Below are 72,089 nucleotides of genomic sequence, written 5' to 3'. Positions count from 1 at the left end.
TATAAAAAGACATCACTTTAGAAATTCTAGGGTGTTTTAGAAATTGTGCATTAGGAAAGAGTCAGAGATCAAATAGAGGTTTTACATCCCCAGTTTTGTTTTCTGTGGTTACAGCTACTGATAGCCAACTCTATTCCAAAAATATTACATAGAAAAACTCCTGAAATAAAGAAGTCCTCAGTTTTAGTGTGCCATTTTCAGAAGCAAAATTAAATCTCTAGGTATCCTCCTCTATCCAGCCCAGGATGTGAATCGTCCTGCAGCACATCCACACAGCATCTGCTACCCACCCATCAGTGATCAACACGGTCTCCTCCTGCACCCAGCCATCAAATTCATTAAGGCTTGAAGACTCAGGATCACTATAAGCCTACAATTTCTTTATTGACCTAGAGTCAGAGGGTAAATAATTGCCTAAAACTAAAATACAATGCCTATGTCATTCACTTCACCTCATCTGCTTACATGGACATTGTTTTGCCTCACATCATCAGAAGAAAACAGATGATAACCATCTGACATATTTAAGAGATCACATTCAAGTAAGTTTTATTGCAGTATAGTATTATTTTCTGTTTCATTTTTGCTTATTGTTGTTAATTTCTTACTGTGCCTAATTTACAAATAAAACTTCATCATAGATATGTATGTAAAGGAAAAAGTAGTGTGTGATTCACTTCTATTTGTGGTTTCAGGCATTCACTGGGGGTTTGGAATGTATCTCCCACGGCTCAGGGGGAGCTACTGCACTTATTTTGTGCAACACAACCAAGGCTCTCTGGCTCTTCAGTTAAAAGTGTTTAGTATAAAACAAGCTCACCCTATCACCAGAAGCCAGCAAAACATAAAAACCAGACCAGAAAGAGGAAACCTTGCAAATAATTTCCAACTGCCAGTGGAGAAGAGCTCAAGAGAGATTAGTTTGTTACTGTTGGTTGTAATACTCACATACCATTTAGGATGCAAATTAAAATTCTACATATTATTTCTGAGCATCTCACTATAATTGAAGATTTCGAAAGGGCATTGAAATGAACAACCAACTCATGATATTGGTGGCTTGTATGCAACCATGCTTTAAAAACTTTAACACCAAAAATTCTCAAAATCACCATTTTAAAAGACTGTTTATCAGTTATGAATGAAAGATTACTTTCCTCATTTTTAATAATAAAAAATGCCACAAACAATCACACACACACACACACACACACACACACACACACACACACACACCCCTGTACTCAGATTCTGCTCATTAGAATAAAGAATGGGCTTCAGATCATCAGTATAATAAGAATAGCAGAATTAATTTTCATTCCCACCAACAGCATAAGTTCCCATCAACAGTTTAAATTAGTTCCGCTGGTCTTATTACACTGGTGATCTGAAGCCAGTCAGACATTCTAATGAGCAGACTCTGTGTGCAATGTGGGAGTGTAAATTAGTTCAACCATTGTGGAAGACAATGTGGTGATTCCGCAAAGATCTAAAAATAGAAATGCCATTTGACCCAGCAATCCCATTACTGGGATACCCAAAGAAAGGTAAATCATTCTATTATAAAGACATATGCACACATATGTTCATTGCGGCACTGTTTACAATAGAAAAGACTCAGAACCAACCGAAATATCCATCCATGATAGACTGGATAAAGAAAATGTGACATATATACATTATAGAATACTATGCAGCCATAAAAAAGGATGAGTTCACATCCTTTTATAAAAGAGTGCATATCAAGGAACTGACTCTCTCAAAAAAAAAATTAGCCTAAGCATCTGTATGCAACGTAATCACATCTTATTCACTCATGTCAGTGAAGCTTCTCTCGCTGAGGCCTGACAGTTATGAAGAGAAATGAGCTGCTGTGGTTTACCCCCATTCTAGCACTCCCTCCTGCCTCCAGTACTCTCCACAGCAGAAACCTCTTTTTGAGACTGGGCATATGCAGAAGCAAGTGGAAGTGAGGTGACTCAAGGTTTCTTGACTTTAACTTCCAAGTACCACAGCAAAGTTCTTTCTTGCCTCCCTCCTTGTCCTTCCTCAATCCCTCTTCCTTTGCAAAAGGAATCTTTAGATCTGTCATCCTGATGCTTTTCCTCCTATCAGCTTTTTATGGATAATTGGGATCACTTTTTTCCTTTGCATTCCACAGTAGTATACAACGATAATTTCTCTTTTTTTAATCTCACTTTTTTCCCTGTGGCTACAATCATAGTCAGAAAAAAATGCAAATTAATGTCTTCCCTTCATTCTGTTATTTTTTGAATTGCTGTTTAATGGTTCTTTTTCCAGGTTTCTCTAGAGGAAGCCTATTCCCGGGCTATTCAGAGCTGTGTCCAAGGACCAGCACCAACATCACCTGAGTTCTCATGAGAAATGCAGAATCCCATACCTGCTAAATCAGAATGTGCATTTTCCAGAAGCTCTTCAACTAAGTCATGACAATTTAGATGCCATGCTCTACACTGATGTGCTTCCATATTTGCTGACTCTAACTGGCCTTCTAGAACATAGCCTCAATTTCTTCTCTATCTTGTCCCTGAATTTAATACTACATTACAAGCCATAATATTGCTAATGAACTTTGAATCAGGCTAAACCTTCTCTAATTAACTTCCTCTCCATAAATCATCAAACACTATTCTTTTCTATTGTGTTAATTTGGTCTTTATAATACTATCTTATGAAGTTACAACATTTTCTATAACACTAAATTATAGCCATACATGGCTGACCGTTTATGGTGATGTTCATCCATGGTAGATAAAACACAGGTCTGTGTGGGGCGGTACCTCAATCCTTAATGCTTCCCCAGTAGTGAGGATGACAACAGGAGTAGGAAAATGTCGCTCTGATTCTCTGACACTTTTGGTGCTGGACACTCACTTTATATTCTTCCCTATTTCTAACACCCTGCTCTTCCTTCTACAGATCAATTTGACTCTACTACCCTACATTCCATACACCCACATATTTTTTCTTTATTTTTTATATATACACTCTGCTCATTCTTTCTCTTTCATTCATTTCCTCTTCCCTCTTTTATTGACCTGCCTTATGTCTTAGAATATCTTAAAACAAAACGAATAACTCAGCTGCTTTAGCGGCACTCTCGATAGAATCAACTGCTGACCCCTGATTAGAGACACAACTTGTCATCATTTTACTTCTCCTTTACTTATTCACTTAACAGGACACTTTCTTTAGCTAATGGAATAATATATATGTTCATGTTTTTAAAGAAACATTCCATCAAATGAGTTTTTAAATAAAATAAAATACAGTTCTCACCTTCTCCTTTTCCTTTTTCATGGGAGGGTCCAGGCAAAGGCTCCGACAGTTTCTCGGGAACACACTGCTGAGGTAATATCAAGAATGAGTTTCCATTTTAAAAATTATAATTACTTTCATCAAGAGTCTCTTATTTTATTTTATTTTTTGTGAAACTGTGTGTCACTCTGTCACCCAGGGCTAGAAGGCAGTGGTATGATTATGGCTGTGGTCTCAACTTCCTGACCTCAAGCAATCTTCCCATCTCAACTTCCTGAGTAGCTGGAACTACAGGTGCATGCCATCATGCTAGGCTAATGTTTTTATTGCCATTTTTGTAGAAACAAGACTTCACTGTATTGTCCAGGTTGGTCTCAAACTCCTGGACTCAAGTAATCTTTCCACTTCTGCCTCTCTAAGTGTTGTGATAACCAGTGTTCACCACCACACTCAGCCCTAATCAATTTATTTAAATAAACCTCCATTTAGGCCAGGCATGGTGGCTCACATCTGTAATCCCAGTCCTTTGCAAGGCCAAGGTGGGTGGATTGCTTGAGCTCAGGAGTTTGAGGCCAGCCTGCGCAACACAATGAGAATGCATCTCTACAGAAAAATACAAAATGAGTTAGACATGATAGTTCTGCCTGTAGTCCCAGCTGCTCAGTGGGCTGATGTGGGAGGATCAGCTGATGTATTGAGCCTGAGAGGTGGAGACTGTAGTGAGCCAAGATCATGCCACTACACTCCAGCCTGGGCAACAGAACAAGACTCTGTCTCCCCAAAGCTTTCCATTTACGATTTTAAAATAAATTTGATTCAAGAATAAGTATTTATTGAACACCAAAGCATTTCAGTAAAGAACTTCATCTACACTTTCTAGATCAGGCTCATCTGTTATCTTCATATGGCCATTGACTTTATTATCCAAGCATGCAGCCCAAAGGAACCATGTTCACAAACAAAATATTAACATGTGCCTATTTGAACCAGGAACTAGCTTTAAAGTACCTAACTCTACTTTGCAGACTCCACCAAAAATAAGAAAGCATTTAAAAAATACATATGTGCCAGGTGTGGTAGATCACACCTGTAATCCTAGCACTTTGGGAGGTCAAGGCAGGTGAAACACCTGAAGTATTATAGCAAGTATTATAGCAAGTATATGTATATATTATATTTGCTACAATACTTATAGTATTAAAATTTTAAAATATTCCTCATATAAACATTTCAGTGTTAAAATAAGATACTTATGAGAGAAAACTTGAAATACGTCATGTTGGGCATCAATAGAACACAGTAGAAGCTGCTTCATTCAGGTAAACAAGGGTTTGGAGAAACCTACATATATTTTGATAAAATTTTTACTGACATAAAAATGGTTGAATAGGATGATCATGCAGTAATGAAACTTTTATGTTATATTTAAATAAAGCAAGTCAATGTGTATAAACTGTGCAACTGTTTCAAATCAAGAAATAACTTCAGGCCGGGGTAGTGGCTCACATCTGTAAATCTTAGGACTTTGGGAGGCCAAGGTGGGTGGATTGCTTGAGCCCAGGAGTTTGAAACCAGCCTGAGCAATATGGGGAAACCAAATCTCTACAAAAGATACATAAATTAGCCAAGCATGGTGGTGTGTGCTCTAATCCCAGCTACTCAGAATACTGAGGTGGGATGATAACCTTAGCCTGGGAGGTTAAGACTGCAGTGAGCTGAAATTGCACTATGCCCTTCAGCACAGGAAACAAAGTGAGAACTCGACTCAGAAAAAGAAAATGACTTCAAAAAAATGTAGCAAGCTAGGCCAGGCGTGGTGATTCACAGCTGTAATCCCAGAACTTTGGGAGGCTGAGGTGGGCAGATAATGAGGTCAGGAGATTGAGATCATCCTGGCTAACACAGTGAAACCATGTCTCTACTAAAAATACAAAAATTAGCCAGGCATGGTGGCACATGCCTATAGTCCCAGCTACTCAAGAGGCTGAGGCAGGAGAATCACTTGTACCCAGGAGGCAGAGGGTGCAGTGAGCAGAGATCATGCCATTGCACTCCAGCCTGGATGGCAGAGCAAGACTTTGTGTCAAAAAAAAAAAAATAAGTGTAGCAAGCTTTCTATAAAAGGAAAAAAAAAGGCATTTATTTAGGAAGCATCTTAAATGGACATATTTTGTGCACACTAATTATAAAAAATGATTATGATGATGGCTTCCTGGTCATTCCAGGATGTTAAAAGCAAAATGATGAAAAGATATGCTTCATTTTTCTCTCCATTCAGAATTTCTTCCTCCTAGACTTTCCCATGGCTGGCTCCTTATTATCCTTTAGTTGCTAGCTTAAATATCATACTCAGAGAGGTCTTCTCTGACCACAGAATTCCCACTCCCATCCCCATCCTCACTACAAATTTCATTGATATCTTCTAACATTTTATGTTTTATTTATAGAAAGCATTTATAGTGAGCTAGAAGAATTTGCTAGTTACTTTTCTGTTCCTACTATTATAGCATAAGCCCTCATTTTGTATATTTGGTGTCTCACTGACTAGCACAGTTCATGTGCTATAAACAAAATAAACTCTAGATCAAAACACTTAAAATTTCATCAGGAAGTCTCATGTGCTGAAGTGCTATGTTCCTGTCGGACATCTCCAGTCACAGTAGCCTGCTGAAACTGAACACACTCCTAAACTTAAAATCCACATGCCAGTTCCTACTTTCCCATTCTTTCCTTGATGCTACAGCCATTTTATTGTCCTTCAGTTTACAAAAGTTTCCTCAAGATTCTTTAAGTCACTGAATACTGAATACTGCTGTGATCGTTTTGTCTCAAATTTGTATACATAGTTTCCAGTCTACAAATGTTTTCATATTTTCCGCTACTTTTGTTCATTACACCTACTTGAGAGGTGTCATTGGTATTAATTTTATGAAAGAGGTCACTGACATTCAAATAGGTTAAAGAATTTTTCCCAAGGTCCCATAACTAGTAAGTGGCAGAACCGGGAGGCTAACATGTCTTTTGACTTCCACTCGGTGCCAGTAGGACTACGCAGCAGCTGCTTCCAGTGAAAAGTCAGGCCCCCCTCGATTTCTCTCCAGAGTCATCACATTAGAATACGTCATCATTCTTTTATGCTTCTGGTGCTACAGTATGGCTGCCACAAAAGTACTCAGTGTATTCTATTTCTGAAAATGACCTCACTTATTACAACAGTAAACCAACTTGCTGCTATTACAGTCCCACAGTTACTACTCGCCATGGTTTTTCTTATCCTAAAATGTTTATTGTACATCTGTATTGGACAATGGACAATCAAAATATATTAATATATTAAAGTCCCAGCATTACCTTTTCAAGTTCCAAAAGAAAAAAAAAAAAAAAAACCCACAACTCAAACTGTTTTTCTCTAACTCTCCTTAAGACTCTTGTATAGACCACAGAATATATATTTGGCCACAGCTTAACCTAAAATAATTCTTTAGTTTTTAGATAAACTTACTTCAGAGCACAAACTGATTTTTTGCAAATTCTAAGCTTTATTTTCTGCACACTATACTATACTTGCTTGTTAAATGAATCATGCAAATTACCAGAATTAAACTATGTAGCAGTAATTTACTTAGCACATAATTACTTTATTAATTATGGGATAAAAAAATAAAATAATTATTTATGGGCACATGCAGGAGGTAATCACTTGTATAAATCACTTCTTGTGGGGGAAACGGGGAGTTTAGTTTATAGTAGTACCTTATTTAAGTGGGTTGGCATTGCAAATAGTATTAATTTATTCTATTCTGTTTGTCAAAAAGCTAAATATAAATGTATAAATTCAGCTCCTTCCAAGGAAGAAGAAAAAAACGAGAGTAAACTTTGTGGGGCAATAATTGTTGCATAAAAGTCACACGTAGCTAACTACAGAAAAGTTGTAACTAAATATGCTGAGGATGAAGTCAGACATGGACTGAAAGACCAGTCACTAGAGCAATAAGATCTGTGAGAAAAAAATTAGGTGGGAATAAATTGTTTTTAAAATGTGAGAAAGAAGAGAGAAACAAACAAAAAAGAAGCCTAATTGGTCAATTAAATGTGAGCTTAAGCCAAGAAAGAAAGGAAACAACAAGTGCAATAAAGTACCTGGAGAAATAGTTATATAACAGAGTCTTTTGGTCCTTTATATGCTTAGTAATACTAATTAATATTTATGCTACAATTACTATATGCTTAGTGACACTAATTACAATTTTTTTTGTAAATACTTCTGTGATACAAAGTTTATTAATATAAGACATTCAATTGGCTAAACATGGTCATCCACTGCTACCTGAAAAAACATTATTATTACAGAGAGAGAAAGTTGGAAATTTCCATCAGCTTTCCACCTAGAGAAAAAAATGGGTCACCAGAATTATAGAGTATTGTATGGCTTGAAAGGATATAGTCAATATACACCTGGCACATATGTAAAGGTATATTTTGAAAAAGCATATTTAATGTACTTGCGGCATAGCTTGGGGCTAATAGGTTTAAGAAATTTTAATCTGAAACTGTAATCTAAGATTCCGGTTGCATGCTACCACAAAATATATTGTAACCCTCTTTGCTATTGATAACCTATTTCTAATTTATTTTCCTTTTATTAATGACAGAATTTCTGCACATAATACATCAAAACTTATGCATCCTTAAACATTAAAAAAATACAAATGTAAGCAATATTTTGAAAATGCAGTATTTAATTATTAGATACATTAGGTGTGTTATATTACTTATAACATTCAATTATATAAAAATTATTTGTCTTTTATTTATTCAGATTAAACAACTATTAAGGCTGAATCTGGTAACTTATGACTGTAATCCCAGCACTTTGAGAGGCTGAGGCAGGTGGTTCACTTGAGCCCAGCAGTTCAAGACTAGTCTGGGCAACAAGGCAAAACCTCATCTATACAAAAAATGCAAAAATTGTTGGAGCATGGTGACACAGGTCTATAGTCCCAGCTACTTGAACGGCTGTGCTGGAGGATCACCTAAGCCCAGGAAGCAGAGATTGCAGTGAGCCAGGATTCCACCACTGCACTCCAGCCTGGGTGACAAAGTGAAACCTCATCTCAAAAAAAAAAAAAAATCAAAATGCTTCTTACATGAAAGACTATATTCAAGGTACTCCAGGACACACGCAAATATGTTTATTGACCTCCAGTGGCTCATGGTACACAGGAGCTTTAAATGATTATTTAAGCAACTAAATATAAAAACTTCTGAAATTAGAAATTTCAGAATGTGATATAGGAATTTTAAGTGGATATTTTAAATAAACTATACTGACAAAATTATGATGTTAAATTCCTACCATATTGGTATTAAGCGTCTTTGCTTTTAAAAGTGATTATTTGTGGAAAATACATGTTATTCAATTAGATGAAGTGTTTTACATAAACCCTTCATGGACAACTTATAAAACACAGAAACACCTTTGTAATACAAATGTTGAGAATGTAAATTTAAATTTCTACATTTTCGTGATTAATATTTTTAAATCAGATACAGTCTTGTTGTGTTACCCAGGCTGTACTCAAACTCCTGGGCTCAAGCAATCCTCCTGCCCCAAACTCCCAAGTAGCAGGGACTACAGCTGTACACCACCACACCCAGCTATTTTTACAATGTAATATTATTTTTTGTCTCACTACAGTACCAAGAATATGAATGGAAAAGCAATCTCTCCTAAAAACTATATAGTACCAAAATAATGTGTCCAAGATAAAAAGCTATATGCTATGTGCTGTACAGATTTCAACTAAAAGACACCAGGGTGATTCCATGATTACTACAAGTCATTTTGATTCACTGAATATTTATACAGACATAAATATAATGAAAGTCATACAACTGTGATTTAAAAGTCAAAGTATTAATAATTATCCAAATGAAGCTGAACTAAATTTATTTTTTCCTCCATTGAGGGAAGCATTTTCAAATGTGATTTTTATCTCACTACATATTTTCCAGTTCATTTTTTTAAATCCCACCCTATTGTAGTACTTATCAATCTTTTGTTAGTTACCAAAGTTAAACAAATTTTTAAATCAACTAGCCATATGTCTTTCTCTGACCAACTTTCCATTACCAACATAAAACAATGATAGGTAACCGCTGCTAAATTTTAAAAATAACTACTATGTAAAACTAGATTCAGAGTGAGAAAATTAATTTTACAAGAGACCACTTTACCTTAGCAGCAACAGTCAAGACTTCACCGTCTGCTTTAGAGCGTGAATCAACACACGGGTCATGTAGAACTCTTTAGGGCAAAAATACACAATGAAAATAAGCAAGTTGATTTATTTACAAAGTTTTTAAAGTGCTAGTTCATATCCACCTTTCCCTTCCAAAATGCAAAAACACAATATGGTTTTTTTGTGTGTTTTGGAAAAGATCAGCTAGCTGTATATTAAATAATGTTTCCTGATATAATTAAAATATGGCCTCTGTTTTAAAAATGTATTTTAGTTACCTATTTCTGCTTCCACCTAAGTCTATAAAATATTCAATGAAAACTGACCTTTAACTCCATAGCAAATAATGACAGCCAATATATTGGTAGAGCCTGATAATAATTTACCCTCACAAATTATCTGTCTGAAAGTTGAACTTAAAATTTAATTAATAAATGATATAACTTTGCTACCTAAACTGGAAGACACGTGATGACCTGAAACAAGGTAGAAAGATCCAATGTCTCTTGTCCATGATCTATCTCTGGTTAAAAGACTAATCTGTGTCACTTCAAAATGGCAGTCTTGATTACTTAGCAGGGAAACCATTGAAGAAGGTCCAATTGCTTTTCTTTCCCCTAAAACAGTACAGGGAGTCCCCTGCAACATTTGAAATGTGTGAAAGCTAAATGTACAAAAGTCAAATAACAAAGGTGTACGTTCTGATTGACAATACTCATCCCAGAAAGATTAAAACGGCACAATTATAAAATTCCATAATTTTCACTCTATAGGTCCTACCTTATTCAGGTCCACATAAACTAGCAAGCTCCTAAAAACATTCATAGACACTCAGACACCCAAGGAGAGAGACTGCCGAAAAAACAGCGTCCTGGTAGTTGTACCTCTATTTCCCTAAGTACTATCTAAATATCTTTCTCCCCATGGGCTCCCACTTCCAGATTTTATTTCTGCAGGGTCCCACAGAAGTCTCCAATCTTTTAATCTTCAATCTATGAAAGCAGGATTTGTGAAAAGATTACCTCAAATGACCAAGAGTAGAAACCCTCTATATCCCTGCTCCTGAAAAACAAGCTAACTGGAGTCTCCAACACCTGCCCCCAGCATAGACACACTACCAACTACTCAACTGAATTCATGACTGATTTGCCAGCCAGTCATGACCCTGCTCCAGCTTACACAGACATGGAAAGGACATCAGTGAACTGGGAAAAGAGGCAGAATTCAGAATACACATGCCCTGAGGCACGAATCTATGTAGTTCAGCAATCTTCAGCCCCTTAGTAATCCAGGGGTGTGAAACCACCCGTCTGTAACTCAGGATGAAAGTAGATAATACCCAAGCAACACCAGATGTACAAGAAAAAAACAAACAAGCCCATTTGAAAGTGGACGAAGGATATGAAAAGACACTTGACAAAAGAAGACATACGTGAGGCCAACAAGCATGTACAAAAATGCTCATCATCACTGGTCATTAGAGAAATGCAAATCAAAACTACATTGAGATACCATCTCATGCCAGTTAGAATGGCGATCATTAAAAAATCTGGAGGCAACAGATGCTGGAGAGGATGTGGAGAAAAAGGAACACTTTTACACTGTTGGTGGGAGTGTAAATTAATTCAACCATTGTGGAAGACAGTGTGGTGATTCCTCAAGGACCTAGAAATAGAAATTCCATTTGACCCAGCAATCCCATTACTAGTTAATGGGATCTTATCCATGTCCAAAGGATTGTAAATCATTCTACTATAAGGACACAAGCACATGAATGTTCATTGCAGCACTGTTCACAATAGCTAAGAGCTGGAGCCAACCCACATGCCCATCGATGATAGACTGGACAGGGAAAATGTGGCATATATATATACCATGGAATATTATGCAGCCATCAAAAACGATGAATTCATGTCCTTTGTAGGGACATGGATGAACCTGGAAACCATCATTCTCAGCAAACTGACACAAGAACAGAAAATCAAACATCGCTTGTTCTCACTCATAGGTGGGTGTTGAACAATGAGAACACATGGACACAGGGAGGGGAGCATCACACACTGGGGTCTGTCAGGGGGAAATAGGGAAGGGAGAGTGGGGTGTGGGGAGTTGGGAAGAGATAGCATGGGGGGAAATGCCAGATGTAGGTGATGGGGAGGAAAGCAGCAAATCACACTGCCATGTGTGTACCTATGCAACAATCATGCATGTTCTTCACATGTACCCTAAAAGCTAAAATGCAATTTAAAAAAGAAAGTAGGTAATACCACATTTCTATCTGCTGTAGACACTTCTCCCAGTGTCTCAGTATGTTTTAGCATTTTTCAATGAAAATCAACTTTGTCAGTTCTTGATAAAAAACAAAAAAAAAAATAAGAAGCAACCTATTTAGAACTCCCTTGAACCTTCTATTTAAATGTATCTTTGTAGATAATTCCCAACATCTCATGTCCTTCATCTTTGTAATTTATCTTTATCAAACTTGTCATAAATCCCAACATTCTGATCTCTTATTGAAGAGTCCATACTCCTATCCAATCCAGTGTTGTTTCTCTTTAAACATGGCCTTCCTCTGCTCATTCCGTTCTTATCCACTTCCATTGGGTTCACAAGCTAATTCCATTCTCATTCTATCCACTGGATGCACCAGATTTCCTCACTCTTTGTACTATTAAAACACACACGAATAGGACAAAAAAGGAAGGAAGAGTTCTGGGATTTAAAATGAATTCACGTTTCATTATTGCCACTTCCTGTGTCTAAAAAAAGCAGCATTCTAACCTCTCTGAGTCTCAGGTTCTCTATCTAGAGAATCTTTGACCAGCGTGTTCAACACAGGTTAAAATACTAGAGGCTATTTTAATTAGTCCTAAGATTCCCAAAATTCTATAATTCTATGTGCTTTTGATTCCTTCTATAGGAAAACCGAGAGTACATAGCCAGCAGAATTTGATAAAATAATAGAGCAAAAGAAACAGCAAGAAAAGCAGAAAAGACAGTTTTAATAAATCAAGACAAGATGATAGGAAAGTCATAGAACAAGAAACAAGACTGAAAAATAGAGTGCTATGGAAGTAGGCAGAAATACTAGCCTTAAGGGAAAATTGAACTGGGAAGCCAAATAACTTCTCTCTAAAACTTACCTAAACTTGACTTTGTCAAACTTACAGTCCTATGGCCAAAGCTAAGTAAGATCGGCACTAAAGCCTTTGATGGTGAAAATAAAATACTGCTTACCACTGAAATTGTCAAATTTATTAGGATAAACTTTTGGACTAACTACATTCTAACAATAACCTTAAATGATAGTTAACATATAACTAGATTTCTTACATCTAAATTAATTTGTTAATTTATTAACTTATTTTTGTTATGTCTAAATTAATCTGATTCAGCCCTATACTTTGATTCAAGTGCTGCACATATCTCTATCAATCTATGCTGAGGAGCAAGAGAAGGGATTTGGAAGCCAGGCAGGCAGACGGTCAAACTATGGGTCAGCTACTTTGTTAACTATGGGATCATGAGCCAATTAATCAACTGCTCTAATCCATAGTTACCTATTTAATAAACAGTGAGTTATAGGAACACAGATGTTGTGATGGCTTTATGACATGATAAATGCATAGCACATAACAGGGTTCTAGCCCAGAATACAATACTCAACAGACATTAGTTTCTTCCATTTATATTTACTTAGTTAACATAATTTTGTAAATCTGTAAAATCCTACCTGACTGCAGATTCATCAGAGGTCCTGGCATCTATTAAAGAAAAGGGTAAAATGCATTTTAAATCAATAGTAAATGTATAGAATATGAAAAGCATATGAATGCACAGTGATGCATGCCTGTAATCCCAACTACTTGGGAGGCTGAGGCAGGAGAATCATTTGTGGAACACAGAATTTTAAGATCAGCTTGGAAAATATAGCAAGACTCTACATTCATTAAAAAAATGGTACACACTTGAGTGCATGCTTTAGAACACTTTTTTGTTTTATTACTATTATTTTTTTAATAATAGGTCTGACACTTTGTTAAAGCATTCCTTTGGGAGTATACCTGAGAATTTATTAGAAATAGCATTAATTATACCTGTTGGTAGGTAATTAATGCAGTAAGAACTCTTACTTCCCCTACTTAGTATTTATTAACTGCAAAGAAGAATAAATTTATCAAAATTTGATATCTACAAGTGAACTACAGTATATAAATCATCCCAGCCAAACCCTATGAAATTGACTAAAAATGATATTGCTAGCAGAACAGGTTTGATGAGTGAACAGTGTCAAAGGGCATGATTTCTGGACTTAAATATGAGGGGCAGTTAAAACAGAGTACACAGCAGAATCTCTTATTCACTATATGTGCAGAAAGACATACTGGACTTGTTTTTCTCTGCTTTCATGCCACAGGAACAGTAACCAACAAAAAAGTCTCCTGTTCCCAAACGTGTGGAGAGGTTTTCCCCACCAACAAGCAAGCAATAATTTCTGCAGATGACAAAAGCTGAATGTCCTCTAATTCAATTCTCACACTCTATCAGCAGATAACATGAGATCCCACAGCTAAAGGGCTCAGTACCACGAGACTGCTTCCCTGCATCAGTTCTAAGTCAGAAACTCCAGAGCTTCTGACCAACTGGCTTCAAATTGGGGTTCCCAAGACTCCCTTTTTGGGTTAAATTGAATTGCTAGAGTGGCTTGAAGTACCCAGAGAAAGACACTTACCCGCTTACTATGAATGAAATTACAAAAGGTACCAAAGAGAGGCATAATGCCAAGTGTGGGAGACGTAGCATGAAGATTCCATGCCCCCAAGGGCACACCACCCTCCAGGAACCTCTATGTATTCAGCCATCTGGAAGCTCTCCACACTCAGTCCCTTTGGGTCTTTATGAAAGCTTCATTGCCTAGGCATCACTGATTAAATAAATCACTGGCCATTGGTGACTAACAACCTTCAGTCCTTCTCTCTTCCCTAGAGTTTGCAGAGCAAGCCAGGAGATTTCTTGTTTTTTCTGGTGACCAGTCCCATTCTGAAGCTGCCTAGGGACTTCCAGCCATCAATCATTAGCAGACAAAGATACATCACTTTGGAAGTTCTAAAAATTTTAATAATTGTACACCAAGAAATGAGTAAAAGACCAAATGGATTTTATGTCTGTAGATTGATTTCTGTGGTTACAGCTACTAATAGTCAAGTGTATTCCAAAAATATTATATTGAAAACTCCTGAAATAAGTCATAAGTTTTAATGTGCCATTCTGAAAAGTGCAATGAAATCTTGAGTTATCCCCCTCTATCCAGCCCAGGATGTGAATCGTCCTGCAGTGCATCCACACTGCATATGCTATCCACCCATTAGTCATCAACTGGGTCTCCTCCTGCACCCGGCCATCAACATCATTGAGGCCTGAAGACCTAGGATCACTCAAAGCTGGTGATCTTTTTCTGTCTTAGAGTCAGGGGGTGAATAGTGGCCTAACACCACATTACAATGACTATGTTACTCACCTCACTTCACCTCATTACATAGGCATTGTATCACTTCACATCATCACAAGAAAAATGGTGAGAACTATACAATATATTTTAAGATACCACATTCAAATAATTTGTATTATGGCATATTATTATAATTTTATATTTTATTATTATTGCTGTTAATTTTTTACTGTACCTAATTCATAAATTAAACTTTATCATAGACATGTATATATAGGAAAAAACAGTGTGTGATTCAGTACTATTTGTGGTTTCAGGCATTCACTGGGGGCCTTGGAATGTATCACCCACAGTTCAGGGGGAGCTACTGCACTTATTTTGTTGAATACAGCACAGCCTCCATAGCTCTTCAGTTAAAACTGTTTAGTTTAGGATAAAACACCCTGTCACCAGAATCCAGCAAAACATAGGAATCAGGCCAGAAACAGGGATCCTTGCAAAGACTTTCCAGCTGCGAGTGGAGAAGGCTCAAAGAAATCAATGTGTTACTCTGGCTAGTACTCTTTGGGGTATTAGCCAAAGAGTATTGGGGAAGGTGCTGGGTGATTTACTTAGTTGTAGCTATGTGCTCTACCCTACATTTAACAAGGCCCAAATTAACCTGCCATTTTACTTTCCACAGAAAGAACCACTGGAAGGGTCACTCCTTTAATAGCTTATTCACTCAGAACTGCACCTCACATTCAGAGAGAAGCTTAAAGAAACACTGGGGAGGTGTGGCAGGCTGCCAGGCAGTACTATCTGATGTGAAAGATATATAGAAAAAAACTATCAATGCCCTCTTGCTACCAGAATGTGTCAATGCTTGCCCCTCTTCCCAGTAGGAGAAAAATAATCTTTTCACCTCACATAAATCAAAACAGTGTGACTCCCTTGCCATCCCTCATGACAAAGAATCTAGTTGTAAGTGAGTCATGTCATACACACTGTTGTCAAACTCATGCCTGAAAGGAAGAGGATCAGTGAGGACCATAAGTATTTACCTATGGCATAAGACTGTCTGGTCTTATTTCCAACTGAAGGTAAGTGTGAAAGACTTTGTGATTCCAGTTTTATAAAGTACAACCTCCTGAGCTTGTCCCCTTCCATTGCTAGAGAGTCTATCTGGAACCACCTCATAGAGCAAGATGCTCTAGTTTGTGCTGGGTGGTACTGCATGGTGGCATTTTCCTCAACCCTTTTCATTATGTGGCAAATATCTATACAAAGCATGTTTCCTAAGTATGTAAAGCATATGTCATCAGATCTTACAATGATAAAAAACAAAAGCAAAAGCAAGGACAAATAATATCTTAAATGGCTACATTCAATTACAATGGAACTTTAATATTTTAACTTCAAAAAGATACCCATTGTATTACTCCAACTATATGACTCTTCTGAAAAAAGTAAAACTATGCAGACAGAGTAAAGATCAGTGGTTGCCAGGAGTTGCTACAGAGAAAGGGAGAGATGAACTGGCATAGTATAGAGAATTTTTAGGGCAGTGAAACTGTTCTGTTGATAATATTACAATAATAGATACATGTCATTATACATTTGTTCAAATTCACAGAATGTACAGCATCAAGAGTGAAGCCTGATGTAAACTATGCACTTTGAGTGATTATAATGTGTCAATGTAGGTCCATCAGTTGTAACGAATGTACCACTCTGGTGGGAAATACTAATAATGGAGGAGGCTACCTATGTGGGAGGCATGTAACATATGAGAAATCTCTGTACCTTCCTCTCAATTTTGCTGTGAACCTAAAACTGCTCTAAGAAATAAAGTTATTGATTTATAAAAGATATTCACGACTGGGCGTGGTGGCTCACACCTATAATCCCAGCACTTTGGGAGGCCAAGGTAGGTGGATCACCTGAGGTCAGGAGTTTGAGACCAGCCTGACCAACATGGTGAGAACTTATCTCTACTAAAAATACAAAAATTGGCTGGGTGTGGTGACAGGCGCCTGTAATTCAGCTACTCGAGAGGCTGAGGCAGGAGAATCATTTGAACTCAGGAGGCAAAGTTTGCAGTGAGCTAAGATTGTGCCACTGCACTCCAGCCTGGGCAACAGAGTGAGGTTCTGTCTCAAAAAAATAAATAAATAAATAAATAAAATAAGAAAAATAGCTATTTACTGTCTATGCATCCCAGCATCTCCAGAACAAAAAATAAAACACAAGATATTCACTGAACCTGTTATTGTGATATAGTTAAGCAATATATGATGACCCTAAAATTAGAGATTATTGAAGATCAAAAGTAACAGCATGTGGGCATTATTTCTCAAATTGAAGTATATAAAACATATAAAACAAATTAATTACATGCTTAGCAAGAAAATATTGATAAAATAATTGAACATTTTATCTTAATGATTCTAAACATGGATTTAGAACAATATGAAAACTAGATTATTCATGTAATCAAATTAAAAGATAATTTATATTCTAATTTTAACTCAGAAATCATTATGCATATTTAATTTAACAATTTTACTGAAAGGTTAATGAGATAAGGACAGATAATAATTACCTAATGCTGCTATGGTAACTTACATACAAATAGCTGTTAGTCACTAAATGTCAAAAAAATAACCAGCATTGCAACTTAACATGAATCATACGACAGAAACTAGTACCAAGTTACCTTATCTTATAATATTATTTGATATTAAAATGAAATTTTAAAACAACACCAAAAATTAAGTTGGGGCTATAACTGTTGTGCAGGAAAAAATTTATATAGCAGGCAAGAGACTGCCAGCCTTGAAAAGGCCTGCATGCAAAGTCGGCCCTTGGCTGGCATTTAGGAAATAACTGTTGGGAGGGTTTCCCGCCATTCCCTGAGAAGAGTGGCTCACTGTGTCTAAAGCGTTTATAAAATGTGTGGTTACTCTGAGCAGCTGCTTTCCTTCTGGGAGTCTGGAATTGGGTACAAGTGAGGGAGAACAACCTCCATTAAAAAACTTGGGTACTTAGCCTCCAATGAGACTCTGATACTGGTAGACATCACTGCCCATGTGTTGTCAAAACTTGAGACTGGGAGAATTAAGCAGATGCCCAGAACTCCACAGGAGAGAACTCCTGGAGGCTTGTGCCTGGCTTCCTCCAGATTTGACCACGTGCACCTTTTCCCTCTACTATTTTTGCTTGTACCCTTTCATTGTAATAAATCACAGATCTGAGTATGATTATTTGCTGAGTCCTGTGAACCACCAAACCTGGGGGTGGTCTTGGGAACCCTTGAGACAAATACATCATGTGAGATTTTAATTAAATTGATTTGATATATGTGGCTGTAATCATATGGTTATTTCACAGAATAACATTCCCTAATCTGTTTTTCTTTTCTTTTTTCTTTATGTTTGACTTGGAGATTCTTGTATTTCTATATCTATCTAATTGAATAAAATCATAAAAGGAATAAATGAAACAGTGATGTCAGAAAATAATGTGAAATAAGCAGCAATCCTATTTTAACCGGAATAAAAAATAGAGAGTCTTGATGAATGATGATATGTTCTACAATATAAATATTTCTAGAAATAAAAACAATGAAAAGGTGATCAATTTTCTGCAACTCAACTGTGCTTAATTCCATTTTATAATAATTGTGCAGGCACAGATTATTTTATAATAATTGTGTAAGAGTATGTAACACAACTTGTGCTTCTCATGAATAAATTGTTTTTCCATCTTCTGTGCTCAGTAGCTATCTTCAAAAAATAATCTGCTGTTTGTATGGGTGCATGCTGGTTCAGTTTTACAGTTCTTATTGCCATTTATTTATGGTACCACAAAGGGACTGCTGAGTTCCTGGTTCTAAAGATAGTTACTTTCTTAGTGACACAAATCAATGTGTAATACAGTTCACCCTCAAACAGCTAGGGTTTGAACTGCAGGGGTTCACTTGTATGCAGATTTTCTTCTGCCTCTGCAACCCAGAGACAGCAAGAGCTACCTCTCCTCTTCATCCTCAGCCTAAGCAACCTGAGGATGACGAAGATGAAGACCTTTGTCAGGATCTACTTATGCTTTATGAAAAGTCAATATATTTTTTCTGATGATTTTCTTTCTAACGGCTTCATTTCTCTAGCTTACTTTATTGTAAGAACACAGTATATAATAATGCAGCCTAACAAAATAGCTGTTCAGCTGTTCATGTTATCAGGAAGGCTTTCGGTCAATGATGGGCTATTAGTAGCTAAATTGGGAGAATCAAAAGTTATACTCAGGTTTTCAACTGCACAGGGATCAGAGTCCGTAACCCCCACATTATTCATGGGTCAACTGTAATTATTTGTTTTACTAAATACAATCTATTATAAATTACTTATTTACTAAATACAAACAATTTATTATAAAAATAAAATAGAAGAGCCATTTATATAACAAGTCCAATTTGTTATAATGTGACTGTAGAGAAAACATACAACATTCTAAGATAAAAATCTTTTTCTTATTTATGAAAAAATATTAGATAGGATTTTAGGGATCATAATTAAGTGAATGGTGTTTTTCAGACAATAATGTTTGAGATTATAAATTAGCTACAACTACATTCTTAAATATATCATAATTCCAAGTTAATGAAGTTAAATTTAAAAAATTAATTTACATGTATGAATATACATATATTCACTTGCAATTTACACATATTTTTAAACTGGTCTTTTTAGATCAAAACTACTTTAATCTTACATCTTACTGTTTTATTTTTATTAAAAATAGGACCACCAAGAAAAATGAAAAATTCACTATCAGAAGTCTTACCTAGGTTGTAATTTTCAAGTCTCTCCTTTTTTTGTTTGGCATTTTCAATTGTCTCCTTTTTACATTCCATAATTTGCTGTTGAATTCTATGTATACAAAAGTAATAAATCAAATTGCTATTTTAATAGACAAATAAAACATATTTACCAAACAAATTCCATTTTAGGCAATATCAGAGCTAATATCAGAATTTTAATATCTCACACACTTTAAATATTTAAAACAATTATTAAGCTTCTAATTTAAAAAATAAAGGTGAAGTACTCATAAATGAAGGAAGCATAGCCCAGTAAATCAACCATAGTAAGCTGGACATAGTGCAAAGTGTCCTGCACTCAGGATAAGTTCTTGCTCTGTAATCAAGAGGTATTTTGTTTTCAGACCAGTTGCTTTTCTTAGGCTCCATGGTTTCTTCTAAAAAATAAGGATTTTGCCACCTTACTTCACTAGGTTGTTAGGAAGATGTAATGAGATTACATGTTTAAAAGTTCAGAGAAGCTGCCAGGCATAGTGGCTCACGCCTATAATCCCAGGACTTTGGGAGGCTGAGGTGGGCAGATCACCTGAGGTCAGAAGTTTGAGACCAGCCTGGCCAATATGGTAAAACCCCATCTTTAAAAAAATAAAAAATACAATACAATAAAAGTTCAGCAAAATAGTAAAGCAATGGAATAATTCATTCTTGAACTTTATTGCTGCAACTATTTTGGAATCCCAAATAAAACTTGATGTGTGTTTTTCCATAGGTTCTAATATTCAAATGTTTCAGTTTTCAGAAAATGCTATTAAGTGCTAATTTTGGTTATTTGTTGTATTGACTGTGGCTTATAATAATTCAGGGCATTTAATTAATTCATAATTATAACTATATATATGTGTATATATATACACACACAAATAAATCTTATTAAAAGAGATTACCTAGTTGTCCACTATCACTGAGTTCATCAATTACACCAAGGGCAGAAAACTAATAGATACTAAAACCAGGCTTGCACAACTATCACCCCTTCTTTACCTCCTCAAACTCTGAGCCAGCAGATCTGTGCTAGGATGCTGCGTCTCCATGATTCTCTCCAACTAACATACAAGACAAAACCCTGTTTTTACTGATTTTCAGTTCCATGATTTCCTTCATGGAACTGCAAGTTTTCCAAGTACATTTCCAAGACATGTACTAACAACATGTAACATCCCATTATTAATCAGCTCTGTTCTCATTTCATAGATCACCAAACATCAATAGTTTTATAGTGATAATGACAATTTCAATATTGTGTCTCTCCTGTTTTGGTTTGACTCACACTCCTTCCTTGTAGCTAGTCAACAAATAGTCAAGTGACCTTCCAAAGACAATGCAAAATGTGGAATGCTTTATGACTTTGTGTGGCATCCCTGGGCAGCAGCCATGCTTATCTGCTCTGTATCGATCCAATTTTAAAATATGTGCTGCTGAAGCAAGTACAAAGCCCTGTTTGATACATGGGTACTCAAGAGTCATGGATGAGGCTTAGCTCTGTTAAATCCAACCCACTTACTTTAGATTCAGATAATTTTATTGAATGGCTTCCGGTGAGGTAGAATTTTAAAATATATTTAAAACTTGAGGAAGAGATGCAAGTAGCCTGAGAGATTTTCATTATTATAGAGACACATTACTTGTGGGGCCAACTGCTAGTTGGTTCCCACTACTCTGTGGAAAGGTAACATGGAATCTTCTGCTACCTGACCAGAGCTGCTGCACACACTATAAAAAAGCCTTAAGGTACAGACCTGATAGCAAAAGGGAAAGGGAAGTCTGTTCTCTTCCTGCAAAATTATTTGAACATCCCTGACTGTTGACAGCAATCCCAACTTATATGTATTAGAGAAAGGACAAACCAGGGTCTCAAAGAATAACTTACCGTGAAGGCTTAGGCTAAGTCTAGATAACAGGTGGGCTCCAAATAAAGGTTTTTAGTGTAGGGGGAGTATCAATTTACTCAATATTTGTGTGGGTAAAACTAGGAGGCCTAGCTGCCAGAGCAGGGTGCTGAGAAAAATGACTGAGCATAATTACATAAACTAATAAACACTGTAGCTTTGAACTCTATGTATAAATTACCATGAAAACTGAGGGATCTGAATCAGTGCAGGCATCCTGGTGGCACAGGTCAATCATTATCAGATTGCAGGATCAGTTACAGTGGCCACAATACAGTAAGTAAATACATGGAAACAACAGCATGATTACAGTGGCCTTTTCCCCCTTGACTTGTAAAGAAAGATTGCCTTCTTTGGACTTAGGAAACCCCTTAGCTTCTTGGAAAATTCAAAGAATGAAGACACAGGAGGTAGCCCCAAATGGAACATTTCAAGACCTAATAATATTTATAAAGGCAGGCAAGGCATGGTGGCTAGCACTTTGAGAGCCCAAGGTAGGAGAATTACTTGAGCTCAGGCGTTCAAGATCAACCTGGGCAACATAGTGAGACCTTGTATCTTAAAAAAAAAAAAGGCGGGGGGAAGAAAAGAAGTCAAAGATGTGGCTCTATTTTTATCCGATGCTTGCGAATTATACTTAGAATAAAATGAACAACTTTGAGATCCCTAGGGACAAAGGTCTTAAAAGTCCTGCAAAAAATCTTACTCTCTACTTCTAACTAATCTAGCCTTCTGCTTGATTTATGGCTGAAAAGTAGACTAGCTCATTGTTATTTCAAACGATCTGAACCAAACTATGAACTCTCACCTAATGTATAAGATGCAATAATTGCAATTATTTTAAACTTCAATTAAACACTTACATTGTCGAACCACGAGAAACAGCATAACCTTCTGCATCTTTTCCATGTGTATCTCGAGCAAAGACATTAACCTTTTGCTCAAGAAGGATTTTGACCATATCTGGTGTGCCATGCTCTGCAGCAGCCATGAGAACTGTTCTAAAATAACAAAGAAATAACTCCACTCAAGAACTTTAATAAAGACATTTTTAATCAGCTAGTTTGATACACTTTACCAATATAATATCCTGCCTGTCAGTGTAGTTGTAATAATCATTTACATGGACTAGCTTATGTCGATAAGCATCTTGGGTGCTCAAGTGTTCATCTTTGTAAATTATCACCAAGGCTAAAGGAAAGAGACAACAAGAAAGCCTCTTGTCCCACTGGGGTATGACATAATACAAGTTGCTAATGTATAGTCCTTTGATGGCCAAGAAACTGTGCTGAGGTCACTTATGTAAAGTAGGCAAAAATTTAGATAAAGATTTCTGCATTGCTTTTCCAGTGTGATATATTGTAATTTAAATCAGTTAGGGGTCAAAGAAGAGCTATCTGCAGGCTAAAAACAACAACAACAACAACAATAATGGCAATACTAGTAGTCATAAACTAAAAGTCCACACTTTAAAAATTAATAAAACTGGCCACGTACAGTGGCTTATGCCTTTAATCCCAGCACTTTGGGAAGCCAAGGCAGCTGGATCACAAGGTCAAGAGATCGAGACCATCCTCGCCAACATGGTGAAATCCCGTCTCTACTAAAAATACAAAAATCGGCTGGGCATGATGGCCCATGCCTGTAGTCCCAGCTAGTTGGGAGGCTGAGGCAGGAGAATCGCTTAAACCCAGGAGGTGGAGGTTGCGGTGAGCTGAGATTGCACCACTGCACTCCAGCCTGGCAACAGAGCGAGACTCTTTCTCAAGATAATAATAATAATAATAATATAACAAATACAAAATCATTTAGCTAAAATAAGATTACAGGACCAAAAACATCAGATTACAAGTAACGAACACTCTATAAGAGAAGATGAATTCTACTACATACTGTTTTCTATGTTGCTCAATCCAAATATTTGCTTTTCTACCTGATTATTTGTGTTGATATTTTCAACTATATGCCAATAATTATGTCAGTCTTCTCATTAATACTTCTGACTTGAGTGACTAACACTCTAGAACACTGAGGTTTTTATTAAAAAGAAGAAGATGAAGATGTACCGTCCGCAGTTATCAACTGCATGTATATTTGCCTGGTTTTTTAACAAACATTCCATTGCTTTCTGACTCTTGAAAGATATAGCATAAAAAAGTGGTGTGATTCCATCCTATAAAAAAGCAGAAATAAATAATTCACAAAATTACGTTTTTAACTGAACTGAAAATCTTCTCTAAGATGCTTTGAAGTTCAACATACAATACAGAAAAGAAGTAAATAAAAAGCAGCCTCTTCCTTCTCACTCCTCTGTGCTTTCTGATGCGCTGTTGTTCGTCTTGCAAACACCCTTCTTCTGCTTCCCTGCATTAATGGTTGTCATTGCCAAAACTCACTTCAAACATTTTAACCAGTCCCAAGAATCCTTGCCTTTATCACGGCACTTAGCATGGTATATTATAATCATTTTGTTGCTTCCCACTGAAATCAAGAGCTTCTTGAGAGAAAGGCCTGTATCTTTTGTCTCTCTAGCCCCATAATCTAAGACACAGTAGCAAACACTTTAGGTTTTTAATGTAAATTAGTAATCTAAGTATTATCCCTAAAGCAGTGTTTCTTAAACTATATTCCAAAGGGCATTTGCTTTACCAGAAGTATTATACCCCAAGAGAAAAACTCCATGACCATCTGCACTTGAGAAGTATTACAAAACTGTATTTTATGTCTAATAGTCAAGAAATCTCTTGAATTTTACCTAATCCCCATTTGACAATATTTTTTGTGGCAAACATTAACATTTGAGTAATTGACAGCTTCAAAGATACAGTTGCCAGAGCTTCCCAGTACAGGTGGTGGTTTCCTCTGGGTGGTACAAACTTGCTTGATTCATTTCTATTATGGTGTCAGGATCCCAGATGCCAATGTCAGGCACTCTTGCTTCAAATGGGTCACTAAGAAAATGAGCTCTGAATTAAGAGAGATTGGCATCAAATATGCTTATTTTCCTTATTATTAAATAGTCCATGGGTTTTTTTCCTAATACAAGAGAATAGATTATTATCTTAACTGTTAGAAAGCTCAGTATGTTCTGTATAAGAGGGATAAGTTTAAAAAGCTTAAAAATAATTATTTAAAGCTCAGTAAGAAATTCTATTCTCAATTATAATGGTAATCCTGGGACCCCAATGCAATTCTACTTTTAAAATCCATTTTTATTGGTTTTCATTTAAATGGCTATTTAAAATTATTTTTTATTTTAGGCAAAATATAAATCAGAAATAAAAATATAATGGCTTATCAGTAAAAATTCTCATACTGATCCATATGGATTATTTCTATCATAATTAAAGAAAATAGGTCACTTGCATTTTTTAAGGAAGATGGCTGAGGAGAAAGATGTAATGGCTGTAATATTCATAAACTCTCCAACTACAGCCAGGAATAACCTATAAAGGTTTCCAGGTATTATTATGGACAGATGATTATTTGTGGTATATATAAAGAAAAAGAGTTTTAAAAATTGTAAATTCTAAATTCTAAAATTGAACCCCATAACTGAGGGATTTATATAATCTATACACTACCTATTATAAGCAAATACATGCTGACTTAAAAACCTTGACATCTTCATCAAAATATACTACGGCATAGGAGTTGTAAACTCAAATATTAACAAGGACTCAGGAAGGTTGCCTAGGTAAGGGAAAAACTGAGGTGTGCACAGTCACAGACTGGAGACTACATGCCTTCTATAAAGGGGCAACGTCTGCACAGCAGACCAAACATGATAGAAACTAACTCAGGGAACACCAGATTTGATTTTTTAAGACAAGCCTGAAGTCCAGATTTCTGCACGAGTCTTCTAAATTTTACATATTGACTCAATTTATGGCGACAAACAAATCTGTGCACCGCATTGGAATATAGCACTTGTGTTTTTATATTTGACATGAATGTATTCATAAATGGTTGTGTATAATTTAAGTATTTGCATATAAAACATTTTATTTATCTAGTATCATATGTTGCCAGGGTCCATCCTCCCACAGACCCCAGCTGCATGACAGATGAATGAATGCAGTCAGATACAAATTTCCAGTGAACAAGTTAGCTAAGGAGTCATGAGCCACTCACAGAGAGAGATCACAGCTACATAACCCTGACTAGTTCACCCTCTCCCCATTTATTCAGTACAGGTTTAATAACAGAGGCTCTAAGTTAACACTACGAGTTAAGCTCTAAGTACAGAAAGATTAAAGGCCAGGTTCTGAGCCCAGAGCAAACACTATTAGAGGGTAATCTCCCTGGTCAACTTCCCCCGAAGAGGGCCATTTGACTCAAAGGTTAATTTTAAGACCACATAAGTAAACAAGTTATTCAGATAAACTCCCCCACATAGCCTAGCCATTTGCTTTCCTTATTAAATAAAGGTAAACGGGATTTAGGCTGCCTTCAGCTGAAACGTCTACTAAAACTATGTAAATTTCTTGGCCCTCCAAGAAAGTTTGTGACTATAGTCCATAATTTTCTCTAATATTTTTTCCTGAATATTTTTGCCACTGCCCTGAGTGAATGTTTTAATATGTTAAAACATATTAAAACAATATGTTTTAACAAAGAATCGGTGCTTTGAGAAAGACGGCCGTTTAGGAACAGCTCAGGATTGCAGCTCCCAGTGAAAGCGCAGAGGGTGAGTGGACGCCGCATTTTTATTGCCCACAGACTAGGAAATTCCCGGGCAGAGGTGCTCCACGGTCGCCAGCACGGCTGTTTCAGCCAGCGCGGCCTTGCCGGCCAGCGCCGCTGCTTTGCCCAGCGTGGCTGCTTTATCGGCGCTCCGGAGCCGCGGTTCTCCGTACAAAATACGCCGGTCCAGGGGCCCTTTTGGCTGGCGATTGGAGCCACAGGAAGTTGCCCGTACGCCGGTTCAAAAAGGGGACTGAGCAGAGAACCAGGACAGTAGATTCCAGGGCAAAAAAAAAAAAAAAAAAGCGCCACAAACCTCAGTGCCGCTGTTTAAGCCAGCGCAGTGAGTGGCCGCAGGGGAAAACAAACAGACCCCGGCACCTCTTCAACAGGCGACTGGAACGCCAACTTAAAAAAGGCTCTGAGGCAGGGAGCCAGGCGATCAGGCTCGGCTGGCCCCACCCCCACAAAAGAACAGCAACCAGAAACTCTGGATTGAGAGTTTCACAGCAAGTGCAGCTGAACCCGGGATGGTCCAGCTCTGTGGGGGAGGGGCATCCGCCATTACCGAGGCAGCCCGCCGTTGCCAAGGCAACCCGCCATTGCTGAGGCAGCCCGCCGTTGCCAAGGCAACCCGCCACAGCAGAGACTCCACCCCAACAGAGGTGGGCCACCATCTCCAAAGCAGTTCTAACTACACCCATATAAACAGGACTGTAGGGAAGTTCACTCCGCAGCTGGGTGGAGCCCACAGCAGCTCAGCAAAGCTGCTATAGGCCAACAGTGACTAGGCTGCCTCCTTGCTGGGCTGGGCAGGTCTGAAGGGAAAAAAAAAAAAAAAAAGAAGGCGGCAGCATAACTGAAACTCATAAATAAAGCCCTAAATCCCTGGGACAGAGCACCTGGGAACAAAAAGCAGTTTATGAGTTCTGCTGCAGCAGACCTAAAAGTACCTGCCCAGCAGCTCTGAATGAACAACAACAGAGCTCGCAGCTCACCATTTGAGCTCCTATAAAGAAGAGACCGTCTCCTCAAGCGGCTCCCTGACCCCTATATATCCAAAAAGACACCTCATAAAAGAGAGATCAGATTGACACTAGGCGGGTATCCTTCTGGGACAAAGATAGCAGCAGAAGAAAACTGGTAATAATCCTTGCTGTTCAGCAGCTGCTGCAGGTGAACCCCAGGCAAGCAGGGCCTGGAGTGAACCTCAGCAGACCTACAGCAGGGGGGCCAGACTGTCAGAAGGAAAACCAAGAAACAGAAATAACCTCATCATCAACAAACAGAACATCAATCTGAAAGATTTGAGACCCAATCTGAAAGCCAGCAACTACAAAGTAGACAGGTGGATAAATCCTTAAAGATGGGAAGAAACCAGCGCAAAAAGGATGAAAACACCCGAAACCAGAACACCTCTCCTCCTAAAAGGGATCACAACTCCTCACCAGCAAGGGAACAAGGTTGGATGGAGAATGAGTGTGATGAAATGACAGAATCAGAATTCAGAAGGTGGGTAGTAAGAAACTTCTGTGAACTTAAAGAACATGTTCTAACCAAATGCAAAGAAACTAAGAACCTTGAAAAAAGATTTGACGAAATGCTAACAGGAATGGACAAAATAGAAAGGAATATAAGTGAATTGATGGAGCTGAAAAACGCAACACGAGAACTTCGTGAAGCATGCACAAGTATCAACAGCCGAATGGACCAAGCAGAAGAAAGGATATCAGAGGTCGAAGATCAACTCAATGAAATAAAACGGGAAGGCAAGACTGGAGAAAAAAGGGTAAAAAGGAATGAACAAAGTCTCCAAGAAATGTGGGACTATGTGAAAAGACCTAATCTACGTTTGATAGGCGTACCTGAATGCAACGAAGAGAACGAATCCAAGCTGGAAAATACTCTTCAGGATATTATCCAGGAAAACTTCCCCAACCTAGCAAGGCAGGCAAACATTCAAGTCCAGGAAATACAGAGAACACCACAAAGATATTCGTCAAGAAGAGCAACCGCAAGGCACATAATCGTCAGATTCACCAGGGTCGAAATGAAGGAGAAAATACTAAGGGCAGCCAGAGAGAAAGGTTAGGTTACCCATAAAGGGAAGCCCATCAGACTCACAGCAGATCTCTCAGCAGAAACCCTACAAGCCAGAAGAGAATGGGGGCCAATATTCAACAACCTTAAAGAAAAGAACTTTCAACCCAGAATCTCCTATCCAGCCAAACTAAGCTTCATAAGTGAAGGAAAAATAAAATCCTTTGGGAACATGCAAGTACTCAGAGATTTCGTCACCACCAGGCCAGCTCTACAAGAGCTCCTGAAAGAGGCTCTACACATATAAAGGAACAACAAGTACCAGCTCAACTAAAGGGCAAAACAGCCAGCTAGCACCAAAATGGCAGTATCAAATTCACACATAACAATATTTACCCTAAATGTAAATGGACTAAATGCCCCAATCAAAAGACACAGACTGGCAAATTGGATCAAAAGACAAAACCCATCGGTGTGCTGTATCCAGGAAACCCATCTCACATGCAAGGGTACACAAAGGCTCCCAATAAAGGGATGGAGGAAGATTTACCAAGCAAATGGAGAGCAAAAAAAAGCAGGAGTTGCAATTCTCATCTCTGATAAATTAGACCTTAAAGCAACAAAGATCATAAGAGACAAAGAGGGACATTACATAATGGTAAAAGGATCAATGCAACAAGAAGAGCTAACGATCCTAAATATATATGCACCCAATACAGGAGCACCCAGATACATAAGGCAAGTTCTTAATGACTTACAAAGAGACATAGACTCCCACAAAATAATAGCGGGAGACTTTAACACCCCATTGTCAACATTAGACAGATCAACCAGACAGAAAATTAACAAGGATATCCAGGACTTGAACTCAGACCTGGACCAAGCAAACCTAATAGACATTTACAGAACTCTCCACCCCAAAGCCACAGAATATACATTCTTCTCAGCACGACATCACACCTACTCTAAAATTGACCACATAATTGGGAGTAAATCACTCCTCAGCAAATGCAAAAGAATGGAAATCGTAACAAACAGTCTCTCAGACCACAGTGCAATCAAGTCAGAACGCAGAATTCAAAAACTAACTCAGAACCGCACAGCTTCATGGAAACTGAACAACTTGCTCTTGAATGTTGACTGGATAAACAATGAAATGAAGGCAGAAATAAAGATGTTCTTCGAAACCAACGAGAATGAAGACACAACATACCAGAATCTCTGGGACACATTTAAAGCAGTCTCTAGAGGAAAATATATAGCAATAAGTGCCCACATGAGAAGCAAGGAGAGATCAAAAATTGACACCCTATCGTCAAAACTGAAAGAGCTAGAGGAACAAGATCAAAAAACCTCAAAGTCTTGCAGAAGACAAGAAATAGCTAAGATCAGAGCAGAACTGAAGGAGATAGAGACACAAAAAACCCTTCAAAAAATCAATAAATCCAGGGGCTCGTTTTTTGAAAAGATCAACAAAATAGACAGACCACTAGCCAGATTAATAAAAAAGAAAAGAGAGAATAACCAAATTGATGCAATAAAAAACGATAAAGGGGATATCACCACAGATTCCACAGAAATTCAAACCATCATCAGAGATTATTACAAACAACTCTATGCACACAAACTAATAAACCTGGAAGAAATGGATAAATTCCTGGACACTTGCCTCCTGCCAAGCCTAAACCAGGAAGAAGCCGAAACCCTGAACAGACCCATAACAAGGTCTGAAGTTGAGGCAGCAATTAAGAGCTTACCACCCAAAAAAAGCCCAGGTCCAGATGGGTTCACAGCTGAATTCTACCAGACATACAAAGAGGAGCTGGTACCATTTCTTCTGAAACTATTCCAAACAATACAAAAAGAGGGAATTCTTCCCAAATCATTTTATGACACCAACATCATCCTGATTCCAAAACCCGGCAGAGACTCAACAAGAAAAGAAAACTTCAGGCCAATATCCATGATGAACATAGATGCAAAAATCTTCAATAAAATACTGACAAGCCGATTGCAACAGCACATCAAAAAGCTTATCCACCATGATCAAGTAGGCTTCATCCCGGGGATGCAAGGCTGGTTCAACATACGCAAGTCTATAAACGTAATTCACCACATAAACAGAACCAAAGACAAAAACCACATGATTATCTCAATTGATGCAGAGAAGGCCTTTGACAAAATTCAACAGCCCTTTATGCTAAAAACACTCAATAAGCAACGTATTGATGGAACGTATCTCAAAATAGTAAAAGCTATTTATGACAAACCAACAGCCAATATCATACTGAATGGGCAAAAACTGGAAGCATTCCCCTTGAAATGTGGCACCAGGCAAGGATGCCCTCTCTCACCACTGCTATTCAATATAGTATTAGAAGTTCTAGCCAGAGCAATCAGGCAAGAAAAAGAAATAAAGGGCATTCAAATAGGAAAGGAGGAAGTCAAATTGTCTCTATTTGCAGACGACATGATTGTATATCTAGAAGACCCCATCGTCTCAGCCCCAAACCTCCTGAAACTGATAAGCAAGTTCAGCAAAGTCTCAGGATACAAAATCAATGTGCAAAAATCACATACATTCCTATACACCAATAACAGACTTAAAGAGAGCCAAATCAAGAACAAACTTCCATTCACAATTGCCACAAAAAGAATAAAATACCTAGGAATACAATTAACAAGGAATGTAAAGGACCTCTTCAAGGAGAACTACAAGCCACTGCTCAACGAAATAACAGAGGACACCAACAGATGGAGAAACATTCCATGTTCATGGTTAGGAAGAATCAATATCGTGAAAATGGCCATACTGCCCAAAGTAATTTGCAGATTCAATGCTATTCCCATCAAGCTACCAATGACCTTCTTTGCAGAACTGGAAAAAACCACCTTAAACTTCATATGGAACCAAAAGAGAGCCCGCATAGCCAAGTCAATTCTAAGCAAAAAGAACAAAGCGGGGCGCAATCACACTAACAGACTTCAAACTATACTACAAGGCTACAGTAATCAAAACAGCATGGTACTGGTACCAAAACAGAGATATAGACCAATGGAACAGAACAGAGGTCTCGGAGGCAACACAACATATCTACAACCATCTGATCTTTGACAAACCAGACAAAAACAAGCAATGGGGAAAGGATTCCCTGTTCAATAAATGGTGTTGGGAAAGCTGGCTAGCCATGTGTAGAAAGCAGAAACTGGACCCCTTCCTGACACCTTACACTAAAATTAACTCCAGATGGATTAAAGACTTAAACATAAGACCTAACACCATAAAAACCCTAGAAGAAAATCTAGGCAAAACCATTCAGGACGTAGGTGTAGGCAAGGACTACATGACCAAAACACCAAAAGCATTGACAACAAAAGCCAAAATAGACAAATGGGACCTAATCAAACTCCACAGCTTCTGCACAGCAAAAGAAACAATCATTAGAGTGAATCGGAAACCAACAGATTGGGAAAAAATTTTTGCAGTTTACCCATCTGACAAAGGGCTGATATCCGTAATTTACAAAGAACTAAAGCAGATTTACAAGAAAAAAACTAACAAGCCCATTCAAAAGTGGGCAAAGGATATGAACAGACACTTCTCAAAAGAAGACATACGTGAGGCCAACAAACATATGAAAAAATGCTCATCATCACTGGTCATCAGAGAAATGCAAATCAAAACTACACTGAGATACCATCTCACGCCGGTTAGAATGGCGATCATTAAAAAATCTGGAGACAACAGATGCTGGAGAGGATGTGGAGAAATAGGAACACTTTTGCACTGTTGGTGGGAGTGTAAATTAGTTCAACCATTGTGGAAGACAGTGTGCCGATTCCTCAAGGACCTAGAAATAGAAATTCCATTTGACCCAGCAATCCCATTACTGGGTATATATCCAAAAGATTACAAATCGTTCTACTATAAGGACACGTGTACACGAATGTTCATTGCAGCACTGTTTACAATAGCAAAGACCTGGAACCAACCCAAATGCCTATCGACGATAGACTGGATAGGGAAAATGTGGCACATATACACCATGGAATATTATGCAGCCATCAAAAACGATGAGTTTGGGTCCTTTGTAGGGACATGGATGAACCTGGAAACCATCATTCTCAGCAAACTGACAGAAGAGCAGAAGATCAAACACCGCATGTTCTCACTCATAGGCGGGTGTTGAACAATGAGAACACATGGACACGGGGAGGGGAGCACTACACACTGGGGTCAGTTGGGGGGAAATAGGGGAGGGACGGTGGGGGGTGGGGAGCTGGGGAGAGATAGCAAGGGGAGAAATGCCAGATGTAGGTGATGGGGAGGAAGGCAGCAAATCACACTGCCACGTGTGTTCCTATGCAACAATTTTGCATGTTCTTCACATGTACCCCAAAACCTAAAATGCAATAAAATAAATAAATGGGAAGAAAAAAAAAAGTGCTTTGAATCAAAAAAAAAAAAAAAAACAAAGAATCAGGCCCTTATAAATAATACAAATTGCTAAAAAGACTCATTAATACCTGCTTCCAGAATTTTTCCAACATTTATTCACTCAAAATCTATTTGTATAGAATTTTCCCAGATTGTTAACCAAATGGATAATTAGTTCATAGGAGTGCTAAAACTAAATTATTAAAAGAACTCCTATCTGTATTATTATTAACTTTATGAATTTCAGTGTTTAAAACTGACATCCTGATTATGCTAAAGCTCTACAAATTTAATAGATATACTGTGATAGTTCATCATATATCTTCAACTGAAAAATAATGTTTAGGATTTGCTACTATTCTAATTGAGAAAACCCAACTTGTAATGAACATATGTTGACACATAATCACCTGCATGGTGACTAAGGGACATGAAATCATGAAAGGGTCAGCCTCTACTTATTGAAAGATTACCCATGAGCAAATTTCTAAAGTCTCTCTGAATGGCAGTGAATGATTAATGGTAGGATTTCAAAAGTGTATCCGAACCTTGAGGTTTTCTGTTTGTTTGTTTGTTGCTGTTATTATTGTTAGAGACAAGAGTCTCACTATGTTGCTCAAGCCAGACTCAAACTATTATGCTCAAGCTCGGACTACAGGAACATGCCACTGTGCTCAACTTCAAGAAAACATTTTTAAACATTTTCAGGGCTTATTAGATCTATTACATCAAAATCTTCAGGGGAAAGCCTACAATTTCAGACTTTTAACAAAATTTCCTCAGGTCACTATAATGTACAATTCTGAGAATTAGTGCAGCAGACAATCACTTCAGTCTCATCTCTCACCCACGTGGCTAATTCCCTTTATCAGTTGGAGATGTGGCCAAAAATAGAAAAGAGTAAGAAACAGAGTCATTTATTAAAACTCCAGTTAATTTTCCTGGGTATGGGTATAACAGGGACAAGTAAACTCAAAACCCAACTTGATTTTGCTATTTATAAGCTCCTTATCTCCCACCTTCCTACCAAGACATTCTAGATTTGAGAGGAAACTTTAGACTCTCATCTAAGTGGCTGTGTCTGCCAGCATAGGTAATAAGTCAGTTAATAATTTGTTCCACATTCTGCAGAAGTGTTTCTCACTTTGTCACCACGTATTCACTGCCAATCTGATTTCCTCACAGTCATCCTAAAATTAATCTCTAGGCAAGTTTCAACTCACTCTCTTTTTCAAACAAAAGATTATTATACCCGAAGTTAAAGAGCTCCTTGTCTCAACACATAAACTGGAAGAACAACAAACTAAAAAAACAAATGAACAAACAAACCTCTTCTTGGCATTTTCCCCTCATTACCTAGTTTCCAAGTGACTTGAATATTCCTGATTGCTCTCCCTTTCCCTATCCATATTTCCCTCTTAAGCCTTGCCATTGACAGATAATACATCAGTTTTTTAGAAAATCAGCAGCAGCAGCAGCAAGATTTCTATTTATCGTAAGTTGCTTTAGTTTTGTTTGAGTTTTAAGATAAAGCTTATTTCCAGGGCATATTTTCTTTCCTGTGTTGTTTTACACTAATTAGGAAAAAAATCATAACCCTGCATAGAAAAAAATTGAAAAGGTTTTACCTTTAACAAATTCACAAGTATTTTCCAAAGGGCATTTAAAAAAGCTGTGCCCTTTAATGCTTCTTTAAAAGCATCCACATTTAAAATAAAGTCTTAGACAATTAAGTCATTTCAAAATAACTTAATTTGCATTTGTATTCAGGGAATGTTTGAGCTTCCAAATATGAAAAATTGACCCTTACCTCTGGCAATGTCAACAGAAATCTTTTGAAAAGAAAGTTGATTGATCTCTACCTGGTCCGATGCTTCAATATCTGCACGATAGGAAAGCAGTATTTCTATCAGTGGTGCACTGTTCCGCATCGCAGCATAAAAGAGAGCAGGGTGGTTGAACATATCCCGAAGATGTGGATTGGCGTTGTGCTCCAGAAGAATACAGGCACAATTTTGATGCTGGCAATTCACAGCCTGTCCAAATTAGATCAAAATATAAATTGTAAGTTCTAAGAATTCAAAATACACATTCCACAGGTTTCACCAACTAGTTATACTTAAATGAGATAAATTTACTTTAATTCTACATATGTAAATCAAATCCATGTCATGCTGAAAGAGTTGGCTACTATATACCAGCATCAAAGGCGTCCTGTTTCCACTGTCACGGCTGTTAATGTTGCACTTTCTGTTTACCAGAAGAGTGACCACATCCTCATGGCCACGTTCACAGGCCCAATGTAGAGGAGTTCTATGAGAGTAAGAGGACTTTTTAGGAAATTGTAGTGCAATATCTCAAAACATACAAGTGTTCAATTGTAAACATTTAATAGCATGCTTTTCCTCTGTTTTCAAAATAAATAATTTTTTTAAGAAAGTACAATACTTATTAGCTCTTATTGCTCACTACCTTGATGAAATCAGCAGCCTATTTGAATAGAAAAAGCTTAGTCTTTGGATTCAGTTCAACTAGGGCTTGAGTCCTAATTTAAACTCTGTCACTTACCAACTATTGCTTTGCCTTTCTGTGCCTCAGCTTCCTCATTAATCAAGTAAAGATGACAATAGTAGCTATCACAATTGTCATGCTTAAATGAGAAACTAGGTGAAGTATTCAGAATAGTTCCTACAACAACAACTCAATAATTGTTAGATTTTTGTTTTGTGAGACAAGGTCTCACTATTTTGCCCAGGCTGGAGAGCAATGCTGTAATCATTCCTCACTGTAGCCTGGAACTCCTGGGCTCAAGTGATCCTCCATCCCCAGCCTCCTGAGTAGCTGGGACTACAGATGTGCACCAGCATGCCCAGCTATTCATTTAAAAATTTTGGTAGAGTAAGACTCTCACTTTGTTTCCCAGGCTGGTCTCAAACTCCTGGCATCAAGTGATTCTCCCACCTCAGCCTCCCAAAGTTCTGGGATTACAGGTGTGAGCCACTACATCCAGCCAGATATTATAATTATCACTATTAGTACTACTTAACAAAAACATTTGAATTAAGTAAAATGATACAATTATACCTACTTTGCAGGATGACTTATAAAGAGTAAGCCACATTTTCACACCTCTGACATTGGAATGCCATTTATAATTCATGGTTTATTATAACTATAATTTGTAGCATTTTAAAAATTATTATATTGATATATACAACAATGGGACATCACACAATTCACGAGACCTTACACTAAGTAGAATATGATATACTGAGCAGGTCTAGGGCAGTTCTAGGCATATAACTGGCACTTAAATACATTTTAGTTCTTAAAGGTACTATGGGGAAAGAGCCCTGAAATAACAATAATACATTTTTTAAACAAGTTAATTCTTTGCTTTTCAAACAATGTGAAGACAAAAAAGTCATAATTTAAATGAACATGCATAGCTCACGTTATTCAATGCTTATTTTTAAAAAATATATGCAAATAAGACCTCCCAATGATTAATACTAGTATTTAAGACTGATAAACTTTTGAAAGGGCAGTTAAAGGTTATCTTCTGCTATTTTCTAACTTCAGAAATGCTTTTTTTTGAAAGGTGGGAGACAAAGCTTCAATGAGATTACTTCCTAATATTCCCATTTTAAATCTCTCAGCTTGTGCCGGCAGGGCAGGTAAACATGAAGTTTTTAAAAATAGAAGAGTCTTGAGAAATAGTAGAACATGTTACATACAGGTACTCTGCTACATAACAGGTACTCAAGTTATGTTTGATGAATAAGTGAAATGAAAGAACGGATAAATACAGTCGATGAGTTCAATGTTTTTAAGTTAACTCCTGTAAAGCAATATTTTAACAATAGTAATTATATTTGTTATTTTTAAAGAATACAATTAAAATGAAATGATTAATCTATCACTGTTTGCATAAATTGAATGAAACGACATGTAAGTAAAATATATGTACAAAATAAAATATACACATAATAAAATTTGGAAACACAGATAAAAACATACCCTTTTTATTTCTCAAGAGGCTAAAAATTTAAAGAAGATAGCAGCACACACAATAATAATAATGTTAAAAAATAGAAAGTGAGAAATTATTTTTATCTGTGCAAGATTCATGTTTCTCTCTTCCCAAAGATTATTTCATTAATAATAAACATTTACTCTAAGTTTTGTACATATTCAATGCAACAATCAGGGATAAGGAAAAGGATAAAAAACTTTGCTTAATATGCAAATGATCAGAAACTACAAATTTGATGATACTTTGTAAATATTTTTTGGTAAAACAAGACCATAGTATGTTTGTGTGTATGTATAATCAAACTACTTTTTTCATCACTGGCTACAACAGAATACATCTTTGCACATCAACGTACTTCTATACCTATTGTCACCTTCAATGGTCACATATTATTCCATCCTATGGATTCAACTGAATTTATTTATAGAATCCAGTCTATGGGTTCTTTATAAAATAAGTGCTGTGAAAAATAAAATGCATGTATCTCTATTTCCAAAGAGTATTTTAGTATAACGGAGTTGACGGGTAAAGGGCATACACATTTTTAAAATGTAGTACTTACAACCAAATTATCTATTTGAAAAGTCATCAGCAACTTGAACTTTAAGCAACAGTATAAAACATTCTCACAAACGTTGTGGTTAGAAAATAGTTTCATTCCTCTTTTAAATTCTTATACCAGAAATGCAAAGGATGTTTTCCTGTGTACATAAAGTAAATTGTACATCTGCAAATAAGTACCTTGACCACTTTTAGAGTTTTTGATTATTTGATTTGAAAGAATTCCCTGTAAAATGAGGATGTATTTTTCATCTAATGCGTATACATACATATAACTTTTCATCTAATATATATATACTGATATATATATAACATATTTTATCTGTAATACATATGTTATACATATCAGTAATATGTATATCATATGATCCATAATGAAGAATATAGGCCGGGCACAGGGGCTCACACCTGTAATCCCAGAATTTTGGGAGGCTGAGGCAGCAGATCACTTGAGGTCAGGAGTTTGAGACCAGCCTGGCCAACATAGTGAAACCCATCTCTACTAAAAATACAAAAATTAGCTGTGTGTGCTGGCACATGCCTGTAATCCCAGCTACTTGGGAGGCTGAGGCGGGAGAATTGCTTAACCCCAGAAGGCAGAGGTTGCAGTGAGCCAAGATTGTGCCATTGCACTCCAGCTTGGGCAAAGAAGTGGCACTCGATCTCAAAAAATAATAGTAATATAAATTCCTTGTAAAATAAAAACATACTTTTCATCTGAATATATATACATGTAATATAGTAAATATTTTTCAAGTACGATTTCTTTTATTTTGTTAATTTTTTCCTGAAACACAGTTTTAATTTTTAGTTTGCTAAATTAACCTTCAGAATGCCTGTTTGTGAGGTCATTCTTAGGAAGGCCTTTGACAACACAAAATGTGCCTGTAAAATAAGCATTTGTGTTTTCTTCTGGTACTTTTCTCATTTGCATATGTAGAAATTTCAATCTGTATTCCATCAGAAACTCGTGTTTGTGACATGAAATTTCATTAGTTTTGGTTCAAACAGCAAGCATTTTTTTCATTAATAATTCATCCTTTCCTACTTATAACTGTTAACATTATTAATTCTTATATATATCTTACATAATTTTAGTATTTCTAGATTTCCTAGTCTGTTTCATGCATTTATCTGTCTTTTCGGCTGTTAGTAAACAATTAATTGTGAAAATTAATAGCACATTTTGATATCTAGAGGAGGTACTGTTTTTTCACTCCATTATACAATTTTTTAAATGTCATCACAATAGTAAAAGACAGCAGGTGTCATGCAAAAATGTTAAAACTTTGATATTTTCTTTTGGTTTATGTTAAATTGGTAAACACCGTAAGAGCTCACAGTTTGAGAAAAAAGTGTCTTTCCACTCAAGAACACAGAACCCATGTACCACTTCCAAGTTTCCCTCTAAGGACCTTCAGTAAAGAACCTATCTCCACAGGTGGGTACGGATGTAAAACTGATAGTTTTATCTGAGAATGAGTCATGGTATTTTTGATAGGGGAATGAGTTCTCTCGTTAGGCACCTACTATAATGTATATAACAGCACGTTTTTGGTTTGTGTTTTTTGGGAGGGTGAAAAAATGTAATTTATTGAAACTCAACTCAGAAAATATAAGATGCTGTAGTAAACAATATATTACACAAAGCACCCTCAAGTGCACATTCAAGTCAAGTAAGAAGTCCAGGTCTCTTTGCCTAGCCCTCCCACCCTGTGTCCTTAGTATATATATATCTTAATGGTTACCTATGAATAACTAAGATCATCTGTGAATAACTACTATAGATGTATCTCTAGTTATTTTCTTCTTCATTATTTGTACAGGAACAGGCTGAGGCTTCTGGCTTCTGCCTCAGCACTTGTGGGGTCTCCAACCCACACTCCTTATATACTTGATTTTGTGAGTTAAATCACTCAAATTCTGCACCTACTGCTCCCGCCAGGAAATTGTGAGGGACGGAAAGCAGCTGAGGTTCTGTTTGGTTTTGTTTGGCTCCGCCGCTGGGAGGGTGCCTGACGCCCTCCAAGGCCCGGCCCAGGGCCTGCGGGGAAGCGCGCCTGGGGACTCCCTCCCAACCCGGGCTGAGTCGGCTACCTTCCGTGATTGTCTGGGGCGTTCAGGTTTTTGCTACTGAGTGCCAGGAAGCGCTCCACCTCAGCGACGTTGCCCTTGGCAGCCGCCTGGTGGATGTCGTCCAGTTCCTCCACCTGTTCCCCCCGGCGGCTGCGGCGCCAGAAGCGAAACAGCTTCTTCATGGTGGCGACTTCTCAGACCCCCAACCTCTGGCTCCTGAGCCGGGGCAGCTCCCTGTCACCTCGTCACCGCCCCGACCCCGCAGACCCCGCCCCCGCCCCCGCCCCCAATCCCCGATCCAACCCAGATCCCGATCCCACTCCCAATCCGCGATCCCCAAATCTGAGATCTAGCTCAGAATCCGCGATCCAGCTCGGTCCACCACAGCCTTCAGCAGCGACACTCGCAGCCTCCGACCTCTCAGGCCGAGTGAGCCTCGCAAAGCCGTTGGGCGCGCGCCTGCACCGCGGTGGCCGTTGGGCTTCCGGAAGCCGCTCCCAGGCAGGCGGCGCGCGACCGCAGGTGCGGCTGCAGCTCCGGGCGCCGCTGGGCTCGCCCGGGCGGCCCCAGGATCTCAGGTGTAGGATCGCAGTTGCAGGATCACAGGTGCAGGATCGCAGGTGCAGGATCTCAGGTGCAGGGTCGCAGGCGCAGGACCGCAGTTGCAGGATCACAGGTGCAGGATCACAGGCGCAGGACTGCAGTTGCAGGATCACAGGTGCAGGATCACAAGTGCAGGATCGCAGGTGCAGGATCTCAGGTGCAGGGTCACAGGTGCAGGATCACAGGTGCAGGATCACAGGCGCAGGACCGCAGTTGCAGGATCACAGGTGCAGGATCACAAGTGCAGGATCGCAGGTGCAGGATCTCAGGTGCAGGATCACAGGTGCAGGATCGCAGGTGCAGGATCTCAGGTGCAGGGTCGCAGGTGCAGGGTCGCAGGCGTGCCTCCCGCCCGGCCTGAGGAGGAGGGCCTGTCTGGCCCTGCAGCATCTTCAGGTGCAGGCACGGGCACTCTGCACCACCGGAGTGGCTTCGCAATGGCCGGGCTTCAGCACTGAGGCTCTGGCACTGTAGTCTGTGTGGTTGGTGTCAGGTCGCTGGCCTAGCCCCCACAGTGAGGGACAGCAGGCGCTGAACAGGGGCTGGCACGGGGCTGAGGTTGGCTCCCGCTCTCCTGCAGCTGTGCAGTGGACAGCCCGAATGAGTTGCCAGGGAGTGCCGGGTCCTGGTGTCCACGGCACTGGGGGCTCAGGCAGGCTTGGAGGTCACCACCTGTGCTGCCGAGTGCCCTGTGCAGGTGGCAGCTGCAGCTGAACCCATGGCAGAGGCTGGCCCCAGATGGCCTGAGAGTCGCCCAGTGCACCACCTAGGGTCCACCTTCCTTGGCCCCGCCCAGAGTGCGGGGTCCAGGCGCTGGGCGCTGTGCAGCCTCAGGGATGGGGCTGAGCGCCGGCTCTCGCCCTTCTGCAAATTAGGCGCCCGGTTGCATCTGGCCCTGGGAGCCGCAGTCCTGGTGCCTCAGGCAGGCTCCGGGTTGCACTGCTCCGGCCCTGCACCATTTGCAGGTTGAGCCCTCAGCACAGGCTGGCAGGGCTGGTTCCAGAGTGGTTGCTGAGTGCACCGCTCTCCCTTTCTAGGGTCCCCTCCTCTTTGACTCACGTCCAGGGCGCCGGTCAGGGGCGCTGGGTACCCTGCAGCCACTGAGATGGGGCTGAGCATCAATTCCCGCCCTCCTTATGCTGCAGGGCCTGATTTGGGCGTCACAGCGGGGTCTGGCCCTTGGGTCCACCTTGTTGGTGGAGGAGGGCAGGATCAGGGGTTGCCATTGCTGCTGCCACAAGCCATCTACAGGTGACAGGTGCAGTAGAATGAAAGGCGGAGGCCACAGGGCTGCTCTCAGACAGCCTGAGCATAGTCCAATGCACCTTCCCCCACCCTAAGGTCCCTGCTTCCTTGGCCGAAGCACAGAGCGTGGGTCTCGGGCTCTGGGCCCACTGCAGCCCCCAGGATGAGGCTGAGCGTGGGTTTCCACCCCCTTGCAGCTACGTGGCGGACCACCTAAATTAAGCGCCATGGCCACACCTGGCCCTGGGCTTCCTGCTGCTGGTGGGGGAGGACAGGGCCAGGGGTTGCCACTAATACTGACTCGCGCCATTTCCAGGTGACAACTGTGGCTGAGCCCATGGTAGATGCTGGAGGGGCTGCTCCCCAGGGGTCTGAGGGTCGCCAAGTGTACCGCCCTCTCACCTGAGTGTCCACTTTTCCTTGGCCCTGGCCCAGAGCATGGGTTTGCGGGCACTGGGCACTGTGCAGCTGCAGAGTTGTGACTGAGTGCCTCCTTCCCTCCCGCACCTGCAGGCTGACCATGGCAGTGTCCAGTACTGGGTTCTACGCTACTGGGGCCAGTGTCTGGGTTTGCCACTGCTGCTAACCCATGCTACATACAGGCCGCTGGGCAGCTGATCCCATATCACAGAGTTCTAACAATGAATTCTTTTTAATTTCTATTTTTATTTGATTCAGGGGTACATGGACATGTTTGGTTTGGGGTATGCTTGAAACTGTCACCCAGGTAGTGAGCATAATACCCAATAGGCAGGTTTTCTTGCCTTCCTTTCTGCCTCCCTCCTTCTGGCATTCCCAGTGTTTGTAATTTCCATCTTTATGTCCATAAATACCCAATGTTTAGCTTCCACTCACAAGTGAGAACACACAGTATTTGTGATTCTGCATTAATTCTCTTAGGATAATGGCCTCCAGCTACATCCATGCTGCAACAGACCTGATGTTGTTCTTCTTCATGGCTGTAGTGTATTCCATGCTGTATCTGCACATTTTCTTCATCCAATTTGCCTTGTATGGGCACCTAGGCTGATTGCATATCTTTGCTATTGTGAATAATGTTGCAATGTGCATGCAAGTGTATGTGTCTTTTTGGTAGAATTATATCTTTTCCTTTGGGTAGACACCCAGCAATGGGATTGCAGGTAGTTCTAACTAAAACCTGTAGTTTTGTTTTCAGTTATTTGATAAGCCTCCAAACTTCTCCCCACAGTGGATGAACCAATTGACCTTCCCACCAGCCGTGAATAAACATTCCCTTTTCTCTGCAGCCTCACCAACATCTGTTATTTTTTGATGTCTTAATAGCCATTCCAGGCTGGGCGCGGTGGCTCACGCCTGTAATCCCAGCACTTTGGGAGGCCCAGGTGGGTGGATCACGAGGTCAGAAGTTCAAGATCAGCCTGGCCAACATGGTGAAACCCTGTCTCTACTAAAAATACAAAAATTACCCGGACACAGTGGCAGGCACCTGTAATTCTAGCTACTCGGGAGGCTGAGACAGGAGAATCACTTGAACCTGGGAGGTAGAGGTTGCAGTGAGCCGAGATCAAGCCACTGCAGTGTAGCCTGGGTGACACAGCAAGACTCCATCTCAAAAAAAAAAAAAAATAGCCATCCTGGTGTGAGATGGTATCTCATTGTGGTTTTCATTTGCACGTCTCTGATGATTAGTAATGAGCATTTTTTCATGTGTTTGCTGGCCACTTGTATGTCCTCTGTTCCTGTCCTTTGAGCATAAAAGTGGATTAATTGGATCAAAGGCCACGAACATTTTAAAAGCACAAAGCATATACTTAGAAATCTCCTTTTTGAAAGGTTGTAGTAATCTACCCTCCCTCCAACTCAACAGTGAGAAGGCCCATCTTAGCATCTTAGACTTGTCACCAAAATGTGAATAATCTCTTATTTTAGTTTCAGGCTTTTTGGTTTTGTTTGTTTGTTTTTTGAGGCAGAGTCTGGTTCTGGTGCCCAGGTTGGAGTGCAGTGGCATGACCTCGGTTCACTGCAACTTCCACCTCCCAGATTCAAGCAATTCTCCTGCCTCAGCCTCCTGAGTAGCTAGGATTATAGGTGTGCACCATCACACCTGGCTAATTGTTTTAGTTTTAGAAGAGACAGAGTCTGGCCATGTTGGTCAGGCTGGTCTCGAACTCCTGGCTTCAAGTGATCCACCTGCCTCAGCCTCCCAAAGTGCTGGGATTATAGGTGTGAGCCACAGTGCCCAAACTAATTTCTTTTCTAAAATGTGGTATCTCATTATTTTAGATTTTTGTTTCTTTGAGTACCTGTGAGGTTGAGTACTGTTTAATGCCTGTTTCTTCTTCAGTAAAGTGCCTCTTTGAGCCTTTTGCAGCAGGGTAGATGTAGTCAATCCCCCTAAGTGAGGAGGAAATGGAAACTCGGAGAGGTTAAGTGACTTGTTCAAGATGGCCCACCCATCTACCCTCTGAGTGGAACAATTTAGAAATCAGACATCCAGCTTCTTCATCTTCTGTTGGTGAACAGAAGACTAGGTCCTCAAACATGGACTGGGTATACTTAGGAAAACACCAGAGAGTCACCCTGGGGACTCTGTATCCAGGCTCAGGAAGCCTGGGAGGCTTTCTGGAGCAGGACTCTCTGTGAGCTGAGCAAATGGCAGGAGTGACAGGACTGGGGTGCTGACCAGGAATGCAGTATTGATAGACAGCAGTGGTGAAGCCGGCTTCTTCCTAAGGTCTCACTCCTGCCTCCCACTCCCATTTCCCTGTGGCTTGCTCTTTCAACAGCTTGCCCACTACACCAAGGAAGGCTTTCTGCACCTGGGCACCCTGGGGACCACCACACTCCTTCCTGACACCCGCTGCCTGGTTGACAACTCTAAGAGCCTGCTGCCCCAGCTCCTGGACTGGGACAAGGTCAAGAGCACCCAGTACAAGTGCTGGAACTTCTTCCAGGTGAACACTGTATGGACCAGGCCAGCACCCAGAGTAGGGGCAAGAGGCTGCAGACCACAGAGGGGAATCCCGCTTCCCCAGGGATCCCCAACAAAGTGCAACCCTGAGCCCAGATCTCCCCGCCCCGGGCTGGGCTTGTATTCCCAAGGCACTTCCTGAGGACATCTGTGGAGTTTCTGCATGAGCAGCATTTCTGATTCCTACCTCAGTGCTAGGCTGTGATCAATTCTGATCATTTCTGATTCCCACCTCCTTTGAGCTCTGATCAATCCTGAGAGAGTAGTGAGGAGGGACTTCCCTGAAATTCACTAAGTACCCACAGCCAGTGGGCCTGAGAATATCAGACCAAGAATGTCCCAGGAAACTCCCCAACCCGACCCCATCCCCACCAATGCTCCTCACCTGATTCAGACACTCAAACCCAGAGAAGCTTATTTAGGTTCTGACTTCAACGTGTGCAGAGGAGGTCTCATGATTCCCTGTCCCAGCTCCATGAAAAGAACTTCGGTGGAATTGATTTTCTGCAAGAAGCTATGTGCCAGGCACCATGATGGTTAAGCCTTTCTCCCTCTCTTTCTTTGTCTCTCCTTCTCTGTCGCTCTCTCTCTCTATCTCTCTCTCTCTTCCTCTCCCTCTCCCTCCCTCTCTCCACCTTTCTCTTCTCTTTCTTTTCTCTCCTCTCTCCTCTTTTCTCCCTCTATCTTCGCTCTTTCCCTCTCCTTGCTTTTTCCTTTCTCTCCACTTTCTCTTTCCCTTTCCCTCTCTTCTCTCTCTTCCCTCTTTTTCTATCCCTATTCCCTTTGCCTTCTCTTTGTCTCTTTTCTTTTCTTTCTCTCTCCTGTATCTTTCTCTTTTTCTTCTGTCTGTCTCCTCTTTCTCCTCTCCCCTCCTTTTTTCTCTCCTCTCTCTCTGTCTTCTCTTTGTCTCTTTCTCTGTCTCTCTCTTCTTTTCCTTTTTTTCTTTCTCATTTTCTCTCTCCTGTCTTTTTCCTCTATCTCTCCCTCTCCCTTTCCCTCTCTCTCTCCTCCTCTGTTCTTGATGTTGTCCCCTTCCAGAATGGAGCCATCATGAACAAGGGCATGGGGCGCTGCCTGGAGGTGGAGAACTGGGGCCTGGCTGGCATTGACCTCATCCTTTGCAGCTGCACAGGTCAGAGGTGGACCATTAAGAACTCCATCAAGTAGAGAGAGGAAGCGGGGCACTGGAGCCTGGCCCCCAGGACCAGCCAACCTCTGGACCAGCCACCCTGGCAGAGAGACAGCAAGGGGTTGGCAGGTGCTCGGCAGGCTCCCCAGGGCTCTTCCAAGGCAGCACGGGGACCCCAGATGGATACTCTGTCCCCCTCAGGCATTCAGCTGCCCACAGGGTTCCTGCACCCTGGAAAAGCCCTCGCCCCTTCTCTGGGAAACTGAGAGGTGTCTTCTGCAGCCTCTGATGTGGACCTGGTACTGAGGAGTGAGACTGTCCAGTTCTCCACCGCATCTGCCATCCCCGAATCAGGACCTGGGACCAGCAGAGTCCCCTCCTGCGTCTTGTCTCCTGCAGCAGCAGCTGCTCAGCTCCAGCCATCAACATGGTGGGAGGCAGGGGGGCTTTAGCCATGTCCTAGCTCCTCACCCTAAAAGGAGGCAGCAAGGACTGGGCACTCAGCTTCCTCCGAGGTTGCTTCTGCCCAGATGACACCTGCCTGTTCACACCCCAAGGCAGCCACTGCCCCCAACTCTTCCCACCAGTGTGGCTTTGGGCACTGCAGCTCTGGACTCTTCTGGCCCCTCCTGAGATTACCTAGACGGAGCTGATGCTTTCCCTCCTGGTCACCTGGGCACTAGGCTTATATCAACGTGCTTGAGCCAGCTCTCCTGCCTCTGTCTAGAGGAAGCCAGAGACAGAAACAGGCTAAGCCTGCAGCATGGCCTAAGCCACGAGGGCCCTGCAGGATGGAGCTGGGTCAAGAACCGGGAGCCCCAAGTCACAGAGGCTATCCCCGGGAGCAGAAGGGACCCTTCATCCAGAACCTAAGGGCTGCAGCGAAGGCTTCCAGGAACCTCGAAGATGCTTTCAGCTCACCTCATTTCACTCCATGCTCTGCTGGCTGGCAGAGGAGAAGGCAATCGTTTCCTCTCTGAAGAGTAATATTTTTTTTTTTGCCCTCTGGTTAGGGTGCACATATAAATCAGAGTTAATATATGAACACGTGTGCATGCATGAGCATGTGTGTGCCTCTGTGCTGTGCGTGGCAGGGAGTGTGCATGCATGTCTGGCTGTGCATTCTGGAGCATGTGACGATGCTGACTTAGCTGTGTGGCCCTTGGCTTGCTGCTTCATTGCTCACCTGGATGGGAATGAGGGGGATAAGAAGAATGAGTGGGGTGTGGGTTTGGCCCATATCACTGGCCAGAAGCATGCAGCTTAGCCCTGCCCTGTGGAGGCCCCCACAGAAGGCTGCCCCATCTCCTAGTCCTCGTCTGTCTCCACAACGCTGTCGCTGGTCAAGCACCGCCCAGAGCTGAATCCTGTAGCTTCCCCTTTGCCCTATGTGGGATTCACAGTCTCATTTGGTGACATCTTATGGGTGATCATCTCCTCACCCCATCTTCCACCTTGTAAAATAAATACATGTTAGCACTTCCCAGAGCAGCCTCCTTTGTGTCTTGACTTCCCCAGAACTGGAAGTTTGGAGGGGAGTGATGGAGACATGCGGGGGGGGGGGGTTGGCTTCTTTGGCATTGAGAGGTTGCTGTTATTTATTTATCTATTTATTTATGACATGGGGTCTGGCTCTGTCAGGCTGGAGTACAGTGGTGCAGTCATGACCCGCTGCAGCCTTAAACTCTTGGGTTCAAATGATCCTCCCACCTCAGCCTCCTAAGTAACTGAGGTGACAGGTACACAACATGTCTTTTTAATTTTTTAATAAGATTCTTGGCCAGGCATGGTGGCTCATGCCTGTAACCCCAGCACTTTGGGAGGCCAAGGCAGGCGGATGACGAGGTCAGGAGTTTGAGAACAGCCTGGTCAACATAGTAAAACTCCATCTCTACCAAAAAAAAAAAAAATTAGCCAGGCATGGTAGTGGGCACCTGTAGTTCCAGCTACTTGGGAGGCTGAGGCAAGAGAATCACTTGAACCAGGGAAGCGGAGGTTGCAGTGAGACAAAATCCTGCTGTTTTGTCATGAGGGGTGGTGAATCTTAACCATCAGAGCCTGAGGGTGATGGTGGAAAGAGCTAGATATCTTCAGATCCCCTGTGTGAGGTTGGTTAAGGGAGAGCTGGAGACAGGGCTTTGGGACAGATCCTTGGGGTGTGGAGCCCACAGCCTCCAGTCCCACAGGACAGAGTCAGCAAGTCAGAGCTTACACTCACCGCACTTGGGGCCCATTTGTACTTACAAGACTGCACCCTTGAGGTAAAGACATCAGCAAGCATCTTGGAACTTGAGAGAGATGAGTACCCCTCTTTTTTTTTGAGACAGCCTCACTCTGTCACCAAGGCTGGAGTGCAGTGGCACAATCTCAGCTCACTGCAACCTCCACCTCCTGGGTTCAAGCGATTCTCCTGCCTCAGCCTCCCGAGCATCTGGGATTACAGGGATGAGCCAAAACACCCAGCTGATTTTTATATTTTTAGTAGGGACAGGTTTTCACCATGTTGGCCAGGCTGGTCTGGAACTCCTGACCTCAAGTGATCCATCTACCTTGGCCTCCCAAAATGCTGAAGTTACAGGCATGAGCTACTGCGTCTGGCACCCCCTCATTTTTAGGGCCACACTGTGGCAGGACAAGATGTCCCAGTTTGCTTGTTTATGTGGCATGGAGGCTGCTGGCTCAGGACCCCTGGGAGATTCTCTGACACCAGCATGTGTGCTCTGAGCTCTGACCCTTGGTTACAAGGTCCTATAACCTAGGTGGCCTGTTCACATCAGCAACATCTGCCAGCAGCTTCCCCCCATGGGACTGGAATACCTGGGGAGACTGCTCAGAGCTTGAGGCCAGCATCACAGGACAACCCCCTCTTGACTGCATGGGATCCCATCTGGGCCTGATGGCACTGGGAGTGGCAAGGGACCAATGCAGAGAAGAGGAGTTGATGAAGCAGGAGAGAATGAGGAAAAGGAAAAAGAAGTAGCACCCTGGTGGGGAGGAAATAATTGGTCCTAAGTCCTTTGGGAGAATTTAAAAGTTCTGGATGGCTGGGTACAGTGGCTCACATCTGTAATCCCAGCACTTTGGGAGGCTGAGGAGGGCAGATCACTTGAGGTCAGGAGTTCAAGACCAGCCTGGTCAACATGGTAAAACCCCATCTCTACTAAAAATACAAAAATTAGCTGGGCGTGGTAGCATGAGCCTATAATCCCAGGTACTTGAGAGGCTGAGACAGGAGAATTGCTTGAGCCCAGGAGGCAGAGGTTGTAGTGAGATGAGATGGTACCACTGTGCTCTAGCCTGGATGATGGAGCAAGACTCCATCTCAAAAATAGGTAAATACACAGATAAATAAAATAAAAGTTCTGGAGACCCCTAGGAGTTTGAGACCAACCTGACCAACATGGTGAAGCCCCATCTCTACTATAAATACAAAAATTAGCTGGGCATGGTAGCGTGACCCTGTAATCTCAGTTACTTGGGAGGCTGAGACAAGAGAATCACTTGAGCCCAGGAGGTGGAGGTTGTAGTCAGCTGATATTGCACCACTGCACTCCAGCCTGGGTGATGGAGCAACACTCCATTTTGAAAAAATAAATAAAATAAAAGTTCTGGAGATCCCTAGGAGTCCGAGAACAGCCTTGACAACATAAAAAAAAAAAAACCTCGTCTCTTAGTAAAAAATACAAAAATTCACCAGGTGTGGTAGCATGAGCCTGTAATCCCAGCTACTTGGGAGGCTGAGGCAGGAGAATCTCTTGAGCCCCAGAGGCGGAGGTTGCAGTGAGCCAAGATCGCACCACTACATTGCAGCCTGGACAACAGACTGAGACTCTGTCTCAAAAGCAAAAACAAAGAAAAAAATAAGTTCTGGAGATCCTGTATCTCTGCACAGGGATGGCCAGGGCAACAAACTGCAAGCCTTGAGCTCCAGGGAAATCTCACCCTCCTTCATTGTGTCAGCTTTTGGCATCATCTATAGTTTGAGACGTGACAGATCTGTTTCCTGATCTGAGCACCCATCATGGTCCCCCCTTCCCCAGGAGAATGCGGGAAAGGAAGGAAGCCAGGCTCTGGCTATGTTATCCTCCCGCCCTGACCGGCCCCTTCCCCTCACGCCAGAGCTCCCATCCTCCACCATCTGTGGCCATTTCTTTCTCTTTCCTCTAATTTTTTGCCACTCAATGTATATGGAAAAAAAAAAAAGTTGCAGACGGTCGTCCTGATCAATGCTCAAGCTGTCAAAGCCATGCCTTCGAATCTCTGTGGTTTCAGATATCTCATATGCTTTCTTTCTGGTTAGATAAACACTGGGGGGTAGAGAAGGAGAAAAATTGGAAAAGACAGAGCCAGCACACTGGGGGCCAGCCGCCGCCCTTTTAAGCTACTCCAAGCCTTCGTATGTGGGTTTCTGAGGCCATTATTTTTTATCTGATATTTTTTTTAATCATCCTTGAAAAACAATGTGGTTTCATAAAGTGAGGCCCCTGGGCAGAGCAGGCCACTCCCACAGGGCTGCAGTGAACGAGCTGTCCCTGATTGATGTGCTGTTTCTCCTCTCTCCTCTTTGCCAAGGCTTTTTTGGGAAGGCTGGGGTCACAGCCAGCCAGGAAAAGGCTTGCAAGGGGCTTGGAGTCTGTGTGCAGAACTGGGAGGTTCATGAAGCCTTTCCAGGCTTCAATAAGCCCAGTGGCTGGAGCTAGGAGCCTGGTCCCTCTTGGCTGTCAGGGTGTCAGCCTCATGTTTTATCTGAGCTCCCATGGCAGGCAGATTATCAGTTCTTAATGTCCCACAATCATGAATCTCTGAGTGTCTTGGTTTCCCTGTTTTCTCACTTCTCAGATAAGTCTCCTTAGACCCAAGGTTGGGGATCACTGCTCAAACCCAAACTGCAGAGGTGTATTTCAGCTCTGTTCAACAAATTTATTTGGACACCTCTGTGGTTTGCTCCTTACAATTTTTTTTTTCTTTCTCTCCCTGCCCTCCTCCTTCCTTCCTTCCTTCCTTCCTTCCTTCCTTCCTTCCTTCCTTCCTTCCTTCTTTCCTTCTCCTCCTCCTCCTCCTTCTTCTCCTTCTCCTTCTTCTTCTTTCTTTCTTTTTCTTTTGTTCCTTCTCTTTTTCTTTTCTTTTCTTTTCTTTTTCCTTCCTTCCTTCCTTCCTTTCTTTTTCTTTTGTTCCTTCTCTTTTTCTTTTCTTTTCTTTTCTTTTTCCTTCCTTCCTTCCTTCCTTTCTCTCTCTCTCTCTCTCTCTCTCTCTCTCTCTTTCCTTCCTTCCTTCCTTCCTTCCTTCCTTCTTTCTTTCTTTCTTTCTTTCTGTCTTCCTCTGTTTTCCAGGCTGGAGTGCAGTGACGCCATCTTGACTCACTGCAACCTACGTCTCCCAAGTTCAAGCAATTCTCCTGTCTCAGTCTCCTGAGTAGCTGAAATTACAGGTAACTGCCACCACACCTGGCTAATTTTTGTATTATTAGTAGAGATGGACTTTCACCATGTTGGCCAGGCTGGTCTCGAACTCCTGACCTCAAGTGATCTGCCCCGCTTGGCCTCCCCGAATGCTGGGATTCCAGGTGTGGGCCACTGTGCCTGGCCTTTACAATTTCTTGGAAAATGAAGAGAGAGAGAGAGAGAGAGAAAAGGAGGAGGGAGATTGAGTTGAAATGCACTAAGTGCAAGGCACTGTGATGAAGAGAGAAATATGTGTTTTGCCCTTGGAATCTCCTATTTGGAAGAGGAAAACAGAAGCGACATATGGGGCTTCCACCCTGTAGCCCAAGCAGTTATGAAACAGGGTATGTGCCTATTGGCATGAATGGGGCTCTAGGCATATTAGGAGATTCCAGTGTTCTTTCCCCTAAAGAGGCACCAGCCAATGGATGGACCTCACACATGTGGCTTCCAGCTTGACTTCCTATGCTGGGTATTGATATAGCCTCCCAATACTGATTGCCCAAAAGCAAGGAATGAAGAATGGAAATAAGGAGACCCAAAGAGGGATCAGTGAGGCTGTGGATGGTTCCAGAAGACAGGATACTGTCTTGCCTCACCAGAGATTATTATCATCCCTAATAAATGGTTAATGGGCTCATATTCCTCCAAGAAAGCAATCTCATCTTACCTGATCCCCCAGTGGACGCCCGCCCACCTGTCCAGGTAATCAATCACTCAGTATCTGCTTGATAAACTCTGAAGACAGGTTGTTCTAAGGGAGAAAATCTCTTTCTGACAGGGAGCCAAGACCAATCTGAATCTCAAGAGTGTCTTCCCACTGTGCAGCCTTCTGGAGGCTGAAGGCAAGTCTCAACTTTCTGTCACCTGATGAGATTTAAACCTACTGTGCAGGCCGGGCAGAGCACTCACACCTGTAATTCCAGTGCTTCCAGAGGACGAGGTGGGAGGATGCTTGAGGCCACGAGTCTGAGACCAGACTGGGCAAAATAGCGACACATCTGGCTGGGCGTGGTGGTTACACCTATAATCCCAGCTCCTTGGGAGGCCAAGGAGGCTGGATCACCTGAGGTCAGGAGTTTGAGAACAGTCTGGGCAATATGGCAAAACCACATCTCTACTAAAAATACAAAAAAATAGTTGGGCATGGTGGTGCACACCTGTAATCCCAGCTACATGGAGGCTGAGGCAGAAAAACTACTTGAACCTGGGAGCTGGAGTGTTGCAGTGAGCTGAGATTGTGCCACTGCACTCCAGCCTGGGAGACAATGGGAGACAGAGCAAGACTCTGTCTCAAAAAACAACAACAAAAAAACAAACAGTAAGACCTTGTCTCTAAAAAACAAAAAATTTAAAAACTACCCTGGTTGCAGTGAGCTGTGATCACATCACCACTCCAGCCTGGGCATCAGAATAAGACCCCTGCCTCCAAAAAAAAAATTAAGTCTAAAAGTCAGTGGACCCCTTTAAGTTTGAACACGGCTGCCGCGACTGTGAGGGGAACAACCTCTATTCCGTGGGCAGCATCTTGATCAGTGGATAGAATTCATCTCTGTCACCTGGAGAAAAGGTGAACTTTCCTGGCTAGAGAAGCCCTGTGCCATTTCCTGCAGGATGGAGCATATATTTCTGACCATTTTAATCTAGTGTGTCTTTTTTTCTCCCATTTTTTTTTAGAGTCAGTGTCTTGTTCTGTCACCTAGACTGGAGTGCAGTGATTCAATCATAGCCCACTGCAGACTTAAACTTCGAGGCTCAAACGATCCTCCTACCTCAGCCTCCCATGTATCTGAGGCTACAGGCGCACATACTGATATAGGAGTTAAGAAGAAATTATCTAGGTATATAATGAGGGCAAAGAAGTCCTTAGTAAGGTTTTCCTTTTAATGAAAAACAGTCCCCAAAAGAGCAGCCTATAAAATTAAGCTGCAGACAGAGACAAGCTAGCTGGAAGCTTGCACAGGTGAATGCCAGCAGCTGTGCCAATAGGAAAAGGCTACCTTTGTCTAGGCATGTCCAACATGGAGGTTCCATCTTCCCTTCTCTTTGCCAAATCATGTGGACCAGTAAGGAGAAGACAGTATGGTGCCAGCCAGGCGAATACCCCATTTGCACAAGGTTAGGATGGGGTGACCAGCCTCCCCCATGCACTATGTAAATGTCACACCTGGTTGAACCAATCTGTAGGCCTTATGAAAATCAGATACCATCTTTTCAAGCCTAAGTTTAAAATTGGATGGAGTCCGAGGGCTGGATTTTCTTTATCAGGAACCCCTCTCTCTCACAAGGGAGAGAGACCTGTTTGCCTTTCTCTTTCTTTTTTTTGAGACAAAGTCTTTCTCTGTCGCCCAGGCTGGAGTGCAGTGGAGCGATCTTAGCTCACTACAACCTCCACCTCCCAGGTTCAAGCAATTCTCCTATGTCAGCGTCCTGAGTAGCTAGTATTATAGGCACCCACCACCACAACTGGCTAATTTTTTTGTATTTTTAGTAGAGACAGGGTTTCACCATGTTGGTCAGCCTGGTCTCAAACTCCTGACCTCGTGATCCACCCACCTTGGTCTCCCAAAGTGCTGGGATTACAGGCATGAGCCACCACATGCAATCTCCTTTCTCTTTTTACTGCTTATTAACCCTCTGCTCCTAAACTCACTCCTCACGTGTGTCAGTGTCCTCAATCTTCTTGGCATGAGACAATGAACCCTGGGTATTTACCCCAGACAATGACCCCACTGCAATACCACTATGCCCAGCTAAATTTTTCTTTCTTTTGTAGAGATGAGATCTTAATATGTCACCCAGGCTGGTAGTATTTCTTGAGTAGAGTAATAGGTGGCATCCTTCTAAAGAAAAAAAAAGAAAAACTGTCACGGACCCTCAGGGCTGACCTAATTTATTTTTTGCTATCATTTTCTCAAACACGTGTAAACATAAAATGGCTTCTACTCATAGGTCTATTGCAACTATAAAATAAGAATAAATTTATAGATCGATATGAACAAATCTACATAGCAGATAAAATTTCAGTCAACAGCATTCATTTAACCTGGTGGCACTGTTTCTCACTGAAATGGAATCCTTGCTACTTCAGATGTGAACATGGCACCAATTGAGACAGCAGAGGTTCTCCTGTGCTTCGTGATCACCTGATTCTCCCTCTAGTTTCCTGTACTCCTCTGGAGTATTTTGGAATCGTTTACTCACCATTCATTCATTTACCCCATATTTATTGAGCACCTACTTTCTCGTGAGGGAGTGACTAAGGGTAAATTAGTAAGCAAAGAGGATAAAAATCCTGCTCTCTTGGAATTCATATTCTACTAGCTTTCCTGAGTGAAAAACACATTGCTATTAAAATGTCCACCCTTTGCTGGGTGCAGTGGTTCACGCCTGTAATCCCAGCACTTTGGGAGGCCAAGGCAAGTGGATCACCTGAGGTCAAGAGTTCAAGACCAGCCTGGCCAACATGGTGAAACCCCATTTCTACTAAAAATACAAAAGTTAGCTGAATGTGGCGGCAGGTACCTATAATTCCACCTACTCAGGAGGCTGAGGCAGAGGTTACAGTGAGTCTAGACTGCCCCACCACTGCACTCCAGTCTGAGCAACAAGAGTGAAACTCCACCTCAGAAAAAAAAGTCACCACTCTCTTCTCTTTACTCTATGATAGTTCCCATAGAACAACTTAGCCCCAGGGCAGTTGGCACACAAATGTCCTAAAGCCACATTTGGTACTCACCTGGGCCATCCAGGTAATGTAGATGTTCATATTAATTTTTTTTTTTTTGATGCAGGGTCTCACTCTGTCATTCAGGCTGGAGTACAGTGGTGTGCTCTTGGCTCACTGCAACCTCTGCCTCCTGGGGTCAAGCAATTCCCCTGCCTCAACCACCTGAGTAGCTGGGGGTACAGGCATGCACCACCATGCCTGGCTAATTTTTATATTTTTAATAGAGATGGGGTTTCACCATGTTGGCCAGGATGGTCTCTCAATCTCTTGACTGCGTGATCCGCCCGCCTTGGCCTCCCGAAGTGCTGAGATTACAGGTGTGAGCCACTGTGCCCAGCCTGAAAAGTTTTTCTTAAGCACCTTCTCTTTTAAGCTCGTGGGCAGGTGCTGCCATTTTCTCTCTATAGATGGGGACACTGAAACTCAGGAAGATTAATAACCAGTGTCAGTGGCACATAGTGTGTATGTGGCAGGTTTGGGTTTCAGATCTCAGCCTTTCTCACTCAAATCTCTTGTTCTGGACATGGTGGCTCATGCCTGTCATCCCAGCACTTTGGGAGGCCGAGGTGAAAAGATCACTTGAGGCCAGGAGTTCAAGACCAGCCCGGGCAACATAGCAACATCATGTCTCTACAAAAAATTTAAAAATTAGCTGAGCATCATGTTACATCCCATAGTTCCAGCTACTCTGGAGACTGAGGCAGGAGGACTGTTTGACCCAGGAGTACAAGGCTACAGTGAGCTATGATCACACCACTGCACTCCAGCCTGGGCAACAGAGAAAGACCCTGTGTTTTAGTCTGTTCTCACACTGCTATAAAGAACTACCTATGACTGAGTAATTTATGAAGAAAAGAGGTTTAATTGACTCACAGATCCACAGGCTGTACAGGACGCATGGCTGGGAGACAACAGAAAACTTACAATCATGACAGAAGGTGAAGGAGGAGCAGGAGAGAGAGTGAGTGAAGCGGGAGGAGCCACACACTTTTTTTTTGAGGCAGAGTCTTGCTTTGTCACCCACGCTGTAGTGCAGTGGCTCAGCTCTGAAACCTCCACCTCCCGGGTTCAGGCGATTTCCCTGCCTCAGCCTCCTGAGTAACTGGGACTACAGACGAGCACCACCACACCCAGCTAACGTTTTGTATTTTAGTAGAGACGGGGTTTCACCATGTTGGCCAGGATGGTCTCGATCTCCTGACCTCATGATCCAACTGCTCAGCTTCCCAAAGTGCTGGGATTACAAGCATAAGCCACCACACCTGGCCCACCACACTCTTTTAAACAACCAGATCTTGTGAGAACTCACTATTATGAGAACAGCAAGGGGGAAATCTGCCCCCATGATCCATCACCTCCCACCGGCTTCTTCCTCCAACACTAGGAATTAACAATTCAACATGAGATTTGGGTGGGGACACAGAGCAAAACCATATCACTCTGTCTCACAAATAAGAAGAAGAAGAAGAAAAGAAAAGAAAAGGTCCAGGAGGCAGTGGTAGTCTTGACACCTTGAAGTCTGCTCAAAGGAGAACAGCTGTGGCATTAAGGAACCCAGAAGTCCCAACTTATCAATGAAAAACCAAGAACCAGTTGTGTTGGGCTGGGGGGACTCTGATGTGGGCAGATCACCATCAGTGCCTTCAACAATCAGTGGACCATGGTTGGGAGGAAGGAGTGTGTGCAGAGAAGATCATTAACAGATGATATTGTTCTTTATGACCTAAAGAATGGGAATGGGGCCAAGTGGATGGAAGCCGGGCGATGCCTTTAACTTGATGAAAGAGCCTGCTTTCTAATGGAGCCATGCTCCCAAAGCTAAGATGGAGGTTTCAGGAGCGAGGGAGCCTTGTGTGCCTGCAAAGGTTCAAGCCGAGATGGGCAGCCTTGACTGTCACTGCCAGTCCCATGCTTATGTCACCCTACTGTTCAAAGGTGAGCCTTCTGACGGCTCCCAGTCCCAGCATCCAAGTGCTGATAGGAATGTGAGCTGTGGGCTCAGGTGACAGAAACGGGTGTCAGAGAGCTTCTTTTCATGGAGATGAGCACAGCAGCTGGAAGATGAAAGCTGTATTTGTTACATGTCACTTGTAGGGAGGAGAACCAGATTTGGCAGTTCAAAGTTTATTTAACTTGATGACTCTCAAAGGCAAAAAGAAAACACATGATTTTAAAAAATATATTTTAGGTCTAGCAGATGGAGAAGAAACGGTCATAGACTATTGGCTGTTTCAAAATTTCTTGGGAAGAAGCAAATCTCATGCAAAAATTATGTAGTTACTTTATTTACAGGATGGGGGGCACAGCTCTTCACTCCTTAAGTGTGGGCTGTGCATAGTGACTTTCTTCCTAAGAATACCAGGTGGGAAGGTAGAAGAAAAGGTTTACCACAGAGAAAACTGACAGACGCTGTGTTAGCCAGGTGATCAAGGCCAACATCAGCAGTCATAAATCACGTCCATAACATGTCCCCCTGATGTGATGTGATGTGATGTGATGTGATGATGTGATGTGATGTGATGTGATGAAAATGGCACTTTCCCTCTGCGATCTTCCTCCTCAGAAACACCATAACCACAGTTTAATCACAAGAGAAACATCAGACAAATTCCAGTAGAGGGGCATCCTACAAAATATCAGTACTCCTCAAAACATCAAGATCATTAAAAACAAGAGAAGCTTGAGAAAATGTCACCTCTTAACCAAGAGGCACCTACAGAGACATGCCAGATAAATGTAACATGGTATCCTGAATGGGATTTGGAACCAAAGAAAAAAAAGACTATTAGGATAAAAGTCAAGAAAATCTGAATAAATGACAAGCTTCAGTTAGTAATGATGTATCATTCAGCCTGGCCAACATGGTGAAATCCCATCTCTACTAAAAACACAGAAATCGGCCAGGCATGGGGGTGCACACCTGTAATCCCAGCTACTCGAGAGACTGAGGTAGGAGAATCGCTTGAACCTGGGAGGTGGAAATTGCAGTGAGCCGAGATCGTGCCATTGCACTCGAGTCTGGGTGACAGAGTGAGGCTGTTAAAAAAAAAAAAGTATCAACAGTGGTTTATTGATTCTAACAAATATATCTAACTCGTGTATGATTTTTATGACAGGGAAAGTTTGCATGTGTGGTGGTGGGGGTAAATTATGAGAACCCTTTGTACAGTCTCATTCCATTTTTCTGTAAATCTAAATCTGTTCTAAAATAAAGTCTAATACTAATTTTGAAAAGTGTTCCATGGGCATTGTGTCACGCAATCATCTCAGGCAGCCCTGGCCAATTCTGGACACCAGGTTCCCAGAAGTGGTCATCCATTTGCCCAAGAGATATCACTGCCACTTCTAACACTGGGCCATTATTAGCTATCACAAAGGAACCGGTAGCCTTGGGGTGTTCTTCTCAGCAGAGCCATAAAAGTGCAGTGATACAGACAGTTTAGTCAATACCATTAATAGCTATTGCAGAAAAGGCAATTGGGACTTGGATTTGTGGGAATCCATCTTTCTGCTCCCTTAGAGAATAAGAGGATGTGTCAGAGACTGCTGGCTGTCTACCCAAGTTCCCCTGCTTCTTGGGTTAGACAACTCTATCCCATATTGCTGAGTTCAGCAATGCGTGCAGCTCGGAAACCACAGCTTCTGGCCTCCCTTGCAGGCAGACGTGGCCAATGATGTCACTGGGTTGGTAAGTGGATGTCTCTGGGTTGAATTATGGGAATGCTCTTTAAAGGAGGTAATTCAGCTGGGTGATACACCCTTTGGCCCTTGCCCTCTCTTTTTACTGCTGCCTGGAATACAGACATAATGGCTGGAGCTACAGCAGCCATCTTTCAAACTATTTTGGAAAGACAAATGTGACTTTGAAATGGTGCAGCAGAAATAGCAAGGATCCTGATGAAGCTACCATACTAACTCAGGCTTGCTTACTCAAGGATTTCTTTACATGAGAGAAAAATAAAGTGAAAAAATAAACCTTTGGTTTATGCCACAGTCATCTGGGTTTCTCCATATATGCCATTGAACGTCGCCTTTACTGATTCAGGAGCAAGACTTCTGCTGATTCAGAAATAGTGTGATCTAAAATTTGAGTGCACGTTTTTATAATACTGTAAAAAAATTTTACAAATCTGGTTTATGTAAAACTATAAATATTTAATTATTAATTGGTTCCAGTTTTTAATAATATCTATATGCCACCTTTAGACATTCCTGAAAATGTTACTTTTTATAAAATATAAAATAAAGTTTAACTAAATATACAGGAAACTCTCAACTCAGCTTTATAGTTAAAGAAAAGATAGATTAGTTCACTTACTGATATTTGGACAAGGATTTTTAAAAGGAAAACATAAAAATTATTGCCAAACAAAAAAATTACAGCCATAAATAAATAAGAGCCAATTTTGAAAATGTGAAGAGTGTGTTTTGGTTGACTTTTAATTATACTGAGTTTGTTTTAAGAAAATTCTCGGCACGGCGTGGTGGCTCACGCCTGTAATCCAGGCACTTTGGAAGCCAAGGCAGGTGGATCATCTGAGGTTGGGAGTTCAAGACCAGCCTGACCAACATGGTGAAACCCCATCTTTTATTAAAAAAACAAAACAAACAAACAAAAACCTCTCTCTTCCTGTTTAAATGCAGTGTTTTTCAATGATATATTTATCTATTATTAATAATACCTGTTTGAAAAGTTTGGACATCGGACGTTGGAGTCTAGGACTGTAGCCAGACGTTAATTACATATCTACCTCAGAGAAAAAGCTTTTTGGTTTATCAAAAAATAATTTTGTAAAAAATTGCTCATTTGTATTAAAAATAAGTGTCAGATTGATATTATAAAAGCAATAAAATCTTATATTTCATTTATGATCTAATGAAGCTGAAAAATAAGATATTCTCTTTTAATAGATTTGAATTAATATAGAATAGTCTGAAGTATAATCCTTTAATATTTTTGCAGGATATAAAGACTATATATTGTAATGAATTAATACAAGCATATAAATTACTTTTTTATAAGATAATAAACTGATCCTAAAAAAAAATTTAAAATAATTGGGAAAGAATCAAATTATATTTGTATCTCTTAATATACTCTAAAAGAAATTCTTAGCGAATTTAATTTTTCAGTGTAAACATAAAATCCTAAAGAAAAATCTCATTTTCTTTAAAATGACAAGATTAGAGAAAAAAGATGACAAGATTAGAGAAAAAAGGATAAAAAGGAACGAGCAAAGTCTCCAAGAAATATGGGACTATGTGAAAAGACCTAATCTACGCTTGATAGGTGTACCTGAATGTGACAAAGAGAATCAATCCAAGCTGGAAAATACGCTTCAGGATATTATTCCGGAAAACTTTCCCAACCTAGCAAGGCAGGATAATATTCAACTCCAGGTAATACAGAGAACACCACAAAGATATTCCTCAAGAAGACCAACCTCAAGGCACATAATCGCCAGATTCACCAGGGTTGAAATGAAGGAGAAAATGCTGAGGGCAGCCAGAGAGAAAGGTCAGGATACCCATAAAGGGAAGCCAATCAGACTCACAGCGGATCTCTCAGCAGAAACCCTACAAGCTAGCAGAGCGTGGGGGCCAATATTCAACATCCTTTAAGAAAAGAACTTTCGGCCGGGCGCGGTGGCTCACGCCTGTAATCCCAGCACTTTGGGAGGCCGAGACGGGTGGATCACAAGGTCAAGAGATCGAGACCATCCTGGTCAACATGGTGAAACCCCGTCTCTACTAAAAATACAAAAAATTAGCTGGGCATGGTGGTGCGTGCCTGTAATCCCAGCTACTCAGGAGGCTGAGGCAGGAGAATTGCCTGAACCCAGGAGGCGGAGGTTGCGGTGAGCCGAGATCGCGCCATTGCACACCAGCCTGGGTAACATGAGTGAAACTCCGACTCAAAAAAAAAAAAAAAAAGAAAAGAACTTTCAACACAGAATTTTACATCCAGCCAAACTAAGCTTCATAAGTGAAGGAAAAATAAAATCTTTTGTGAACAAGCAAGCACTCAGGGATTTCATCACCACCAGGCTTGCTTTACAAGAGCTTCAGAAAGAACCACTACACATAGAAGGGAACAACCAGTATCAGCCTTTCTAAAAAATACCAAAAAATAAAGAGCATCAACATAATCAAGAATTTACATCAACTAATAGGCAAAATAGCCAGCTAACATTAAATGGCAGTATTAAACTCACATATATTATTATTAATTCTAAATTTAAATCGACTAAATCCCCCAATCCGAAAAATCTCATTTTTATATATTTAAAGGCAGAACTATAGAAGCAAAGGCTGTCCAGTATGACTACATAATAATCCTGCCATTATGATTTTTTATTTTTTAAGACACTGCTTAAAAATTTTGGTAACTGCAGATGTCAAAATATATAAATATGTAAAAACCCTTTAGTACTTACTACTTAATAGAAGAAATAAGTTTTGGTAGGATAGGTAAGACAAAATATGGATCACAAAACCTTAATATATTAAAGTTTATGCAGAAGTGACCATAGATTGCTATTTCAATGAATTTATCAAGGATAAAAGTTAAGGTAAGAAAGGAAAACAGGTCCTTTTGTGATGCTGAATATAACACTTGGCTGAAGAGAGAAAAAGTTAGAGTTAGAGGATTAAAATATTTAAATTATCTTTATAATTATTTAATTATGAATAGATAATTACAGGCATATCACTAAAAATCCAGAGCCTTGGCATTATGCTGCTGTAAGCATAGGAACATAGAAATATTAAAAATTAGATAAAAATCCCAGTTTCTTGAAGCTGTAAATTAGGCAATTATTAAGTGCAAATAAGAGGTAAGGTAAGGCTATTTTCAGAAGTGGAACAGCACAAAGCCACAGCCACACACACACACACACACACACACACGACACACAACACACCTCCCACACACATCTGCATAGGCATGCACACATGTATACACACTATTAAGATGGCAGAAAGAATATCATTTTTGTGTAGACTAATATGGATGAACACAGATTTTTTAAGTATAAAGGCAATAAGTTATAAGAGTTTCTATCAAGTGGTCTCTTAATTCTCAGTAAAGTACAACACAGGTTAATCTCCAAAGAGTAAAGGTAAATATAGCATTTGGAACTTGTAGGTAGTAGGAAATTATTGGAATGTGGCAGCTGACATGTAGAAATCAATAAAAGCATTACTGAAGGTCAGAGAGAAGACTTTTGGTTCGAGAATCATGCTTCCCATGATGCTTCCCTTGGGCAATAGCTAAAAGATTGCTAGCAATAATGACAACAGCAATGAAAACAAGGCAAGTGAATGTGTGATCAGCCTAGGATTTGGAATTGAACATACCGATTGGAAAAGTGAAAAGGAGCTGACCTTCGCTAAAGGCATCATGGAGAGTGTTTTAGATTGAGTATTAAAAAAACAAAGCTTTGCTCTCAGGAAAAAAAAAAAGCTGCTGTTTAGAAAAGTTAAAGCTTTCTCAAAATCTATTAAATAGTAAAGTCATGAGCTGACCTCATACCTATTTAACTTCAAAGTGTATGGGCCGGGCATGGTGGCTCGCGCCTGTAATCCTAGCACTTTGGGAGGCAGTGGCAGGCAGATCATGAAGTCAAGAGATCGAGACTATCCTGGTCAACATGATTAAACTCCTTTTCTAATAAAAATACAAAAATTAGCTGAGCCTGGTGGCATGCGCCTGTAGTCCCAGCTACTTGGGAAGTTCAGGCAGGAGAATTGCTTGAACCCAGTGGAGATCGCAGTGAGCCAAGATCTCACCACTGCACTCCAGCCTGGTGACAGAGTGAGACTCCATCTCAAACAAACAAACAAATGTATATTTTCTCATCCAGCTATGTTTATGTCAATTTGGACTAAAAGTCACTACTAAACATAGGAAGCAAAAAGTGGTTACAGTTGCTAGGCTGATGAAGGAGAGAGACAAAAATCACAAAAAGCCACATGGATAGTGAGAGTTGGGTATGCATAATAGTTCCAGAATTGTTAAGGAAGTAAAGGGAACACAGTAGAGGTGAGGAGTATAGCGTATGTGAATACAAGCAGAGATATTTGGGTCTTTTATGTTCACCGTGGGATCAAAAAACTTCATCATGTAAAATAGACACATAAATATAACAGAGAACAGTGTATACAATGGCCTGGTCTTAGTTGTTCACTAAAAATGTTTTAAATGTTTTCCTGTAGAGAATATGAATGAGCTTTCAAAACATCTCCCCTTTAATTATGTGTGAATATTTAAGAACTCCCTATGGAGAACAATGGAATTAGCATTTTTCAAGCATTATTGTCTTTAGTATTTGGCAATAACATCCAATCATTATTGTGACAATGGATATATTGTTTCAAAGTTTTATAGCAATTATGCCCACTATGAATCAACTTAGTGTGGCAACAACGTCACAAGGTAGAAAGAAGTAAAATGTGTTTTATGTATGAGTTAATAGGTTATTTCTTCTTTTATCACATGTTATACTTAAGCATCTTTGATAAAACTAAGATATGGTTTCCAGATACTTTATGTTGATGTGCTTAATATAACAAAACAGGCAAAATAAAAGACTTCTTTTTTTAAATTTATTTTTAATTGCATTTTAGGTTTTGGGGTACATATGAAGAACATGCAAGATTGTTGCATAGATACACACATGGCAGCATGATTTGCTGCCTTCCTCCCCTTCACCTATATCTGGCATTTCTCCCCATGCTATCTCTCCTCAACTCTCCACCGCCTGCTGTCCCTCCCCTATTTCCCTCCAACAGAGCCCAGTGTGTGATGCTCCCTTCCCTGTGTCCATGTGTTCTCATTGTTCAACACCTGCCTATGAGTGAGAACATGCGGTGTTTGATTTTCTGTTCTTGTGTCAGTTTGCTGAGAATGATGGTTTCCAGGTTCATCCATGTCCCTACAAAGGACACGAACTCATCATTTTTGATGGCTGCATAATATTCTATTGTGTATATGTGCCACATTTTCCCTGTCCAGTCTATCATCAATGGGAATTTGGGTTGGTTCCAGGTCTTTGCTATTGTAAACTGTGCTGCAATTAACATTCGTGTGCACATGTCCTTATAGTAGAACGATTTATAATCCTTTGGATATATACCCAGTAATGGGATTGCTGGGCCAAATGGAATTTCTATTTCTAGGTCCTTGAGGAATCGCCACACTGTCTTCCACAATGGTTGAACTAATTTAGACTCCCACCAATAGTGTAAAAGTGTTCCTATTTCTCCACATCATCTCCAGCATCTGTTGTCTCCAGATTTTTTAAAGATCGCCATTTGAACTGGTGTGAGATGGTATCTCAATGTAGTTTTGATTTGCATTTCTCTAATGACCAGTGATATGAGAAGACATCTTTATACTAAGTATATTTATAGCAAATATTTGAAACAATGCTTGCTCAATATTTTGGACATATTTGAGGCTAACTGGGATATTATCTATGATGGGCACTATTAGATAATAATCATAAAAATATTTTTAATAATAATGTATATTCACAAATTATGAAGGTGTTCTTCACATCTAATGAGTAGCTTTTTAAATAATAGACTTTAGCTTGATTCCATGTCTTTGCTATTGTGAATAGTATTGCAGTGAATACACGTGTGCATGTGTCTTTATATTAGAATGATCGCTATTCCTTTGAGTATAGACTCAGTAATAGGATTGTGGGGTCAAATGTTATTTGTGGTCATATACTCCACGGAATACTATGCAGTCATAAAAAAGAACAAGATGTGTCTTTTACTGGGACATAAATGGAGGTGGAGGACATTATCCTTAGCAAACTAATGCAGGAACAAAAATCCAAATACCGAATGTTCTCACTTAGAAGTGGGAGCTAAATGATGAGAACACATGAACAAGCAGAAGTGAAAAATACACACTGTGGTCTTTTGGAGGATGGAAGGTGGGAGGAGGGAGAGGATCAGTAGGAATAACTAACAGGTACTAGGCTTAATACCTGGATGATGAAATAATCTATACAACAAACCCCTATGACACAAGTTTACCTTTGTAACAAAGCTGTACTTGTACCCCTGAATTTAAAATAAAAGTTAAAAATAAAATAAAATGAATAAATACAAAAATAAACAGTAAATAAAAATAGAGCTTATTTTTAAAACACTTTAAAGGTTAGGGGAAAGGTGAAATGGTAATACAAAAAGTTCTATGTACCCTTTCATCCAATTCCCCTATTATTACTGTCTTACATGACTATGGTGCATTTGTTATAATGAATGAGCCAATACTGGTGCATTAGCATTAACTAAAGTCTATAGTTTATGTCATTTTTATTGAAACATATCAAGGGTATAGACTATTGATGACCTTGATTTGAAGTTGAATTCACCAAATTTCTCCAATATAAAGTTAACTCTCTCCTCTACCTTTTCATACTGCAGTCTTTGGACGAGAGTACTATCAAAGTGCATACTTAAAGAGTGGAATATTTTCTTTCTTCTTATTGAGATAAGGATATCTACATCAGCTGTTTGGAATTCTTGTACATGGGATATTTGTCTCCTCATCCTAATTTATGTACATATTTAATAAGAAAAATTGAATATAAAGCTTGCAATACACATTTTAAAAGTAGAATAAAAAATAGAATTAATAAAACCAAAAGTTAGTTCTTTAAAAAAAGTCAATAAAATTGCGAAAAAAAAAAAGCTATACTGGAAGGAGACTCAATCACTAAACTCAGACATGAAAGTGACACTATGTCCAACCTTAAACAAATAGAAACAATTATTAGAAGAAACTATGCAAATTGTATATCACAAACTAGACATCCATGATGAAATGGACAAATTCCTAGAAACACACATTACAAAATCGACAAGAAGAAATAGAAAATCTGAGTAGACATTTAACAAATAAAAAGACTGAATGTGTAATTAAAAACAAAACAAAACAAAACTTTCCTAGTAAGAAAATCTCACAACCAGATGGTTTCAACGGCGAATTCTATAAAATATTTAAAGAAGAACTAATGCCAATCTGTTTACAATCTCTTCCAATAATTAGATCGTGCTGAAATCCTTTCTAAATCATTCTATGAGATCAGAATTATGCTGGTACCAAAGACAGAGAAAGACATTGCAAGAAATGAAAACTATAGGCTAATATCCTTTGTAACTATTGACACAAAAATTATTGGCAAGTAGTATCAAACAGAATTTAGCAGCATATTAAAAGGACAACTCATTATGACCAAGTGGGATTTATCCTAAGAATGTAAGAGTTGTTTAACATTAAAACACACACACACACACCACTAATGGCAAGACACCACAAATAAAATAATAAAAACAACAACAAAAATATGTACATTTCAATTTATGGAGTAAGAGTATTTGAAAAAAATTATACCCCATTTGTAATCAAGAAACTCAAAAGGCTAGGTATAGAGGAAATTTCCTCAGCATAATCCAGGGCATTCATTTAAAAGAAAACACTCACATTATACTCAATGATGAAAGCTTTCATCCTCAGAGCAGAAACAAGACAAGGAAATCCACTTTAATCACTTTTATTCATCATTTACTGGATATTCAAGCCACAACAATTAGAGAAAAATACAAATGAAAGATATACAATTAAAAAGGATGGAGTATAACGATCTCTATGCACTGTCGTAATAATTATTATAATAATAATTCCAAAGAATGCACACACACACACACAAAAACTTACAGTTAATACATTAGGCACATTTATAGTATACAAGATACATACACAAAATCAACTGTATTACTATAGACTGGCAACATATCACCTGAAAGGAAACTTAAAAAATTTCATTTACACTAACATCAAAATGGATATATATATATATATATATATGATGATGATGATAAAGAAGATGAAAGATGTGTATGTTGACAACTAAAAACCACTGTTAAAATAAATTAAGAACCTACATAATGAAGATATCTTGCATTTATTAATGTAAATAATTAACATGAAGATGAAAATACTGCCCAAAGTGATCTAGATATTCAATGCAAACCCTATCAAGATCCCAGTGTTTTTTGTTTTCAGAAATAGTAAATTGAATTATACAATTCATATGAGATTGCAAGGTACCCTGAATAGCCAAAATGATTTTTAAAAAGAATACATTTGGAGGACTGACACTTTCCAATTTCTAAACTTTCTACAAATCTCCAGTAATTCAAACAGTGGAACTCGCACAAGGATAGGTATATTTATCAGTGGAATATAATTGTGAGTCCAGAAATAAATGTATGTATCTGTGGTCAGTTGATTTGTAATGAGGGTGCCAAGACCATTCAGTAGGAAAAGAACACATTAGCACACGATGCTGAAACAACTAGATATCCATATTTTGTGTATTTACCTTGTATACTGTACCTATGCTATGCTAACTTGAAGGTTGTGTGTGTTTGTGTGTGTGTCTGTGTGTGTGTGTATTCATTGTAATGTTGTCTGTTTAAAATTATGAAAATTGTGAATGGAGACAATTCTACTACTTCCTTTTTAACTGCATAGCTTTTCTTGTTTTTGGATATCCAGCTGTGTCAGCATCATTTGTTCATGTGTTCTTTTCCTGTTGAATTGTCTTGTCATCCTCATTAAAAGTCAATTTATCAAAGATACATAAGCTTGCAAATCTGTCAATTGACAAATTCAAGTTTATAAATCCGTTTGAAACAATTGTATATGCACTACTTGGCTAATTTCATTGCCTGAGGCAGATACATGTGTATGTGTGTGTCTGTGTGTGTGTGTGTGTGTGTGTGCACGTGCACGTGCACATTTTACATATAAAACCCACATTTCCTGCATTTTACAACTGTTTTATTTGGTTTGTGTGTTAGCTTGTTTTTTTTTTTTTGTTTTTTTTTTTAATCTTTATGTTCCTTTATTGGAGCAAGATTCCTGATCAGCATACAGTGATGTATTTACTAAACAGAGACCTGTGCAGAAATTACATGCTATCCATCTAGATAGGTATTGATGGAATAGTTCCACTAGTCAAGTTTTATACATCAAAAAGCTTTTGAATTTCACCAGACTGTCCGTTCATTCACCTCTGAAAAAGTGGCATTTAATTTCAGCTACTATATTTTACAGCATTAAAAAGCTTATGCATTAGGGTGCTTCTCTGCACAATGGCATTGAGCAGACAGAGCTGGGTCCATTATCCCACCCAGATTCACGTAGTCACATTTGAGAGCTTTATACCAGAGAGCAGGGACAGTTACTGCCAACCATCACAGACCCCTTACTCGGAGAGCCTATCTCCTTGGCCACATTTTACATAGCCAATGAAGACATGCCAGCAACTATCCCATGTATAACTTGGCATTAGAGCACCAGGTCTGTTGGATGGTGGTGGCAGGCATATTATTTTACATCCAGGTTAACGGCCAATTTTAAAAACTGCCACTTGGAGATAAAAATTAAGGGCACAATATACTCAGAAAGTATTGAGCAATCTGGTATTCCAAATGATGTGAATACTTTCAGAAATCAATGGCAAATTGTACCCACGTTTCCCAGCTATGGAGATATTAATGCATTGATTCAGATCCCATTACTCAATCCACATAGCCCTAGGTCATCCTGCAAAGTGCGTATCAAAAAATACGAAGTTAGGGTGACAAAGTGTGACAGTGATGTTATACAAGTCAATCTTGGAAGGTCATAGCAAGCATACCTATGCTCAGAGAAAAGCATCAAATCCTTTGTGTACACATTTAGTTTTATTGTAAGAAAGCAACTTGTACACTTTTAACATTTAAAGCTGAGCATCATCTTTCCTTTCCAGTGAAACAAAAAGAAAATTTAAAAATAAACAGGAACAAAATTTCAATAAAGAATATCTATTCCAAATAAGATCCTACAGGTTCTGCTGATTCTCCCATTGAGTGGCAGGGCTCAAGTCATCATTAAGAGAGAATTTATTTTAAAAGTGTCATCTTAAGCTGCAAGGATGTCTGTCAAATGTCACAATTAAACATTCCAAAGGAGAAGCCATGTTGTCAAAATGCCCACTTACCCCACCCAAACATCTAAAACCCACCCTTTGCTGACCTTCTATAACCCCATTTTTTAAAGTTTTTTTTTTCTTGTTTTAAACAAGAGAAAGTAGACAGATACATGTTGGTAAATGCTAACTGTCCATATTCACATAGAGACACAGTGTACTCTCTGAGCCCAATATAGAGAGAAAGGAGGAAAAAAGCTAGAATTCTGTGCACTACTACACAGGGGCCTACACCCTCCAGCTTCCAGCTGGGTGAAGAGAGCAGGTTTTCCTTTTTTCCCACAGAGCTCGGTGGTGTTGATTCCATATAGTTTTTGTTCAGACAGGAAGGGATAAAAATGAATTTCAAACAGAAAGGGGCAGAGACTTTTCCCGTTGTATCCTGCTCAAGATATTTCCCCCAAAATAAATTGTGAACCATGGTGTAGAGAAAAGAGACCTCAAAGACAGGGTGACTGAGCACAAGAGGGAAGAAAAAAAAAAAAAAAGACTGAAACTTGCTCCCAGGGACTGGAGAAAATTTAAAAAAAGGAAGGTTGGAATCCATCAGTGTTCTTAGTCATCTTCTTCATCCTCCTTCCTCACCTTCATCAACATCTGCATCTTCGTCACCTTCATCCTCATCCCCTTCTTCATCAATATCTTCTAATCCTTCCTCCTTTTCATCATCATCATCATCTTCTCCTTCTCCTTCTTCATCATCCATATCAGGAACCAAGTAGTATTGTAATGGGTTTGGCCAAATATCATCTTTAATGACCTCTCCTAATTCATCAGCACCTGCATCAGAATGGTCAGTAAACCAGGTGAAGAAGCTCTCTGGTTCCTCATGTTGCCTCTTCCTGCTGGCTTTATTCTGCGTTTGACTTGAACGTCTCATCAAATCCTTTCCAGATTTCCATTTGATTTCAGTGGACTTTGAAGATGGACCACCACTCTCATTCAGATGAAATTCTTTGGAGAGAACTTTATTTTCAAAGTAAGGATTTTCATCAAAATAAAAATCTATTCTGTAACCTGATTTAATATCTTCAAATTCTGTCACTTCAACTCTGGTCAAATAATGCAGTGCCTCTTCGTCCTCCTCCCCAAGCAGGGCAGACACTTGTGGATGGTTGACAAATGTTGTTACCCAAAAATTTGGGATTTTGGCGATCAATTCTGACCTCTTCTGAAAAAATATTGGTGGAGTTTGTTATATTTCTGTTCTACTTTCAAAATCTCCTCCCTGGCTTGTTCATTAAGCCTATTTCATTTTGTACTTCATCAAGGTGTTCAATTGCTTCTTGCTGTTCTTTTTCTCCCTTCTTCGGCAAGCCTGCAGAGACTGATGTCTCCTAGAGTCCCTGAGCAGGAGATGGTCTTGGTTTCTTCTTTTGAGGCGGGAGTGGAGACTGGCGTTTGGGGGCCATGCTGCTGGGGAAGTCTGAGAACCAGAACACAAGTCTTGCTCGTCCAGAAGCAGGCAGAACACTCACTCTGGTGGTAAAGACTGTGGTAGGTTAATGTTGCATAGGTGTGGAAATAGTTGTGTTATTGTGAATCTTTTTTTTTTTTGTGATGGAGTCTTGCTCTTGTCGTTCAGGCTGGAGTGCTGTGGTTTGGTCTTGGCTCACTGCAACCTCTGCCTCCTGGGTTCAAGTGATTCTCCTGCCTCAGCCTCTCAAGTAGCTGGGATTACAGGCACCCACCAACACACCCAGCTATTTTTTGTGCTTTTAGTAGAGATGGGATTTCACCATGTTGGCCAGGCTGGTCTCAAACTCCTGCCTCAGGTCATCTGCCTACCTCGGCCTCCCAAAGGGATCACAGGTGTGAGCCACTGTGCCTGGCCATTATTGTGAATCTTTAGGGTTCACTGTAGCCCTTGGCTAGCCCTTATGGCTGGCGTGTGTGTGTGTGTGTGTGTGTGTATAAGAAGAGAGAGAGAGAGAATGTGAATGGTCTGGAATAGAAAATGGTTCCTGGCTGTCTTGAATGATCTGTTTTCTCTTGGCCTGAGTTTCTAGTGAGATCAGTCAAAAGAGAAATCAAAATGAAATAGGATTCCCCAGTAGAAGAGAAAACAGCTTTCAGGGCATGTGACATTGTTTAAGCTCTAGAGCCTGGGTCCTAGGACGGGATGGGATCTGGGTATGTTTGGGGTTTCTCTGTGTGTGCCATTCCTGGGTTCCATATGTAGATTTGTCAGTGGAAAGCCTCCTTGGGGCAGGAGAGGAAGCTCTTCAGGGAAGCCCTCCCAGTAGGAAAAGGCATAGTCATGGCCAGGCACCCTTGCTTCGAGGCCTGCCACCCCACAATGATGGAGCCTGAGCCCAGGGCCTGCATGGCTCACCCTGCTCCCCGCTGTCTGAGTCCACTGACCACTACCACTTTCAGTTCTTCCAACAAACCAAGCCTTTCTCCACTCAGAGCTGATACACTCCCTTCTGCCTGGGTCTCCCACCCTCACCTGTCTGGCTCCTCTCATTCCTTAGCCCTTGACCTAAGTACCAGGCCTGCACTCACCCCCGGCCAGTTCCTGTTGTTCTCATGATGACACCTCCTCCTTCTCCGCAGCACTCACTGTAATCAGTCCTGTTGTCCTTGTTGGCTTCCTTGTGTATTATCTGTCTCCCCAGCAGCTAATGTGCCCTGTGGGGCCAGGAACCTGTGTTCCCAGGGTAGCTGCTCAAGAAATACTTGAGGAATGACTGGTCCTATTTGATCTTTATTTAATTGTCATTGAATCTCATCTAATCCTCTAGCAATCCTAGAAGTAGTGACTATCTTAGTTCCATTTTGCAAGGGAGGAAACGGTTTTCTAGAGGGTGTGTCACTTGCTCAAGGCCACCTATGTAGGGTGTGGCAGAGCCAACACTTGGACCCATATCTGCCTGACTGCAAAACTCAAGCTGGAAATGATACCCCTCTCTGTCTCCAGGTTCCTGTGCAAGCAACTTCCTGAACCTGTTTGCTGCCATCCTCCCCAAGTAACACATGGGGCCAGAGATAGGTCCTACCCAACAAACTGGAAGCCTCTCTGCTTATCTCCCAATCCTGCCAAGGCAGCAGAGAAGCCAGAGATTTCCAGCCATCAGACCCCCTGTAGCCAACACCCCACAGAGAGCCCCCCCATGACTGGTGGAAGGGCAGCAGCCAGCTTGTTGGGCATGGCACACATGGTCTGGGCTTCCTGGCAAGCAGGCCACAGGCAGGAGGGAACCAGCTGGGTCTTGCCCTGGAAACTCTTGTGGCCATCTGCTTTCCCCTTCCTCCTTGGGCAGACCAGGTGGCCCTTGCCTGGTAGCTTGGGGTAGAGGAGTCTCCTTATTTTGTGATTAACAAAGACTCAGATGGCCCTTGGGCAGTGCTGGCCCAGAGGCCCTGTATTC

General features: G+C 40.5%; 1 protein-coding gene, 2 long non-coding RNA genes, 1 other non-coding gene and 1 pseudogene across 4 annotated transcripts in view; 1 reads left to right on the top strand and 4 right to left on the bottom strand.

Annotated features, from left to right (window-relative positions):
- Positions 1 to 13,275, bottom strand: part of LOC116544831 — a 19,928-nt gene extending 6,653 nt beyond the window's left edge. The window contains exon 1 of the long non-coding RNA XR_004266055.1: positions 13,255 to 13,275. This is a non-coding gene — a long non-coding RNA (uncharacterized LOC116544831). The remainder of the gene's footprint in view (positions 1 to 13,254) is intronic.
- Positions 13,276 to 15,443: 2,168 nt separating this feature from the next.
- On the bottom strand, positions 15,444 to 35,651 carry LOC116544827 (putative ankyrin repeat domain-containing protein 19). The gene is made up of 6 exons (XM_032271426.1): positions 35,080 to 35,651; positions 34,744 to 34,917; positions 23,784 to 23,890; positions 22,581 to 22,718; positions 19,795 to 19,880; positions 15,444 to 15,481 (listed from the first exon to the last, which is right to left on the bottom strand). The coding sequence occupies exons 1-6, from the start codon at positions 35,083 to 35,085 to the stop codon at positions 15,444 to 15,446; spliced, it is 549 nt and encodes a 182-aa protein (XP_032127317.1). The 5' UTR covers positions 35,086 to 35,651.
- LOC116544841 lies at positions 21,153 to 21,259 on the bottom strand. Its single transcript, XR_004266062.1, has one exon. It is a non-coding gene; the product is annotated as a U6 spliceosomal RNA (small nuclear RNA).
- An 8,280-nt stretch (positions 35,652 to 43,931) lies between the features above and the next one.
- On the top strand, positions 43,932 to 46,970 carry LOC116544828. Its single transcript, XR_004266052.1, has 2 exons — positions 43,932 to 44,338; positions 45,394 to 46,970. It is a non-coding gene; the product is annotated as an uncharacterized LOC116544828 (long non-coding RNA).
- A 22,023-nt stretch (positions 46,971 to 68,993) lies between these two features.
- On the bottom strand, positions 68,994 to 70,161 carry LOC116544830 (annotated as a pseudogene).
- Positions 70,162 to 72,089: the final 1,928 nt, after the last annotated feature.

This window comes from Sapajus apella, unplaced genomic scaffold, assembly GCF_009761245.1.
Source record: "Sapajus apella isolate SASKATOON/1434 unplaced genomic scaffold, GSC_monkey_1.0 scaffold232, whole genome shotgun sequence".
In the NCBI taxonomy this organism is placed as follows: Eukaryota; Metazoa; Chordata; class Mammalia; order Primates; family Cebidae; genus Sapajus; species Sapajus apella.
The sequence above is the reverse complement of the archived record's forward strand: the minus strand, read 5'-3'. Positions and strand labels throughout refer to the sequence as shown.

Excerpts from the sequence above, each read along its gene's own strand:
- LOC116544827 (XM_032271426.1), bottom strand. Across the intron at positions 23,891-34,743 it reads ATATTGAAGCATCGGACCAG|GATGGAATCACACCACTTTT; the intron begins GTAGAGATCAAT and ends GCTTTTTTATAG. Across the intron at positions 19,881-22,580 it reads GTTTCTCGTGGTTCGACAAT|AATTCAACAGCAAATTATGG; the intron begins GTAAGTGTTTAA and ends TTGTATACATAG.